General features: G+C 35.3%; 6 protein-coding genes and 1 long non-coding RNA gene across 9 annotated transcripts in view; 6 read left to right on the top strand and 1 right to left on the bottom strand.

Moving 5' to 3' along the window:
* Positions 1–244, top strand: part of LOC145034991 (glutaredoxin-like protein) — a 3,635-nt gene extending 3,391 nt beyond the window's left edge. Inside the window, exon 6 of the mRNA XM_078983570.1 lies at positions 1–244. This exon is cut by the window's left edge and continues 160 nt beyond it. The gene's annotated coding sequence lies outside the window, so the exon portion shown is untranslated.
* Positions 245–21,134: 20,890 nt separating this feature from the next.
* Positions 21,135–24,773, top strand: LOC145034990 (uncharacterized). 2 transcript variants are annotated; one of them, XM_078983568.1, is made up of 13 exons: positions 21,135–21,310; positions 21,722–21,927; positions 22,009–22,089; positions 22,183–22,265; positions 22,335–22,450; positions 22,537–22,647; positions 22,804–22,889; positions 22,963–23,122; positions 23,205–23,282; positions 23,384–23,434; positions 24,150–24,287; positions 24,396–24,471; positions 24,597–24,773. In XM_078983568.1, the coding sequence occupies exons 2-13, from the start codon at positions 21,761–21,763 to the stop codon at positions 24,623–24,625; spliced, it is 1,176 nt and encodes a 391-aa protein (XP_078839694.1). In that variant the 5' UTR covers positions 21,135–21,310; positions 21,722–21,760; the 3' UTR covers positions 24,626–24,773. The 2 variants fall into 2 exon arrangements, with proteins under 2 accessions (XP_078839694.1, XP_078839695.1); XM_078983569.1 differs by having other exon boundaries at positions 21,135–21,377.
* A 4,361-nt stretch (positions 24,774–29,134) lies between these two features.
* LOC145034988 (ABC transporter F family member 4-like) lies at positions 29,135–32,381 on the top strand. Its single transcript, XM_078983567.1, has 3 exons — positions 29,135–29,498; positions 29,717–31,919; positions 32,057–32,381. Exon 2 carries the CDS (start codon positions 29,740–29,742, stop codon positions 31,909–31,911), a length of 2,172 nt encoding a protein of 723 aa, XP_078839693.1. The 5' UTR covers positions 29,135–29,498; positions 29,717–29,739; the 3' UTR covers positions 31,912–31,919; positions 32,057–32,381.
* A 119-nt stretch (positions 32,382–32,500) lies between these two features.
* On the top strand, positions 32,501–36,299 carry LOC145034989 (uncharacterized). Its single transcript, XR_013678280.1, has 4 exons — positions 32,501–32,680; positions 35,159–35,209; positions 35,307–35,393; positions 35,854–36,299. It is a non-coding gene; the product is annotated as an uncharacterized LOC145034989 (long non-coding RNA).
* Positions 36,300–44,073: 7,774 nt separating this feature from the next.
* On the top strand, positions 44,074–47,379 carry LOC145034987 (Gut esterase (DUF1350)). Of its 2 annotated transcripts, none has more exons than XM_078983566.1 (11): positions 44,074–44,227; positions 44,463–44,691; positions 45,074–45,146; positions 45,592–45,716; positions 45,794–45,902; positions 45,990–46,053; positions 46,131–46,186; positions 46,251–46,358; positions 46,433–46,582; positions 46,679–46,849; positions 46,944–47,379. In XM_078983566.1, exons 2-11 carry the CDS (start codon positions 44,465–44,467, stop codon positions 47,175–47,177), a joined length of 1,317 nt encoding a protein of 438 aa, XP_078839692.1. In that variant the 5' UTR covers positions 44,074–44,227; positions 44,463–44,464; the 3' UTR covers positions 47,178–47,379. The 2 variants fall into 2 exon arrangements, with proteins under 2 accessions (XP_078839692.1, XP_078839690.1); XM_078983564.1 differs by having other exon boundaries at positions 44,076–44,249.
* Positions 47,380–47,735: 356 nt separating this feature from the next.
* Positions 47,736–49,615, bottom strand: RAD52-2 (cobalt ion-binding protein). The gene is made up of 4 exons (XM_078983563.1): positions 49,019–49,615; positions 48,869–48,906; positions 48,340–48,431; positions 47,736–48,094 (listed from the first exon to the last, which is right to left on the bottom strand). The coding sequence occupies exons 1-4, from the start codon at positions 49,423–49,425 to the stop codon at positions 47,954–47,956; spliced, it is 678 nt and encodes a 225-aa protein (XP_078839689.1). The 5' UTR covers positions 49,426–49,615; the 3' UTR covers positions 47,736–47,953.
* A 22,159-nt stretch (positions 49,616–71,774) lies between these two features.
* ASHR2 (ASH1-related protein 2) overlaps positions 71,775–72,089 on the top strand; it is a 1,526-nt gene continuing 1,211 nt past the window's right edge. Inside the window, exon 1 of the mRNA XM_078983562.1 lies at positions 71,775–72,089. This exon is cut by the window's right edge and continues 1,211 nt beyond it. Coding sequence (XP_078839688.1) covers positions 71,854–72,089 — 236 coding nt within the window. The 5' untranslated portion in view covers positions 71,775–71,853.

The following is a 72,089-nucleotide window of genomic DNA, read 5'->3' as shown; positions in this document are numbered from 1 at the left end:
TCCACTCCCTCCCACATTAAGTAAATAGAAACCATAAAATTGAGTTTCGTAAAACAAGATTTTTTTTTTTTTTTTTTTTTTCTACACTTGGGTTTGGCAGTTTATATACTAGAATTTAGACGAATGATGTCTTTGTGAAGAAGGTATTTGTTATTGGATTTTATGGCATGCGTTGAAGTGTACTTTTTCCTACTATTATTAAAGAACCCATTTCAAAAGAATTGGAATGGAGTGGTCCTGTCTAGTTTGTATCTGTTTATGTATTATTGTTGGATAAATTTTGATTCTTTACTCAAAATACATAATCGAACTGCCACGTGGCTTTGTGCTCGACTGCTGACAAGGACAAACCATGTATGGGGTTCACGACTCTCGAGGAGTCTCTCTTGTTGTTGACAATTGACATGCGACCATTTTTGTCTAGTAGGTGGTTAGCATTGTCTCTTCCTGCATGGCATCTGGCTTGGTGTGTCGTCGTTGTCTAGGTACTTTCAAGACATGAACAAGAAAGCAAAATATTATAAATTAACTTTGTTTTCTCCAACTAACTCTTACCTATTTTCGTCATTTGGTTGTTGCTTTCTTATATACTCTGTTTTTGTTTGTTCAGACTCAACAATGATGGTGTCCTACCACCATCAATCCTTCTTAGTGATAAAACACTTTGAAATGGAGTAGTCTTGGGTTCCAATCTCATAAGCTTCAACAAGGTTCAACTTTGAAGTAAACCGCATTAATAAAGAAAGAACTTATGGAGTACCATGAAATATTTGACATCGAGTCGAAGTAACTTATACGAGTGTTTACTTTGCACCTCTTGAAATAAATTACCACACCTAAAATATTAGATGACACTAAAATAATGTAATGGTATCTAGATACCCTATAAATAGGCAATTTGGCTTACAAATTATTTCTCATTAAAAAATCCTAAGAAATACACATACTATTTTGTTATAATCTTTGTTTTTTTTACTGTTCAAACTTATTGCTGGTTTGATTGTTCTAACATGCTCTTCTTGTGATAAGATATTCAAGGTTTGTTGAATTTCAAAAGGCAGTTGTAGTTTACCAAGAATTAGGTATGTCACCAACAAATACTTTAGAGTCATCCATTTTTTGTGGGAGTTTGTTTGGTTTGTTTGTCATTGTTTTAATGGACGGTGTAATCATAAGCTAGCATTATGGAAACAACAAGGGCGTGCATGTTTTGTGGAATCTAGTGGAATAAAAGTAATTGGAATGAAAACCTCTTTTTGTGAGGCGTAAGTTTGAAGTGTTTAGATTTTTAAAAAGCTGGCTATAAAATAATTTTTGGTTTGACAAGTAAGGCAAACTAAAAAACTCAAAAAGCAGTTAGTTCATATTAATCGGTATGGGTTGTCGTTATAACATCAAAAACTTGCCACCTCACATGCCACCGTAACAATATCTCTCTCTTTTAACAAAAGAAACCTTAAATGATCGCGTGTCCTGTTCTAATTCTCCAATATGCCACTTGGCATCTTTTTGCTCTTCTTTTTTCCTGCCAAATCCATTTTCATCGCTATTCTGCATCCAAATTTAAAATTGATTATATCATTCTAATAAGTAATAAATAAATCAACAAGATTTTACTCCGTTCAATCAAACTATCAACTACCTACATTATGCGTTAATATTGAATCGACGTTTAAAATTTAAAATTGAAAAATTGTTAATCTCTTTCTGCTAACTCTCTTCGTTCCCTAACCATAGCTACCCCACCACCGCAACATCATCACCACCACATCTGAACCGCCTTCCGGCGACCCTAGACGTCATCAGATTCCTTTCCCTCAAATACTTCTCTAATATCGTCAATTTTAGGAAAGTAAGGTTCGATTATGGTTTTCTTCATAACTGAGATTTTTCCTATGTATGTATATCATTAGCATCTCTATGTTTTCTTTTGATCAAAATCAAGGTGGCGCTCCAGATTTCACTGTTGTCAAGAACATGTTGAAGAAGACAACCCTCCCATCAGGTAAGGAACTTATTTCATAATTTTATTCTCAAATTGCATTAATTAAATAATTAGTTCATGTGTGAAGAACATTAACCAATGGATTATTTTGTGGCCAATGAATCTATAGGAACCATTATTAAGTTTCTTAGAACCAGCTATGGGAGGGTGAGTGGTCGAAGTCTAAAGAGTAAAAGATGTTGTAACATCCCAAAATTAAGACCTAAATTTTTTTTTGTTTAATTATATTACTTATAAAAAATTGTTTACGGAAACATCATTGTTATCATTTCAAAATATCAAATCACAGATCACAAGTCTAAAAAACCAAAACAACAAATAGTAGAATATCAGAGTACAATCCCAAGGTTCTCAAAGCGGAAATCATGTGTGTGCGATGTACTACTACACTGCCGACTCCTTCCCAAGAGCTGAAGAGGTACCTGAAACCAAAACTAAAAATGGTAAGCACAAAGCTTAGTGAGTTCCCACAACATACCACATACATACATTCATACATACCGTCGGGCAATTCTGGGGTGCCCGACCTACCCATGTCAAGCCATTCTGGGATGCTAACCTACCCGTGTCAGGCCATTCTGGGGTGCCTGCCAACCTTCTGGCCTATCTCACCCGGTCAGGGGGAGTATTTCACCCCTACTACCATCACATAATATCATATCATAAACATACTGTCAGACATGTATGGGGTGTCCGACCTACCATTCGGTCCTAACGATCGAATCGAGGGACAATTCCCCTCCTACTACCACTTATCACATAGAACACATCATACTGGAACATAGAACACATCAAGTAATAAAAACACAGATAATTATCACAAAAACAATCATCTCAACTATAACAAACTACTAGTGGGTCGGCCTTGGTGCCTTAGATCCACTTCTACTGGAGGGTAACTCACCTCAACGTCATGTAGTGTGTGCATTGTCCTTGGTGTGAAAATCGACTTTGCCCGACTCCTCAATCCCTAAACAACATCCTTTCTACATTACCAACATCCTTTCTACATTACCAACTCATACTCATAACCCTTACTAGGGTCGCTAAATCCCAAGTCAAAGTTAAAGTCAAAACCCTGGTCAAAGTCAACATCTGGTTGACCAGACTCACCGAGTTGGTTCACTAACTCGTCGAGTCCCCTCGTCCATGAACAACTAAAACTTTGTCCCTACTCGTTGAGTCTAGCAAGAGCTCGATGATTTCGCCTTCAACAACACATAGGGTTATCTTCAACCGACTCGCTGAGTTCGTCCCTGAACTCGTCGAGTCCATCTTCATCCGTATGAAGGTGTTCAGTCTATGACTCGCCGAGTTCCCCTTCAACTCGCCCGAGTCTGTCTTCATTTGGTTGGGAAATTGCCTTGAAATCGCCGAGTTAGCTCATAAACTCGCCGAGTTCTATGATTTCCAGGTCCCTAATCACGGCCTGGAAATGTGGTTGCAGATCCACCGAAATCCCATCCACCGAGTTCTATGATTTCAAGGTGTTCAGAACAACTGGTAAGGCAAATGTGGTTGCGGATCCACCGAAATCCCATCTTGGTTAACAAGGTGCCCAAGAAACTGTTGGGTTTTGAGCATTCTAACACTCCTAAGTGTACATGCAACCCTAAATACCTTGGATCTATGTTTTCTCTATTATACATGCAAATAAGATCTTTCCAAGGCTTTAATCCTAACTAGCATATTATGATGTTCTTATACTACAAAGTACTAGTTAGATAACATACCTTTTGATGTAGATTGATGTCTTCAAGCTTTAAGAGCTTAGCCCCAATAGTGTGGAAGCCTCAAGTGGAATCACAAATCACCAAAACACCTTAGAAGACTTTAGAGAATATGGATACTTGTTTCTCTCTAGTGAAATCGGCTAGCCCTTCATAGTGTACCCACACCGGTGCCTATTTCACCAACCAATGACATCTTTATATAGTATGGAGACTAGGGTTAAACCCATGACCTTTCATTTCATATGATCCATTGGTTAAACACTCCATGGACTATCCATGAAAGCTTAGCCCAACCTAAATGAACTTGGCCCATTCCATATATATATATATATATATATATATATATATATATATATATATATATATATATATATATATATATATATATATATATATATATATAAGAGTCCATATTTAATTAGTTCATTTTGATCACTTAATTAATTCTAAATTAATTCTTGATCAATACTAATTAAGTAATATGATTCCATATTAATATATTAGAACTTATAATATATTAATATTAATCATAAATATACTATTCTCAAAAGACTATCCATATAAATTGTGTTGGTGAAGTGCAACCCAAATGGACCATGCCGGGTCGGGTCAAGTACATATCAAATATAGTTATGGACTTAGACATTAATCCAATAGTCTCCCACTTGGATAAGTCTAAAACTATTATTGAGTATGACTTCAAAACCTTAACTGGAAATCGTAGCTCTTAAAGCTGTTGTCGTTGTCGAACTCTGATCTTGTCAACGAACTTGTCCATTAGATAAGGGATCATATATTCCTCCATTCGAGATATCATATGGACTGAGACATGGATTATAGTCATTTTCTCTGTCCATTTGTTGTTTCCCGATTTCCGATTCATGATGACTGACTAATTGAACAAATCAAGTCAGTCTTGGCTTGGCGAAGCACTCACATGTGTCATCATTAAATCATCGAGGGGCCCACATATATCGCTTTTATCCCGAAGGTAAAAGGAATGGATAAACTTCTACTCGTATGGCTTGTTCTACTACTTGTTGTATCATACACAAATGCACGTTTTATAACACCGAGTTACCGAGTGCATTTTCATGCAATCAATGTACAACCAACTCATAGTAACAACTCATATCTCTAGGTTTGAAGGATATAAGATATTATCGTCTCATGATCACTCGTGATAAAATCCATGAAGTGATTCCAATGAGCGCGGGTTGAATCCAATACTCAGAACTTATGAGCACTTATGAGTGTTGTAGCCCTTTGTCCAACATCTTAGACCTCTACAAGCCAACCCATGACAGTCTTCATTCATATCTACTTCCAACATATGACCGATTGTGGATGGTTTGAATAACTTAGTCATTCTGGAAGAATAACCTGGTTTATTCTAGAAGTCAAAACATGCAAATTGAAACACAATAATAATCGAATCCAATATGGTCTCAGAACTTATGAATATAAATAAAACACCTTTTATTTATCACCATATGATTACACATTATTCATTGTATACTGTTTCAGCTATCAACTTTATTCTTTAATATAAAACAATAGTTGTCCCATGCTCCAAGCATGTACACTATGTTTTCTAAACACTAGTCATGCCATACACCAAGTATGCATATTATGTTTGTCTATGATCTTTACTTTGTGAAATAGATTAACTGAACATAACTCCAATGATCCTTTTTCACGGTCCCAAACCCTTACTGCAAATGCAAGAATTCTAACTTCATGCCATTTACTGAAATCTGTTAGATTCTAAACTTATATGCATTGATCCTCTTGTAATGATTATGCACAAATTCAACCAGACTTGGCAACAATCATTACAGAGTATTCCAATGGAGATCAACTCCTTGGAAACATCCTTCTTGCATTAAGTTTCCTAATCTTACAGATTGAATACTTTCTAACTTTGAACCATTTCCATATTCCATTTTGACTATCACTTCCGAACAAGAGTTGCCTCTTTTCAGACTATGTCAATATGGTCCTTCCAAAGTCAACACTATACTTCCAACTATCCTTGAGCAACCAATCCTTGGTAAACCTTAGATTGTCCTCAACAATTGCTTAATCATTTTAGTCATATCCAATTCTAGACCTTTTCCCTTCTTAATGCCCCGACATTTGGAATTTTTTTTAGAAAGGATGAATATAGCACATGTAATCGATCCTATATCTAAAGTATATGGGACACGATTCATGATGTCTCACATAAAGACTAAACCAGTCTTTTGCTATAATATTTCCATTTCTATTTGTCAAGTTCTCATAATTCAGATTATGAAAAGGGATGCCGTAATCATAATCGAATTTTAGAACGCAAATAATGGACTCATATACAGAATTTCCTTATGTTGAGCCATTCCAACATGATATTCATATATATATATATATATATATATATATATATATATATATGTATACTTGACTAAATGATTAAAACCTCACGATCTAAGCTTATAGATTTGAGATGAAGTATAATTTCCTCTCCCTTAATTATAGCAAAACAACTTTTTCCCAATTGAAACATTTTGTTTTCTATAATTAACTTTGCTAACTTGTAATACTTATCATAATTATCATGCTCCCACTAACATGATGATTATTAGCATGATACTTATGCTCCCACTAGCTTTGACATGTACTCATAAATCAACTGACTTTCTTACCAAAGTTTAGATTTCTGATACTAGATTGTTTTGATAAAACTTTATCAAAATCATACACCTTGCCTTAGATAGCACACTTGTGTGTCTAAACAATTTTAAGAACTATGAAAAGGGATGTCGTAATCATAGTCTCGATTGTTTAGACCTTTGCCACTTCTCACAAGTCCATGTTAGTGTGCCGGTAAACCACACACGCTCCACTAACGACTTGGAGAATGCAAATAACACAATTGCTATCTAGCTAAAATCTACTTAGTGAAAGTGTTTCCTCACCATCATTTTCATGAATCAGAGAGAAACCTTATGACACTTAGATTTAATGGTGTATGTGTTCTTATCAATGTGAGTTGTAAAACCATAGTCACAAGACAAGGATAATGACAAATCCAAGCTCATATGGACTGAACTCAATCTTAATTTTTTGCCACCTGGCAGCTCAAGGGTCTGCCATTTCTTCCAAGTTGTTGTGTAACCAATTGAGAACTCTAAGAACTCATATGCAAAGCAAACTTTAACTGGAATGGGCACAGAATATGTTAACACGATAGGTTATAAACCTCAAGTCGTGTGTTAGTGAAGAACTTCAGGTTTTATTCTTGATTAGTTCTTGAGACTCTCTTGTTAATACTCCCACTGTCTTCTTGACATATAAGACTCTCTTGTTAGATATTCAAGAGATAGTGTGTATTCTAATCAAGACAAAGACTTCACATAATTGGCCTTAATTGGTCTTTGTTTTATCCAAAACATCACAACTAACGAATTTCAAATGTACAAGAGTATAAAACTTTTACTCTTACATTTGACAAGTGTTTTAAACCTTCTTTAAGACATGTCACTCAAATTACAATCTTGGAGTATGACTCTAAGACTTGTATTGGAACAAAGTATGACTCATCTTCTTGATTTAACCATTTCAACAATTCAAGTTCCTCTTCTTAGTCATAAGAATGCACTAAGATTTCCTTAGAGAACTAATTTTGATATGGTTTCTTAATCATTAAGATGATCACAAAACTGATACTAAAGTACTCTCCCATCTTTTTCAGATTTGAGAAACTTTTAGCCTTCTGCCTAATTTGATTCTTCTTATTCGCTCTGTCATACATTGGAACCTTTTCCAATGTCTCAGAATTACACTTAAGCTTGTAAGTATAACCATATTTACTGAGCTTTAGTAAATTATGACGAATAATCTTATTGGTCTTTTGTGGTGGACTTGACCAGTGCATAAGAATGTGTACTTGATCCCTTAGTCCTTTACATGACTCACACATCCATGTGAACAAGTAATTAGTCTTAATTTTTCCAATACTTGAAAGTTCTCATTCATCATGCTATACAACTTTCATGATTCCAAGTTCCGGTCCAATTGAAACTTGGGTGATGAGAATATTTCCTTATTTGGTAAATTTAGACATTACCACAAATGAAAGAATTAATTTCATATTTTCCACTCTTGCTATTAACGGAATCTTATAAGCAACAAAAATTTTCACAGATTGTAAGGATATTTTAAAATAAATAAAATCAGAAATTTTCCTTTTATTTTAAAACTTTGCGGAAAAAATTATCCTTACAATCCATATGAAAACTTGTTGTTATCTATTCCTAAGCAATATCTCATAACTCCTAAGAAGTAGCTCACGAATCCAATCTACAAACTACGCGATAGAAATCCATCTACGCGATCAGATCCAGCATATTCTTTCATTAAGTTTCTTCACTTTTCTTTGATTCTTAAAACATCACCATGTGACTCAGTCACATCATATATCAAGAATCTCATAATAAAAACTTATCAGAGTTAGATAGTGGACTTTACCTGAAGTAGAGTCAAACTAATTGACTTTAACACCCTTAGGTAAATTGGCAGCTTCGCAAGCAATGCCCCTTCCTTTGGTAATATAAACATATGGACCCTTTGGTAATGGTACACGGGACTATCACAGACTTAGTTTTTCTCTTTACCATTTGGTCAACCGAGTTGACTATGGCCGATCCCTTTCCATTGGATAGAGAGAGCTTTACTGGATATCCAATGTCATCATTGTCAATGTCCATAAAGTTTTAGGAAGTTGATCTTAGCAAATGGATAAGATCATTAAGGGTCTTGTCTTATTCTGTTTCATAGGAGTCCCAAAGGAACTCACTATGAGACTTAGAAAGTAGTTGAGCCACCAACTTTCTCAAGACTTTGACACCCAACTCTCACGACTTGTCAATATGTGACTACATCTCCAAGATGTGACCACACCTAGACCTTGCCTTGCCAGTAGGGCTTTAGTGACCTTGAACTTGTTAGGGAGAATAATTTGAGGAGGTTAAAGAAGTATGATTTCCAAAGGACATCATCTTCATTTAGGAAACCTTGTTTCAAGAGATTTGGGAAGATCACAGATCTCTAAACTTGACATATTTTGGGAGATATTCAAGATAGTTGATCTAAAGTCCTTAATATGACACCCAATATGAAATATTAAGGCTAGGAACCTACAAACTATGTTATAACTTAGAAGAGGGATGATGTAATCCAAGCTATAAAATATTTGAAGGTAGGTGAATGACGATTCACCAATTTCCACCAAGATAAACGAAATGTATTATTAGGTTTTAATTGTATTTGAAACTCCTACATCTTTTGAGATTCATTGAACTATTCAATGGCATGTTTCAATCTCGAGTGTGCCCTTCAGGTTTTATGACTGGGATGCCGAGGATCACAAAACAAAGTGTGAAGTAACCATGCAAATTATTTGGTACCCTTAAGTGTTTGCCCCTCAATCGATGTGCCGGTTAACCACACACGCTCCATCGATACTATGATAAACATTAAGTTACCCTTTCCCTACCTTGTTAAATACGAGTTAGTGTGCCAGTTAACCACATACGCTCCACTAACCGACTTAAACAAAGTGCAAAGTGTAATTTCATGGATTAGCACCTTATTCACATTTTCCTAAGTAACTAAGATTAAGTATTTATTAAGAGTTTAGTTACTTAGTACTTATCATTAATACTTTTAATGAAGGGAGAATTATAGTCTTTGTCCTACCCGTTCGGCTAACAACCCTCCACCGGTCAAGGAAGCGGTGGGTGAGAGTGGACACCCATTAAACTGCCATTTTATAGGCAGTAACCTTATACCCCCCTTATAGACCGGCTTCGTGAATGAGGCCTACTAACGGTAAGACTGACTTTACTCTTATACATATATATAAATATTATTAAGTTATAATATTATAAAGTATAATGGTTGAATTTTAACTCTTAAAATTCTAAGGGCTAACTTGGAATTAAAGTATTCATAAGAGAACACTTTTCAAATTCCAAAACTTGAGGGCAAGTTTTGAAATTATTCAAAACCTATTAATTCCATAACTTATGTGTTTAAAGTAGTTTTAATCCAAAAACTCTTCAAGTTCCATAACTTGAGGACAAGTTATGGAAGACTTTAAACTAATAAAAGAATTAACTTATCTTTATTTTATAACTTATGGAATTAATTAAGGTTACACATTTTATTACTTAATGAAGTGACTCTTGAACTTCCATAACTTGAGGACAAGTTATGGAGTCATAAAACCATTCAATGAGACAAGACTCTTCATTTTTGTAACCTTTGCCAACTTTTATGAGTTTTATGAAACTTAAATGTGACTTTTCATATAACTTGAGGACAAGTTACAAAAACATATTTTAGAATCAACTCTTAGATTAATTTGGATTGAAAACAACTATTTCACTCAACTTTTGTATTAATCTAAGCAACTCATAAGAACAAGATAATTTAAATCAAACTTTTTCATGTATTTAGTCTAAACCTTAAACTAATACAAAACATGAATCTATTGACAATTATCTTTGAAATTGGATTAGCATGAACACCACATCAAACACAAGTTTATAAGTCCAAAAACATCTTAGGGTAATGTTTCTAGTCCAATTACAGCCAAAAAGTCGAATTTATGCTGTCTGGGGGTCCATCTCGTCGAGTGCATGAACCAAATCGGCGAGTTGGATCGATTTGATCACCTTTTATGCATGGACTCGCCGATTTTGATGATTAGACAGCAAACAACTTCGATTTTTTAAGCAGTTTTGCAAGTATAACAAGAAAACAAGCCTTGGCTTTGATACCACTATTGGGTTTTGAGCATTCTAACACTCCTAAGTGTACATGCAACCCTAAATACCTTGGATCTATGTTTTCTCTATTATACATGCAAATAAGATCTTTCCAAGGCTTTAATCCTAACTAGCATATTATGATGTTCTTATACTACAAAGTACTAGTTAGATAACATACCTTTTGATGTAGCTTGATGTCTTCAAGCTTTAAGAGCTTAGCCCCAATAGTGTGGAAGCCTCAAGTGGAATCACAAATCACCAAAACACCTTGGAAGACTTTAGAGAATATGGATACTTGTTTCTCTCTAGTGAAATCGGCTAGCCCTTCATAATGTACCCACACTGGTGCCTATTTCACCAACCAATGACATCTTTATATAGTATGGAGACTAGGGTTAAACCCATGACCTTTCATTTCATATGATCAATTGGTTAAAAACTCCATGGACTATCCATGAAAGCTTAGCCCAACCTAAATGAACTTGGCCCATTCCATATATATAAGAGTCCATATTTAATTAGTTCATTTTGATCACTTAATTAATTCTAAATTAATTCTTGATCAATACTAATTAAATAATATGATTGCATATTAATATATTAGAACTTATAATATATTAATATTAATCATAAATATACTATTCTCAAAAGACTATCCATATAAATTGTGTTGGTGAAGTGCAACCTAAATGGACCATGTCAGGTCGGGTCAAGTACATACCAAATATAGTTATGGACTTAGATATTAATCCAACAGAAACTGCATCTCGCGCAACCAGAACTCACACTTGGAGAACTTAGCATATAAGCTCTCCCTCCTCAGGGTCTCCAACACCTCTCGCAGATGCCCCTCGTGCTCCTCCTGCGTCTTGGAATAAACCAAGATGTCATCAATGAAAACTATCACAGACCGGTCCAACATCAGTCTGCACACGCGGTTCATGAGGTCCATGAATGCGACATGAGCATTGGTAAGCCCAAACGGCATCACCACAAACTCATAATGGTCATAACGCGTCCGAAATGCGGTCGTCTGCACATCCTCCTCTCTGACCCTCATCTGATGGTACCCGAACGCAAATCAATCTTGGAGAACCAAGATGTTCCCTGAAGCTGGTTGAAGAGGTTATCAATCATCGGGAGTGGGTAATGGTTCTTCACCGTCACCTTATTCAGCTCCCGGTAATCTTACACATCCGGTGCGACCCGTCCTTCTTTTTCACAAACAGAATCGGGGCTCCCCAGGGTGAACTACTCGGTCTAATGAATCCCTTGTCTAACAGCTCCTGCAGCTGTGTAGATAACTCCTGCATCTCAGGAGGAGCCAACCGATACGGTGCCTTGGCTATCGGAGCCGCACCAGGGACTATGTCGATCCTGAACTCCACCTGTCGCTCCGGAGGTATCCCAGGAAGCTCCTCTGGGAACACATTAGCGTAGTCTTGCACCACTGGAACCTCACTTACCGTCGCCTTACCCGCCTCCCGGGTATCCATAACATACGCGACATATCCCGCGCAACCCTGCTGAAGGTAGCGCGTAGCTCTCGCTGCTGAACTTACTGTGGGTCCACTCTGTGGACTCTCGCTGTGGATTACCAACTCTCCCCCACATGGGGTCCTGATCCGCACCAACTGATGTGCGCAATCTATCACCACCCCATTAGGGCTCAACCAATCCACGCCTATGATCACCTTATTCCCACGCAATGGAATGGGAACCAAGTCTACCAAGTAACGCTCTTCATAAAACCTCATAACGCAATCCCTGAACACTGCGGATGCTCGCACCGATCAATCATCTTCAATCTCTACCTCTAAAGGGAAATCCAACATGTCCGAAGACTCAGTAAACTTCTTCCTAAGCGCAAGAGAAACAAATGATCGAGTGGCACCCGAATCAAATAACACCTGAACTGGGATACCGTTCACATGGAACGATCCTAAACGCATATACACAGAGCTCATATCAATATCATAACAACAAATAAATAAAACAGAGGGGCAGAATCATACCCATCACCACATCGGGTGCGGCGCGTGCCTCCTCGGTGGTCAGCTGAAAAGCCCGACTCCTCATCACCGGAGCCTCTGCCTTACCCTGCCGGCCATCAGTGATCCGTAGGGTTGCTGGAGCTGGCGCTGATGCTGCTGTCAACTGGGGAAGTTGGCCTTCTTGTGGCCCCTCTGGTTGCAATGGAAACATATCAACTCAAATGTCTGAATAACCGGTGCAGGGGCGGTACAATCCCTGTTGAAGTGCCCCGCTTTGCCGCACTTGTAGCAACCCGACGATCCCAATATGCATGCCCCCTCATGCGGCCTGCCGCATTTCCTGCAGCGGCCTCGACTCTGTTGGACTTTCGGCCCAGCATCTGATCCCTTGGGCTTCTTCCCCAAAGCCTCTGTAACCTGTCCCACCTCTGCCTTCCTCTTCCGAATATGCTCCATATCAATCTCACTCTCCATAGCCCTGACAATCATGGAATCCAGGGTAGGGAAAGCTGAAAAACTAACATGCTCCCGGATGTCAGCTCGTAGCATGTCATGATAGCGGGTCCTCCTCATATCCTCATCTCCCGCATACTGGGGCACTAGCAATGCCCTCCCTTGGAACTTGGAAGTGATCTCCGCCACAGTCTCCGTAGTCTGCCTCATGTCCAAAAACTCTCTGGTCAGCTGCTAAAGCTCTACCGCTGACGCAAACTCTGCTCAGAACCGGTTCACAAAATCCGACCATGTCATAGCCTCAACAATCCAGTCTCCCAATGATTCACCAACAGACTCCCACCAGTCTCTAGCTCTGTCTCTCAAACACCCTGCTGCATATCTCACCTTCGAACCCTCGGGGCAGAAGCTAGTCAACTGTGCAGACTAGATGTCTGCAATCCATCGCCTGGAAGCTATGGGGTCTTTCGCCCCATGAAAATCCGGCGCACCACTGCTCCTAAAGTCCTTGAAGGACATTGTATGAGATCCTGACTGGCCAGATGTTAGATCACTCCTGAACGCCCTGAGGCGGTCCTGCATTAACTCAACTATCCCTTCCTTGATCGACCCGAAGATGATGGGGGTCGACTCAAGGATGTCTCTGGTGATTTCTGACGCGATGAACTCACGTAGCCTCTCGTCTACTGGCTCGGAACCTGATCCCGAGCCCGATCCCTCTCCTGAACTGCCAACTGCTAGTCTCGGACGTAGTACCACCATTCTGCAATACATATGCCAAACGTCAGTGATATTGATACCTCTTGAGGGATCACATCTACTACAAGTTCCCTGGTCTTGTTTCAGCCTTCTTCAGTTCGGGTACGGATCCTCTGCTTTCAGTAGTACGGGCCCATACTACCTTCCACATCTATCTGTACCTTCTTTAAGGACTACCTTGACACCACCATATCCCTTTTTACCACTGCTGATCACTGCTATCCTCATCCTAGGCTTACCCTAGGGAAAATCTCTGGACCTATACAAACCGGTCCTCAGCTTCTGAAGGCCTCCTTGTAATGCCAATTAGCCATCACCTGAATACCATCACATGTGATGAGGCTCAGATAATCATTCGAGTAATAGACTCGTCCCAACAACGGTTAGACTCATACAAGAGCTGCGCAATAGGGCCAAATCCAACACTCTGAGATTATTCAACCCTGACCACATGTGACGTGACGTATTCACCTAATGGCTAACTCTCATCACTCAGAGTCCCACAAAGCACAAAGCAAGCATCATTCGGATGCAGGTAAACTAGTCAAGCAAGTCTATTCTCATAGAGAGAAACTGTACTAGTATACAATGCTAAGCTCATACTATCAGCCATAACCTAAACAGGCTATCCTACAGCTGTCTACTCAATACTAGCATGCAATTCACATAAGCTGAAGCACATAAACCAGGCACATAAGGCATCACTCCTAGACCCTTAGTACTATTTTAGCATGTTGTTCTACTGAAACTGATAAACATATCATAAACTTGTATGGCTACTTTGGGGAATACTTACTTGAGCTCGGCCGGTCGCGCACATCACACACTTCGTTCTTTCTTAAAACTCTTTACTTAATTTTTTAGAAAACTTTTTCTTTTTCGAAATCCTTTAATCCATCGATTTGAGTTCAGACACTCCCGAAGGTGTGTCCGAATCCCTCAAACCAGGGTTCTGATACCAATTTGTAACGACCCAATTTTTCAAGTCCAAAATTTTCATTTTCAATTAAACACTTTGTAAAACATTAGTAAATAAACAACATTCGACCATATCATTTCTTAAAACATATTTCGTGTCCGCAAACCCAAAACATAAGTCATAATAATGTCAGAGTACAAATCCCAAAATATCTCATTATGCGGAAAATGGGAGTGTGTGTATGATGTGGCGCTACCACGCCAGCTCCTTCCCCTTCGCTGAAGAGGTACCTGAAACCAAAACTATAAACTTTAAGCACAAAGCTTAGTGAGTTCCCCTATCGTGCCACATACCATACAATCATATAGCATACATACTGTCGGGCGATTCTAGGGTGCCCGACCTGCCCGATACAACCATTCTGGGGTGCCGACCTACCCGTGCGGCCATTATGGGGTGCCGTCCTACCCGTGTCAACCATTTTGGGGTGCTGACCTACCCATGTTAAGCTATTCTGGGGTGTTGCTGACCTACCCCATCGGTCTTAACAACCGCACATGGGGACTATTCCCCTCCTACTACCCCTATCACATATAACATATCATGCCAGCATACAAACATACCATCACATACTATCAGGCATATCTGAGGTGCCTGACCTACCCTTCGGTCCTAACAACCGAACTCTACTACTATCACATATAACATATCATGCCAGCACATAACATATCAGGTAGTAGCAAACCTAGATGATATCACAAAGACAATCATCTAACATACAACTCCTACTGGTGGGCCGACATTGTAACCGTAGACCCACCGCTACTGGAAGGTAACTCACCTCGAAAAGTAGCTGCAGAAAATATGCTTGCTAGATAACTGACTGCTGCACCGGCAATCCTCCGGCTATAAAATCCATAAACATAGATTAGTCACTCCTAAAAACCCTTAGGTCAAATGACTGACCTACCCCAGGTCCAAGGTCAACTCCTTGGTCAAAGTCAACTTCCAGTTGACTGGACTCGCCGAGTCATGGCACAGACTCGCCGAGTCCCTCTCCTACTATCCCAGCACTAACTCATCAAGTCCCTTTTTCCCACTCATTGAGTCACCCTTAACTCACTACTTGGGACGATTAGACCGACTCACGATCCGACTCTCCGAGTCCAAGAACAACTCGCCGAGTTTCAGGAAATCTTCAAAGACTCGCCGAGTTGTTCATCCAACTCATCGAGTCTAAGACCATCTTCATAGAACTCGCCGAGTCCCTACAACCCTCCTCCCATACAGACCAAATATGAGACATGCAATAGTTCCAAACCATAAATCTAAGCTCCTAGGGTATGCTTATCACGTAAAGTTGCAAAATTTGCGTGCATGCATGGCCCTAAGAGCTCCAAAAGGCAATTTCAAGCTCTTTAGGAGGTCATACACTCAATAGAAACCTCAATCACTTCAACCATAGAGACTTTACACTTCTAAGGTGTCCATAAGGTCCAGATCTGAAGTCCTTTCAGAACATAGAGTATAACTACATGGGGTTTGAGGTTTTAGGGCTTGAAAACCATCAATTAGGGACAAAAAGGGGATCTAATGAGCTAGTGATCAACGTAGGAACTTTTCTACCTGAATGAAAGCTTTTCACAGTGTAGATTTCGGATCTACTTCCCCTCCTTGCACTCTTCAACCTCCTCATTCTTCTTCTAAGCTCCAAACTTCCTTCACCAAGCCAAAAATCACTCACAAGAACAATATGGGGGCTAGGGTTTCGCTCTACAGCTATCTGGAAGTGTTAGGGACAAGGGAGCCCGAGTTAGAGTGTTTACATAGGGTGCAAACACTTGGGTTAGGGTTTTACTCATCCAGCATGGACTCGCCGAGTCTGGGACCCAACTCGCCGAGTCCCTCACTTAAATCTCATGCCAAAATCACTCCTACTTGGTGAGTCGGGCCTCCAACTCGCCAAGTCCAAGGCAAAATGAGAAAAAAAAATACATAAACAGAAATCGTAACAGGAATCCGGTGTTACATAACGCCAATGAATTATACATTAACAAGTTTGGGGTTGGTGTTCCTTTTGCTTTAACGTCTTTATGGAGGTGCAAATAGCCTCTTCCACCACGTTTTTGACCCACACCCAACCGTCTTATTAGTTAAGTGTGTAATACCAATCATATGTCGATGTCAATTAAGGCTTTATGATGAGCAAGACTTTACGGAAATCAATGGCTTTTTGTTCTGTGAGCAATATTCTGACGTTCAAAATATATTTTGTGACATCGACATTTAATCTAAAGTTCATTCATCTTTTATGCATTGCATCGACATGTTATTCGTTTCCAGTTAGGTTAAGTATTTCTAAACATCCCAATAATCTCAACCCACAAACAAGTCAGTAAAGTCCCGTTGAAAAAGTTGAGTTTTTTTTTTTTTTTTTTTTTTTTTTTTGAAACTTAATTTTTATCAACATGAAATCTACAAGAGGAATTTAGTTAAGAGAAAATAATAATAAATGATTAGTTGGATAAAGATTGTCTAATATATGATAGGTTCCAATGTAGATAAGGCAAAGGTCAATGGATGTGGAGCTATGTAAGGCATATGTGGCATGGAAAATGGAAAAGAGCCTTAGACCAAAGAGAGTGGGTGCGGTTGCACCCACAGTTCCACCGAATCATCATCGGAACCACAATTTTCTCGCCATTCACCCATTTAGTGTCGTGCTCCCTCTCTCTCTCTCTCTCTCTTATTTCTTCAATTGTTTCTCTCTCTTCTCCCTCTTTGGAATACCACACCTAGTGTGTGTGGCAAAAAACCATATTTTGTGTGGTAAAATTAACATGGAACCTATGTGGCGCTTACATGGCAGAGGAGGGAGTGTGATTCTTGTGACAACACATCCTCTAGCCTTAACATCATATTGTCAAGTCTTTTTCATCCCTCTCTTATCCCAATTATAGAAACACCATTTTTCACTTTTTATTTGTTTTTATATTTTTATTTGAATTCCAATATGTCAAAAAAAAAGTATCCTACACATCTATCGGTTAACACACTCCCTTCGTCATCTTCTCGTTCAAGCTTTGAATAAATAGATGATAAAAAAGTTTTGGGTGTATAAAAATACATGTTCACTTTATCTTTCTAGCTTTCTTCTTGGAACACACACACACACATAATCGATAACACAAAGATAAAATTGATGACTAGGTTTTAGGTTTACAAATTCTAATAGATCTGGTTGTATCCACCAATTGAAATGATGTTCGTGTGCGCGCGCGTGTGTGTGTGTGTGTGTGTATATATATATATATATATATATATATATATATATAATTCACACTAATAAATACACCCAATGATATACAGACACAACTCGTAGAAAATTTATTGATTTCAAAATTAAACCCTAAACCATCACTTATCCTAATAACCACTTATGAAAACCCTAAAGCCTCTCATCTTCGATATCAAAATCAAAACCATAAACCCTCTCTTACTCGATTAATCCTTTTTGAAAATCCTAGGGATCTTCTACGTCGTCATCAAGTGGATTCCATGACCCAGATTATCGGTGGCGGCACATTCACAGTGGTGGTACAATCATGACAGTATCACAATATGACACATTTTCGCATACCCAGATTCATGGTTGCTTCTGTGGCGGGTGAGAGACATAGGTGTTGTTTGTTTTTTCTGATACAAAATGTTTACAGTCTACAGACCACGTCTGCAAACCTCTGTAGTGGAAGAGGTAGACCAAATGTCTAAAGTCTGAAAGAAGAAGATTGTTTGTTTTTTAACATCGGTAGGTTGCTTGATATGGGTATATTTATACACATAATTATACATCATAATTTAATATTTTAATTACTTTTATGCCTTTACCATAACAACAGATACTTAATTTTCTATGAATTATGATGTAGGGACAAAAGTTATGCTTGGAGCAAAAAGGAAGCTGGAAGCTGGTAGCCGGATGCTGGAAGTTGGAAGCCAGATGCTGGAAGTTGGAAGTTTGGATCAAAGCTCTTAAATGATGACAAATATACCCAACATGGCGTGGAGGCCCTACCACGGCGTGGTGACTTGAAGATTCCCGATCAATTTCGAAGACTTGAAGAACACGGGATAAACACGAAGACCACAACGTGGTGAACTTACCACGCCGTGGTGATCTAATTTCGGGAAAACTATATAAAGACCTAATTCTCCTCCGAATTGGGACTTTTGGCTTTGGAAAGAATCATCACCTTTTGAAGGAGAAGCACCCGTTCTAAGGCTTGGAAGCAAGGAATTCAATCATACCATTGGAAGTAGGAGAATTAAGGCAACCAATCTCTACACTTTGATTTTTATTTAGTTTTTACTATGCCAAACTCTTTGAGTTTCGATTTTGTGTTCTTGTTTACTAAAATCATGAGCTAAGTTCTCATGACTTTCTTTTTGTGCAGGATGGATTGATTATTTGTGGTTGAATTTATGAATTGGACTTAATTTGTTTTGATTATTTGTTAATTTAGCTTATTAAAGAATCTCAAATGCTTTTGATAACTATTTTCTCTACTTATTGTTGAATTTGATCAAGTTAGTATGACTATCTTACTTAGTTGAATTTGAATCTTATGATCTTGTGAATTGCAAGATTGTAGGACTAGAGTTTTAAACAAAGTCTAAGGTTAAATAGAAAAGTGGGTAAAAACGTATAGGAGGTAATATATGACAGTAAATCATATATTGAATTGAATCAATAAACTGAACTGATCAATTAATTATAAGTTTAATCAATTCGAACCGAACACTAGTAAACTTGTAAGTTTGTCCTCTTGATCACCGAATCAATAAGCTAGTTTACTAAATGATTAAATTAGTGAATATTAATTTGGTTACCTTAGGAATTTTTAACTAAAGAAATTAAATTCATTGCACTTCCATAAATCAACCATAATAACAAGTGAATCCGAAGCTAAACAAAAGTCTCTTACTCACATTGGTTAATTCACTTTTTGCTCTCTTGCTTTAGTTTAGTGTTAGCTCAATTAATTGATAATAGTTAGTTTGGTAATTTAAGTTTAAAAAATATAATTAAAATAATTACTATACAATAATTCAATAAAATAAAAAAATTGCATAATTGATCCTTGCAGTTTGGAAAAAAGATAAAACTGCAAAAATGGTCGAGGGGTAAATGCATCATTTGCCAAAAGTTAACTGTCATTCTGTTAAACTTAACGATGTAAGGACAAAAAACACAACAAAATCACAAAATAGGGATATTTTTTGCTAATAAACTTTTTTTTTGACCTTACCTAAAGAAATTGACAAACCACATGGACCATTTTTGTAAATTTGTCGGGAAAATTCTATAAAATATACTGTTTTTGTTATTTTATTGGGTAAATGACACAAAAAACACATTTTTTACACATAAATTTGATTTTAACACCGTGTTTTTTTTGTGTCAATTGTGTTTTCCAATTTGTTACAATTCTGACCACTTGACCGGTTAACCATGTTACATGCTAAAGTGTCAGTTTTGATGACGTGGTATGCTGACATAATATGCTGATGTGTCAAAATTGATTTTTTTTTCTCACAAAAAACACTAAGTTTTCATTTTTTTTTTCGATTTTAACACTAAGTTTAATTTTTTTTTCAACTTTGACACTATGTTTTTTTGTTTCAAATCGAACATTATTTTTTTTCCAATTTTGTTCAATATTGACAATTTTCTATTTGAAACCGTATAAATATTTTTTTAATACATTTAAACCGTATAAATATGTTTTTATTTTTCATTTAAAAACCATAGTTGTATAAAAATACAATTTTTTTTACACTCAAACCTTATTTTTATATATAAATATGTATTAGTTATATAAAAATTGTATTTTATATTAAATATGCAACTTTAAAATGTGTTTGGAGGTTTGGACGCGTGTAGTCGATCAAAACTCGGATATCAAGTTTGCAACCCATCAAATTTTTACATCTTATTAGAAACGTATTGTTAGTTTGATTCTTATGATATAACTAATGCTTTGAATGTAAGAAAAAAAACACTTTGTATTTAAATAAAAATGTGGTTTTTAAACGAATAAAATATGTTTATACGGTTTAAAATGTAATAAAAAAATATATTTATATGGTTTCAAATGGAAAATAGACAAAATTGAATAAAATTTGATAAATGATGTTCGATTAGAAAAAAAAAAAAACATAGCATTAAAATTGAAATAAAAAATTATATTTTATTGTGTAAATCTTAAATCTAAAAAAATACACTCGGCGAATCTAAATAAATAGTTTTTTGGTGGGTTAAATACTTGGATCACGGCCCATCACATATCAGACCCTAACCATTTTGCAGGGAAATGAAATGGCCCAAACCCGCAGAGTCCTTGTGAAAATGCGGGTTATTTTTCTCCCAAACACCCCTAACGTCATAATCCAAGTGAATCTTTCTCAAACTTTAAACCAATCTCTCGGATTGTTTTGAGAAATCGAATCCGGAAGGGATTTTAAAATTTTAATTGCCTATTCGTGAGAAATCTTACTATAATAAATTAATAATGAACAGAACCCTCATATTCAGACCCATATATCGGCTGCCGTTGCATTTGATTTCAAAGGTACATCGATCGAAAGTTCACCCATTCTTTTATCGTTATTGTTCCTAATTGGGTCGATTTCCAACAGGTTAAACCCGTTCTTATCAATGTCTCATAGTTAATATCTTAGATTTCTCCTCTTACGGCTGCAACTCAATTAGGGTATTTGTATTTGTAATTGTAGCAGTATCTCTTGATTTGCAAATATTCTGAAAGTTAGACTTCGTTATACATATATATGGGGCTTCACTTCGTAATCACAACTATTTTTGTTAGGATTTGGGTTGTAACGTATTGCCACATTACCAAACTAAGACCAATTTCTTTTATTAATCTTCACTGCATAATTGAGCAATTCCAAAGTTATTTCACTTTTCTATTATAAAACAACTTTACTGGTATTACCATATGTATTTATTCAATGTTCTACAGGATTTGAGAGTTGTGCGAAGCTTAATTCTCTGATTCAAGATGGGAAGAAGAAGACAGAATTCCTATCAAGATACAGAGATTCGAAAAGGTGGAAATTTTGCTACAGATTTTGACAGTGACACAGATATCAACGAATGCACAAGTGCAAGTGCTCAACTAGGCTCAAAGCGTTTGAACCACTTCTTGGAACAGTTATATGAGAAAAGGTGCCTTTTAAGATAACTATTACAGTGTAAAAAGTTTATGTTCTATGAACTTAATTGCTGATTACTTATCTGATTGTTTAGGGGGTCTGTAAGGGAAGCTGCACTTTCTTCAATAATCCTGAGTTATAGCCTTGGCTATCAATACCAATTTTCTGAAAAAAAGTTAGTACTCCTTTTATCTATATGAAAAACTACATAATAATTTGTAGTTAGTTTAAAAGGACATTCAGACAAAAGTTTCTTCTGTTTTTGCAGCTTCACTGAGTTACTTTACCAATGCTTGAAATCTTTCAAAAGGGATTCGATTAAAGAGAGTTGTTTGGCTCTTGAAGTTCTAGGTAAATTGAAATATTTTTTATTTTCCTTTATCCAGTTTGGAATATTTTTAAACCTTTCTTCTCCATCAGGATTACTAGCTATCACCATTGGCTGTGGAGAAAAGAGTCGTGAACTATATAAAGAAACAGCCCCAGTTCTTTCAGAAGCTCTTAACACCGAGTCTCAATCACAGAAGTTAAAACTAGTATGCCCCTTGTATTCTTATTATTTATTTCAAATCCTTTGATTTACTATTTTACTTATTGTTACTAATTCAAGACTTTTTGGTAGATATTGGATAGTTTGGCTATTATCACATTCGTTGGGGGAAATGAATTGGAGGAGACAGAAAGATCTATGCAAAGTATGTGGGATTTCATGCATTCAAGACCAGATTTCAAGGTATTTTCATGATAAATAATTTCTAGATCTTGTATATTGTTAATGGCAACTTAGTCAAAATCTTCATTACATGTCATAAATATTGGTATGAACTTATGACATCTTTCTTACATTATTTGGAAATTGGATAATTGTAAAATTTGGAGTTGGAAACAGGAAGCTCAAAGTGAAGCAATTTTTTGTTGGTCTCTCCTTCTTAGTAGCATGGATAGTTGGACTCTCAGTTATAAACATTGGCGAGGGTAATTCATCATAATCTTTTTTTTTATCAGTATCAATATCAGTATTAGTATCAAGCAAGTGTTTTGTATACAGGGTGATTCCTTTCTTCAAGAAGTTACTAGAATCAGACAATGAATCCATTGTCAAAGGAGCTACACAAGCATTAGCCCTAATATTTGAACAAGGGTGCCTTGAGAAGTTTGAAGGTGACACATCAGCAATGGAGGAGATGGATGTTGAGAAAATTGTGGAGGTAAAGTTTCCATCTTTTTAAGTTACTCTATTTATATAATATATGATGTGTTTAAGGTACAACATGTTTGATAAAACGATAGGATGGTCATATCCCGGAAATTTCTGTAAAGATTGGTAAACAAAGATTAAAAGTCAACACATTACCTCATCAAATCCAGGTATATTTGTTTTAGCTAAATAATATTCCTAAAAATGTTTTTTTTCCTATTTTCTTCAGTGTATAATTTTTTTCCCTTTTGTATCTTATCATCTTATGCAGCTTAATTTTGTGAAGCGGTTGCTTGGTTCTGGTTTCATTGTACACATGAGGGTGGGGTTTTCTTTACCCTTTTTGCTTTATAATTTATTAATTGGAAATTTCCAGAAAAATCCTTATAGTTTGGCCTCATAATCGATATTAGTCCTTATATTTTTTTTATTTTATAAGTCCCAAAAAAAGCAATTGTTTGCATTTTGATCCTTTTACTCAGTAAACCAGCCACCAACCGAATATAAAGAGACTTTTTCGCAGATATGATCAGAATATAAGGATTATATATATATATATATATATATATATATATATATATATATATATATATATATATATATATATATATATATATTTCTGATTTTTTTTTTTTTCTGTCTAACGGATTGTATTATCTTATAAAGCGTATTTATTCTTATGTTTATTTTAAAGAAAATATTTTACGATAATAGCAGAAAAATAAAAATACAATAAGATAATACTTTGTGTCACACAAAAACTATTACATTAAGATTATAATAAGATAATATTAAAAAATTAAAAATAATATATGTTTTTAAAAATCCTTATATTCAGACCATATCTGTGAAAAAATCCTTATATTCTGTTGGTGAAACTGGGGTAAAATAATCAAAATGCAAACAATTGCCCATTTTTTTGGGGGCTTGATAAAATAAAAGTATATATATAAAGATTAAATAGATTGTGAGACCAAAATATAAGGACTTTCCCTTTATTAATTGTTTCTATCTTATTTATTGAAATATAAAAATAGGAAAATGAACTTCTACATGATGTGTTCAAGTTCAAACCAGAGAAAAAACAATTAGGCAGAAATTTATATGTCGCTGAACGTGATGAGGTTTCTGTCAATCTTTTCGTTCCCCATGTAAGAAGTGAAGACAGCTTTCAGGTCCATTTTTCTTTGTTATCAATTTATATGTTTTTAATTTTTAATTTTGGATTTATGGTGTTGAGTCACTTGGGTGGCTGTGCTAACATTTTGTATACATTTCACCAGCGAATTCACAAGTCGCATAACTCAATTTTTGTCAAGGCAAGGACTCAAATACGAAACAAGCATCGTGATATCAAAGGTTCCTTGTTATCATGATAAAAAATAAAAAAAATAAAAAAAAAATTATGAAACCGAACTTTTTATTTTTTATTTTTTAATTTCGGGGAAATTAATTCTTAATAGCGTACTATCTTTGTGCTGCAGGGGAGGAGCAAGGGTGTTTTCGAGATTGATGTTAGAATGTGAAAGACACTCGTTTTATGAAAGGCATGGAGTCTTCTATTTTACTGTTGATATAAATGTAGTATTTTGTATCATCATTGTTACGGTATGTCTTAGTTAATCTATTTAATTAATTCAAATATTATAATTCTTAAAGTATTTGTTTGTATACCATGATTTTTCATTTAATTATATATTACACTTCCCACGGTTATGAAATTAATTAAACTTTTATACTAAATACTAAGAATTATTAATCAATTATTTTAAATAAATTATTAGTTAAGAGATTTTTTTAGTTATATATAATTATAATTATTGATTCAAATACATACGTACGTGAAATTATAGCACCTTATAACTTGTATTAATTTTATTTTTTATTGTAATATTATTAATTTAATATAATTAGAGTGTAAATTTTAAAATTTGAAATTTGAAATAAATAATTAATAGGTTGATAAGTGAGTGACATTAATTAGGAGGTCTAATAAGATGTTTCATGGACAAAAAAACTACTATTTTATTAATATAGGGAGATTGGACACGACAATTACATTTTAGATCATCAAACTAATAGATTATGCAAAAAATCCCTACAAATCAATTCAATTCTTTACTCAAAACATTGCCAAACTAATCACAATATATAAGATCCTTTTCAAATTCTATAACATTCTCTTTCTTCTTTGAAGTACTTGTAGTTTCACCGACAACACACATTCAGTTTTGCCTAGTAAATGAACATTGTTTTTGGTGGTTGTCGAGGCCAACAAAATAAATAGTCTTAATATTACATACTAAAATAGTGTATAATGGTAAATGAATAATATCTAATGAGATTGGTTAACTTTGATAATATTGTTGTACAAACACTTGTAAAACTAAAATAAAATAAAATTGGGGGATTTTGATCTTTTGAGATGTTTAAAAGAAAACTAGAATTACACTAAGATTTAAAAACATAATACAACAAAAGCAAAGTTTGATGTAAAATCAATAAGAAAAATATGGTTGGTTTTGAACTTTCATTACTTGAACATCTGGTTAAATAATCATGAGAATACCAAAGTGCAATATTTGTGTTCAAAATCTAACTTGGGTATAACAATTTATAAGCATAACTTGCCTTAATTCTTCTTTTGTATTAAAATGATTAGAGAAACTCATAACACATTTCCTAAATCAAAGTCACAACACTAATAAAAGCATTTAATTTTGTGAAACTCAACTAGCATAAGGTTTTAAGAGTCACTAAATCCAAAGAGTAATCTATTGTTTCATTACCACTATGGAGAAAATATTTTCTTATTATAAATGAAATGAAAACAAACATTTAAACTAAATGTTGCTTGTTAAATTGAAGACCCATTACTTTGCCAATAATTTAACCAACAAAAATAATATTTACATATCAATATTCATGACTAAAGATACATAAACATGAAGGAAGTTTTCATAGAAAATATAATCATAGATATTCAACACAAGTTCATTGAGTTCTTCAAAATAACCAAATCATTCAAGCAATTACATCCAAGTCAACCAATGATAAATCTAGCCTAGCATGGCTAAGATTAAGGAAAAACAATATAGTTTAGAAATACCAAACATTGTTCAAGATGAAAGATGGAAAAGACCACAAATCTTCAAATCTTTTAGAGAGCAAAAAATATATGTTCTTGCAAGAGTTCTTCCTCCTTTCCTCTTCAAAAGTTCAGTCAAAGGGTTTTAAAACACGGATGAAAAAGATGCCCCAAAAAGCACACTACCTACGCGGATGGCTCGAGAGTAAACGTAGAACGCGTGTAAGTGTTGAATGGGTCAATTTAGTTCATCTTTAAATGGGTCTCTTTCTCCAATGCTTCAAATCTTGATCTAAGCTAATTGTAAGGTTCTTGACAGCCCAAATATGCCTTCTAAACTCTTTCAAGATGATCCATTGCTCCTTGATGTAACGCTCGCAGATTCGGGTTGGTCATTTAGAGATAATAAGCATTAAAAATGACATTTTGGTAGAAGATTATTTAGCATACATAATCTTTACCAAATTATAATATATGTCACAAAGATTATGTACATATAAAGAACGCTGAAATCTGACTTATAATGAAGAAGTTATGACCCGTTGAAGTTTTGCGACAAAACCGACACGGTTCCACGTATCGTAAAAAGTGAATTTTCGATGAAATATTTTTTAGCCTTAGCAATCTAAATAAAAGTTGTAGTATATGTTTAACCGAGAGTGTGCATATAAAGAACGTCTAAATCTGACAATAAACCCAATTGTACCACTTCAAGCCCACAGGTACACCATTAGCTTCCAAAGGTCCCGTATTCCCTCCATATTCTGTGTTGAATAGTTTTTGATAAATCCTGCAAATAAGCTCAAAAGACTAGAAAGTACCCGATAAAAATGAACAAATAACAAAAAAATAAAAAATAAATTATACACATTAAGAATAGCTAAAATGAGATGAAAAGAGCTAAATAAATTAGGAAAAGAAGTAAATAAAATGAAGTTATAAGTTTTCTCATCCCACATTGATATAAGGATGGAAGTTTGTATGCTCTCCAATTTTATTAAAAGAGAATAAAACCTTCGTTTCAAAGCACACCAACCTGATACATTTAAAGTTTTAATTAGTTCTTTCTATTCTTTTTCTTGTTTTAGGTTGTTGAAAGTGTTAGTTAACATTTTGGAAGGTGGGCATGTAATTTAGGAGAGCATTGAGATGTTATTCTATGTGTTTATAACAATTTATCATATAGTGAATTGTCTCTATAAAAGCTCGTGCAATTTATCATATTGTGAACTCTCTATAGAAGTCCGTGGTTTTTCTCTGGGTTTTGAGTTTTCCACGTATATTAATTTGTTATGTTATTTTCTTTATTATTATTATGGATAGGATTGTTGGGGATCCTTGATGCTATTTTCCCAACATACCATCCATACATTGACGTATTGCACCTTCACCACCCATACAAACAAGGAGAAAGAGAAAGGCGGACTTTTTTGGCGCTTGAAACTATCACAGTTGTTCATTCCTTTCTTAAGTTTGTTATCATTTATCATTTTATTTGTATACACAATTATCCGTAAAATAATTGAGATATAGGCGTTCGCGTGCTTCCTCATGATTTCTGTTTAACATCACACTTCTTGTTCGTAGAATGCATGACTTCATTTTTTTCTTGTAGTTCATTAGTATAATACTCGGTCATCATGGTGATAAACATATCATCATAACCGGATGACAAGTCAAACAGATCCATAATAAAAATATGTTGAAAATTTATATAAAAAGATTTTAAAATGGTAGTGGTGTGTAAAAAAAAATATGGTATATATATATATATATATATATATATATATATATATATATATATATATATATATATATATATATATATATATATAATTGACCGTTGAACGGTCATTTGAATCAATGGAATTGTGTTGCTTTGTGTCAAGTCCTCCATATTTTACCACACGACGTAGCTGAGGGTATGTTCCAAGCAGCTCAATGGTGTGGAGGGAGGCCAATTCAACCTCTTACACAACGTTTAAACTATATACCCATCGGTTTGAGTGATAGTATAAATTTAGGATGAGCATAGGCGGGTACTCGCTTCATTTCGTTGGAACCGAAGAAGGAACCGGAACTCGCGGTTCTTGTGAAGTTAGAATCGGAATTGAAGCTGGTCTAGGCAGTTTTTAAATTTTTGGAACTAGTCCCGAAACCGACGGTTTCTATTCTAGGACCGGGTAACCCAATTACATCATTTTTTTAATTTCGTTAATACAAAATAATTCTTATCCATTGAAACAAAAAGTAAATATTATAACTAATTCATTACAATACAAGTTACAAACGATAAAAAAAAAATGTTTTAAATGATAATCCAAATTGCTAAATATAAGTCATAAGCAAAAGTTCATGTGCTTTACCATCAACATTTCGTTAATGTTATTTAACATTAGATATTTGCAAAAGATATTATCATTGATGTATGTTCAAATTGTTTTATGGTTATGTGTTCGCGTTCATTCACATAATACAATTAGTTTTGAAAAAAAATTGCAAATGTGATTTATTAACATTTTAACTTTAAGATCCTATTAGACACTCTCAACAAATGTATTAGTTATCAATGTTGTTACGATCAATTCGTTTAAGTATTCAGTGTTTTTAAATTTTCATATTTTGAAACAGATCCAAATAAGGGTTCGTATAAAATAGAAATTAAATCCAGAACCGATTTGTATGAGAATCAAAAATATTTGTATTTAAAAATATTTGGCAAAAAAGATAAAGAAAAATCATGTTCTTTGTTTAAAAAACCTATTCTGATATATATTTTTTTTCAATTACAGTCGACTTAGATAAAGAAAAATAAATAAAAAATAGTCTGTAAGAAAATAAACGTTATAATATTTTTTTTTATGGTATAAATCGACCTCTGAGATGTTCTTACTTAGAAATTATGTGAACTACAAATTGAAGCGAGTTAAAAAAAATATCACTTTAACATCCGAGGTGTAGTTTTTGCGTATTTATTAAGGAATGGATACCCTCTTTCCCCTCTCTGGTTAGGGTTTCCGATCTTCTTGCCGTATCTAAATTCTTGTCTAGACACTTAGGGTTCCATTCCATACTTCCATTTCTCTTGTTTACTCAGCCGGCAATCATACATCTCGCCATATCTATCCGACGGTCCGACGGCACGACGCAACGACGCCTCCAGCCCTCCACTGATTCGACGCCTCTTTCTCCGACCGTCCGACAATCAGCCATCCACTGATTCGACGCATCCAGCTTTCCAGTCCCCGAATCAACGCATCCATCCCTCCACTGATTCCGTTCCCTCAGTTTTTTTTAGGTTAGTTGTAACTGATTCTTCTCCAGAATTTTTGAAATAGTGCCCACTTCAGAATCATATGAAAATTTGCTTGCTTCAGAATTTATACTTGAATATATGAAAATTTTGTTTGGCTGTATCTGTTTTTTGGCCGCTTGTTATTGAATCGAATAAGAAATTAGAAATGAGTTAGTAGTCTCGAGGTTGGTCTAATTTGAGTTTTTCCACCTTGCATACAGATTCGTGAAAGTTTATTAATCCAATGGGAAAGAAAAAAACAGATGAGGGTGGAGAGAAGGGTAAACAAAGCACTAAAGAAGGAAAGAAAGAGAAGCTATCAGTCTCAGCCATGCTTGCCAGCATGGACCAGAAACCTGATAAAGCAAAGAAAGTAACCTCCTCAAGCTCCACCACCCGTAATCCCAAAACCAAAGCACTTCCAAAATTACAGTCCTATGCAGACATTGATCTCCCTCCTTCAGATGATGAAGAAGATGATGATGCAGAGTATGAATCCGGAGAAGAAGTTCAAAAAGGAGGACCCAAAAAGCCCAGCAGGAAAGAAAGGGCTAATGACAGGAATCTTGAAGTATCAATAACCGAGAAAGATTTAAAGAAACGAGAAAAGAAGGATATGATTCAAGCCCAAGTAATTGAACAAGCCAAACAAGAAGCTTTAAAAGATGACCATGATGCATTCACAGTGGTGATAGGTAGTCGGGCTTCAGTTCTTGATGGTCAAGATGATGCAGATGCAAATGTAAAAGACATAACAGTGGATAATTTCTCAGTTTCTGCACGAGGGAAAGAGTTGATGAAAAATGCATCTGTGAAAATCTCTCATGGAAAGAGATACGGGTTAGTTGGACCCAACGGAAAGGGAAAGTCAACCCTCTTAAAGCTTCTAGCTTGGAGAAAGATTCCTGTTCCCAAGAACATAGATGTTCTTTTAGTCGAACAAGAAATAGTCGGTGATGACAAAACTGCCCTTCAAGCTGTAGTTGCAGCAAATGAGGAGCTCGTAAGGCTAAGACAAGAAGTCGCCACATTGTTGGAATCACCCGAGGGCGAAAATGGAAATGAAGTCGATGATGACGCAGGAGAAAAACTTGCTGAATTATACGAAAAGTTACAGATAATGGGTTCAGATGCTGCTGAAGCACAAGCTTCCAAGATTCTTGCTGGATTAGGGTTCACAAAAGCTATGCAAATTCGTGCCACAAGATCTTTCAGTGGTGGGTGGCGTATGCGAATCTCATTGGCTCGTGCCCTTTTTGTTCAACCTACTTTGTTACTACTTGATGAACCCACAAATCATCTTGACCTGAGAGCTGTTCTTTGGCTGGAAGAATACTTATGCAGATGGAAGAAAACTTTAGTTGTTGTTTCACACGATAGAGACTTCTTAAACACTGTCTGTAATGAAATAATCCATCTCCATGACTTAAAACTCCACATGTATCGTGGAAACTTTGATGATTTTGAAAGTGGGTATGAACAACGTCGCAAAGAGATGAACAAAAAATTTGAAACTTATGACAAACAAGTCAAAGCTGCTAAAAGAGCCGGGAACCAAAAGCAACAAGAGAAAGTCAAAGAGAAGGCGAAATTTGCAGTCAAAGAAGCGAAAAAGAAATCAAAAGGGAAAGTGGATGAAGATGAAGAAATCCCAGAAGCCCCACAAAAATGGAGAGATTACACAGTCGAGTTTCATTTTCCCGAACCCACCGAGTTAACTCCACCATTGTTGCAACTAATTGATGTTAGTTTTAGTTATCCGGAAAGAGACGATTTTCGATTATCTGATGTGGATGTCGGGATTGATATGGGGACACGTGTCGCGATCGTGGGGCCCAATGGTGCTGGAAAGTCAACTTTACTAAACTTACTCGCAGGTGATTTGAATCCGACTGAAGGCGAAGTGAGGAGAAGTCAGAAGCTAAGAATCGGGAGATACTCACAACATTTTGTTGACTTGTTGACCATGGGTGAAACCCCGGTTCAGTATCTACTCCGGTTACATCCAGAACAAGAGGGGTTTAGCAAGCAAGAAGCAGTTCGTGCTAAACTTGGTAAATTCGGGTTGCCAAGTCATAATCATTTGACTCCAATTGCTAAATTGTCAGGGGGACAAAAAGCGCGTGTTGTTTTTACATCGATTTCAATGTCAAAACCGCATATTTTGTTGCTTGATGAGCCCACAAATCATTTGGATATGCAGAGTATTGATGCACTTGCGGATGCACTTGATGAGTTTAGTGGTGGGGTTGTTCTTGTGAGTCATGACTCGAGGTTGATTTCTAGGGTTTGTGATGATGAAGAGAAGAGTGAGATTTGGGTTGTGGATAATGGGGTTGTGGACAAGTTTGAGGGGAGTTTTGAGGAGTATAAAGAGGAGCTTCAGAAGGAGATTAGAGCTGAGGTTGACGAATGATTGATGTGGTATGTATCTACATTGTATTACATAACAACAAATATTTTTCATGTCTATATCTAATCTTCTCTCTCTACCTTCATTGCCTTTTTAGCTGTAATTGCTTTTACTTGAATCTCTGATGATGTTTGATGTTCATCTGCAGGGAACTTGAAGGCATCTTGATTATAATGGAGCATTTCTTTGGTGGTTATATATTTGCACTTTCATATGGAGATTTTGAGGCCTCTATTAAATATGCATTTTTTTTGAAAGTTTTAAGGATTTGCGAATTGTTTTTATATGATACTGATACCTAAGTGTTGCTTGTGTTGAACACGTAGGACATGATTACATTTGTTCGATTGTGCTTTTGCTTTATAGCTTAATAAGGTCAACATGCCCACAATGTTAATTCCTTTTTAAGGCATTTATAATACTTTTAGCATGCAATGTCAACATTGGATTATGCAAAATGACTTTGGAGTAAATACCAATCTTTTGGGTTTTATGATTGTGTGATTTCTTGTTTTTCTAGGCGACCAGAGTTTTCTCAACACCTATGATGCACAGATGTTTGACTTTATATGATTGCTTAACAAGGTAGGTAGTGTTTTCTTATTTTCTTTCTAGCAAGCGTTTTATGTATATATGATACTAAAAAGTATTTGGGAAATCATTCATCTAACAATATTAACTTTTCTGGTTTCTGTCCTTTTTATTTAGTAGATGATTTTGTTTTCAACTTTACAAAAGATCCAATAAGAAAGTTTCAGGCTTGGTGGATAAGGTAAACTTTTGGTCTATATTCTAATGTCACTAAATAGTAACCAAGTTTCTGCTTTCTTCTTACATAAAGGTAAAGCTAGCTACCTCAAACTTTTTTTTACAAGAGGTTTTACCATTTTTCTTCAAACTTCAAACATCTCTATGAAACCTTAAATTGTTTTTTCTTTTATAATAAGCTTGAAATGCCAACTCATTCTTATCTACATTCTCATTTTACCACCTGTTTGCATTATTTATATTTTTTTATTTTTTTTATTTAAAAATATATGAGATGTTGGAAATTTGGTAACATTTAAATGTAAAATATTTCTTACGAGTTAAAATAAAATTTCGTATCAGTCACATATAAATTTTTTTTTTTCTAATATATAAGATCTAGAAATGTCATTCTTTATTAATTGTATCATACAGTTACAAACAAATATTATATTTAAGAATTTTAAGTAGTAGTAAAGACTTTGCAGAAAACGATGTGAATGTTGTTTTTTCATTAAAAAAGCATAATTATATTTTTTACATTATCCTTTTTTAAAGAATTTTTAGTTTTATTTGATTAGTCTTTTATAAAATTTAAGGTTGGTTTTATTTGATTAATAATATTTGGACAGATCTTTCTCTCCAACAGGTGTAGTAATCAAATTCAAATCAATCATCTGTCCAGATGTTGTTTGGAATTCCACCTGTTCAAAACAGGGGAGTAAGAAACCTTATATGAACTAAAAAAATCAAATTATCTTCTTAATAAAATGACTATGTAACATAAACAAACCTCACTGAACAGATCTAGTAGATCCACATAACAAGTCTTTGATCTGAAATGTTTCTATAAGATTCTGGAAAATATGGTTGCCAAGAAATTTACAGCAATCATACCAACTTTGGGTAATCTAAACCAACACTGTGTACGGGATTCATCCTTAATGTCATCAAGTACAAGAAAATATGCTTGAAGCTGCAATCACAAGATACAACAAATGCTATCATCTAACACGACTAAGTTGATTCTTTTTTACTTAATGAGCTTAATGCATTAAGCAATTAATCTTGACATCTCTATCTTTTTGACTTAGTCTGGACAGGACAATGTAATGGGGTTAAGTCAAAAAAACATGACTTAAGGTATGAAGACATGACCCATTTACCTATCTTCACTTCTTTTTTCCTAACAACCATTCTCACCTTACAATTGATGAAAATTGCGGAAAAAATAGAATGTAAGGATAAAATGGTCATTTATTCTCATTCATACCTTTTCACTTTATCCGTTTATCGAAAGAGACATCGTTACCCATTCAATCACTTTACCCGTATATAACTTAGTTGGAAAAAAAACAGCCCCTTAATAGTTATTTGGAAAAGAAAATCCATGCATAGGCACAAATTAATAGTTTTTGGTTTTTATATGTAATTACTAATTACCCATTTAATGCACCAACCAAGGGCACATGCAAGAAAAACTTCATCTTCTATTAGTTCTTCTCCTTTTAGAAGCTTGTAGCTGTCCACAACAGAAAGGCCTCTATTTAACTTTACTGCATAAACCATATTTTGTTGTAAGATAGACAATCAATTTGCAAAAGGTTAGGCCTAGTTTAAGACAAAATTTCTAATGGAGAAACATTTTTTACCAAAGTAAGAAAAACAATTGTTAAAGTTGTTGGATATGGCTATTAGTTTCTTGCTATGAAGATCGCATAATAGAATTCAAACATTAAAAGGTGGAGCTCAAATACACAACTACATAAATGACAAACACAAGAGCTTAAATGGTAACATGTCCCTCTAAATATCATTTAATAAGCCAACAAAAAACATTACCATAGTTTCAAAGAAAGAAAACTAATGTTTAGTCCACAGCTGATCAGAGATTAGGTTTTGTCAAAGAAAACAGAGGATGAATTCTATCTGATTTCTGCATTTGAATAATCAAAATTTCATCAAAAACTCAAAAAATTATATATATATATATATATATATATATATATATATATATATATATATATATATATATATATATATATAGATTTAGAAGTTAGAACATGAACCGTTTAAACTATATGCTCAGTGTTATCATCTCCTAATTAATGTAGCAAAAGAATTTCAATAGTGATTAATCTCACGCAAATCTTCTAAAATTTTATAAAATATTCTAAAAACAATATCCAAGTCAGACGGGACAAACTAAAGTCCACAATCAACGCATTAATGCATACAAAAATATTACATGCATAAATAAATAAATCAAACAATTGGATATTCATAGAAAGTAACTCTATTATAACATATGATTTGTTTAACGTCTTTACTAAACGATATTTGTATAACTTTTAGGATGGCCATATCCCGGAAAGTTATGTAAATAGTGTTAAACAAAGATTGAAAGTCAACACATTACCTCAAGAAATATGGGTGTATTTATTTGATCTGAATAATATTTTAAAATAGTTTTTGATTGTTTACCCTTTTGCATCTCATGCAGCTTAATTTTGTGAGGCGGTTGCTTGGTTCCGGTTTCGTGGTACACCTGAGGGTGGGGTGTTCTTTACGGTTTACCCTATATATGTCTATCTATTGATTATTAATTTTTATCTTATTTATTGAAATTATTTTTTTTATTTGTAAAATAGGAAAATGAACTTCTACATGACGTGTTCAACTCCCAACCAGAGAAATAACAATTACGAAGAGAAATATATGTAGCTGAACGTGATGAGGTTGTTATTAATCTTTTGTTCCTTATGTAAGGGGTGTTTGGATAAATTAGCTTATAACTTATTAACTTATTAAAATAAGCAATAAGCAATAAGCAAGGAAGATAATGCTTAGGGTGTTTGGATTAGATTTTTAGCTTATTGCTTATAGCTTATTTGTGGTGAGAATAAGCAATAAGCAATAAGCATGGGGAGGAATGCTTATTAAAATTAGCTTATTTAGCCTAATAAGCTGAATTTTATCCAAACACTTAAATTAGCTTATTGTGGGAATAAGCAATAAGCACCTCTTTTTTTCCTATCCAAACACCCCAACTTATTTAGCTTATCCCTATTACAATAAGCTGATTCTTAAGGATTCATATCCAAACACTTAAACTTAACTTATTATGGTGGGAATAAACAATAAGCACTTTTTTTTCCCCTATCCAAACACCCTCTAAGAAGTGAAGATACCTTTCAGGTATGATGAGGCTCTTATTCATCTTTTGTTCCTTATGTAAGAAGTGAAGATAACTTTTAGGTATATTTTTCTATCTTTGTTACCGATAGGGCCGGCCCATGGACCAGGGCAAGTTGGGTGACCGCCTTGGGCCCCCAAATGTCAAGGACCCCTTTTTTTCTTGTTATATTGGATTTTACTATGTTATTCCATTGTTTTTAAGGCTAATGGACTGGCCCAATAGTCCAATACTGATCGCGTGCCAAGAGAGAGCGTCGAAAGCGAGATTACCTAGCGTGCGTGAGTTGTCAATTTCCTATTTTCAAGGCTCATCAACACTAAGGTTATCCCCAATGGGATTCCATGGGGAGTTTAGGGAAAAAATGCTTATGTAACTGTTCAATGGATATATAATACATTGTGAAGTGGGTTGAATGAATTGGGGGTTTAATCCCCATTCAACAGTGTAATGGGTTTGTTTGTTTGTGTGTGTGTGTTTTTTTTCTCAATTTATTATAAAAACTTATTTTTTTTCTTTATTTTTGTTTTCTTTCTCAATTTATATAGAAAGTAATATTTAATATTTTTTTTTTGGCAATAAACAAACTATATATATATATATATATATATATATATATATATATAATATGAAGTAAAATTTGTATTTTTGATATTGTGGTTTTTATTTAGTATATTATTTGTAATTTTTAATTTCTAAATTATAATCTTTAATTAATATTTAGTAATTGTAACTTTGAATTTCTAATTAATATAATACTCTAGTTTTATTTATTAATATTATTTATAAAAGAAATTAAAATGATGATGTGGAAATCCATTAAACTCTTAAGAGTTTAATGGAGTGTAGAGTTTAATAGGTTAAATGGTATAGTTAGTGGAATGCTGATGTGGCAATCCATTGAACTCTTAAGAGTTCAATGCATTAGAGATGGCCTAATAGATCACGGTAATCGATTTCTATGAAAACTCCAAACGCCACTTCTCCAACCAACCGTTAGTTCTTCACTTGCTTTATTTGTTATTGGATTTCTTAATGTTCTTGTTTGTTTCTGAAACTCAATTCTTACTCACCAGATGATTTCTTCTTGTGTTTTCGGTTTTATTTCTGAAACTTGATTCTTATTCACCACATGATTTCTTATTCATCCCTTCTTATTTCTGATTTGTTATACTTTCTATAGCATTGCTGCAACAAATGAGAGGGGTTAGGATTTCATCTGAATTTGAACTTAGAAAATCGAGAGGCACTAATATTTCTTTCTGAATTGGAAGTTAGATAATCGAGAGTTAGAGACCCAATTGGTTTATGAATCTAAATTTGTGTAAGTTTAAAGCTTCTTGAACTTTCTTATTCTTCTAAATCTGATTTTGCCTTTCTGAATTTCTATTTTTTTTTGTTACACTGTAATACGAATTTCTATTTCTTACACTATGTAATCTGGCTTGGTTTTATGTTGTTGTAAAAGATCATATCTTCAAAAGGTATGAGGAATTGTTAGATAATCTTTGATGTTAGTTGATTTGTTGTTGTATAAGAATCACTAAACCTTGTTATTTCAGGTTTTGTATCCAAGTTCAATGATTTTTTGGTGATGTAAGTGAGATTAACTGATGAGATACGCACGACAGCATATTACTCAAGTTATCTCTATTGCTTATTCAAAGGTTTTTAAGTGCTTATTGGTTGTTGATGTACAATAATTTAAAGTACATGACCATTTGAATTTTTTGGCAAGGCAATCATGGAAAAAGAAATATTTTTTAAATTGTTACTGTCTTTTTTTTTTTCATACTTTCTGAAGTTAATTGTTATTCACTCGTTGCAAAGGGTAGAAATGGAAAAATAATTAGTTTTTTCTTGGTTGTAGCAGCTAACTTGCAAAACTATTTTTTATTCATTTCGTTGATCATATTCCTCATTTTTGTTTTAATTTAAAGTTTTAGGGTTTTTTTTTTACAAAAGTAAAAAGTCATCATAAATCTTTTATTTGTATTTTTTAGACATATTCATTTATTGTAGATTTGCAGTAAAAAACAAATATGATGTGGAAGTCATTTTAATCTCTCTTTAAACCGAACCAAAAACCTCAAACTTAGTTAACCAAAACCGATTAAACCATATTATTTGGTTTTGTTTATGTGTTAAATTTTTAAAAAAAAATTATTAAACCGAGTTGAATAAACTAAAAACGAATTAAACCGACCAAGAAACACCCTTACGAGAGCCCTAATTTTTATTTTGCCGCGGGCCTCAAATTGGCTTGGAACGACCCTGGTTACCGATTCATTCTTAGATTTTTTATATTTATTATTATTATTATTATTATTATTATTATTATTATTATTTTTGGATTCATGGTGTCTAACATTTTATGTACAATTACATTACAGCATATTCACAAGTAACAGAACTCGATTTTTGTCAAGGTAAGGGCCAAACACACATATAAACAGTAACATGTTGTTTCGCGCTCCTCAGCTGAGGCTGAGTATCGCAGGGTGGCCAATGTGGTTGTTGAGGCTACATGGCTTCGCAACCTTCTACTTGAGCTATCTTATCTATTATCTAAAGCAACGGTTGTGTTTTGTGATAATATGAGTGTTATGTATTTATCCTCTAACCTTATATAACATCAACTTACCAAACATGTGAAAATAGATTTACATTTTATTAAGGAACATGTTGCTATTGAACATGTGCATGTCTTGCATGTGCCATCAACTCACCAATTTGAAGAAATATTTAATAAGAGCCTTCCTACACACTTATTTGTAGACTTTCGAGACACTTTAAACATTTGTAAACCCTATGCTCAAACTAAGGGGGTGTGTTAGTGTATTGTCTATTTCTAATATGTATAGTGTAGGGTCCCTTATGTAGCTTCATTTTATATATATATATATATATATATATATATATATATATATATATATATATATATATATATATATATATATATATATATATATATATATATTCCTGAAATACAAAACCCTAATCAAGGAGGCTTTCCCACATTCAAACAAGATTTTTTGTTAAATTTGGGGGATATTAGAATTTTGATCTATTAATGAATTGTGTACTACTTTTCTGCAGGAGAAGAGCAAAGGTGTTTTGGAGATTAATGTTAGAATGTGAAACTCTTTTATGAATGTGTGGAGTCTTCTATTTTATTGTCAATGTAAACCCAAGTTACGCAGTAATTCTATTTTCGATCATTATTGTTAGTTTATACCTTAATCATTTCATTTAATTAATTAAGTTGTTATTCTTTATGCCTTTACTTGTATTTTACGAGAGTTATTTTTTCAATATCGATTTGCATATTTGTTTAGTAAAATCTTTTAAACATATTGTCGATATTTTATGAAGAGACGGTGATAAATATTAAGAATAGTTTGATTGTGTAGAAAGAGTAATAATTTTTGTTTAAAACATCAATTTAAGTAGATGGTTACGAAAAATCACCTAATGTGGAAATAGTTACAACGGATTTTGGATTTCATGTTTTCAATTTTGGTATACAGGTTGTGAAGTGCTATATTAGACACTTACCATAAATATTCTGAAATGTTTGTATATTAAGTTTGTTTGTTGATGTTAGATTTTGGATTTCAGATATAAATGAAAATATATAGACAATTCAAGGATTGTATATACAAAGAGTTTCCAAAATCTGTGATTTCGATATGGGTGCATCATACAACCGATTTGGGATAATTCAGTAAATTTGAATTGGAAATACAAGTCTATTACAAATCATAAATACATTGTTTTGTATTATATTTGTCAGAGACAATTTTCAAAATGAAGAAGCAATTTACGTGATTTATATTCACCATTCTGCAATGTTTAAATCTTCTCTCTCTCTCTCTCTCTCTCTATATATATATATATATATATATATATATATATATATATATATGTGTGTGTGTGTGTATATATATATGTGTGTGTGTGTGTGTGGAAGACAACGATTTTAATGGAAACAACGCTCTTTTTGTAATTTATGCAAACCTTGCAATTTTGGTTGGAAAAATTAGTTTGGCCCTTACTCGTCTATTCAAGTTGATTATTTGTGTGTGAAACAAACTAGTTTTAATCCTACTAACTTAGACACAAAATAAACATACGAAAGGCAGTGTACCTATCGATTAGTAATATAGTTCAAACAAGTAGGGTATCGAACACAGAGAACGGTAAACAATTAAAATAAATGTTAATATTATCTAAATAAAACAAGTAATAGAAAGGGGGTTTATCTAGTTTTGCAAGACTAGAAACTTAAATACTTTACTAACACGCAAACTAAGCAACTAATAGCTAAGAAAACAAAGATCAACTAAATTCAATGATTAAAAAGGCCTTCTGTTTAGGTTCCAATCATTTGTTCCCATGGATGATTTTATGGTAAATATATCGGATTAATTATTCATTGGTTACCGACTAAAGTGATTAGATTCACATTCGCTATAGCTAATCCTTAGAAAACATATTAATTCAAGCAATTGCCAGTTGTCTAAATTAATGAATTTCCTAGTTTGTTGATTCGGGTTTATAAAGACTTGTAATTAGCTAATCAAATTGGTGATTCAATTAACCTCTTGTTGATGGTGTATCACACAAGCTCACACATTAACTTACCTATCTTCAAGTTAATTCTAGTTTCACATTCGTTATTCCTAGATATACAACTATGTGGTCACGTAAATCATATGAAATTAGCAACTAAGAGATGTTTATACAACTTAATTACTGATTTATTAATAGAAGAATAGTTATTGTTAACACATAAGGTTCTTTAACAAACTTAATAAAATATAATCACCAATTAAAATTAATCCTAATCAAATAATCAATCCATGTTCACAAATTCATCTACCTAAACAGAAGTTATGAGTTTTTAGCTCATGATTACAACAAAAACAAGCACAAAAACGAAATCAATTGGTAAAAACATAGTTCAAACAAGAGATTAGGTAAGAGAAAACTTGATTTTGACTTGATTCTCCTTTAAATTGAATGTAGGGTTGATTCCCTTGCTTCCCACGCTCCAGCAGCACCTTTAATCGATAATTGGCCTCCAAGGGTTCATCTATATCCAAGGGTATCGATCTGAAAGTCCCTTTATATAGATTTTCACAAAACAGAGGCTACTCGGCGAGTCCAGTGACCTACTCGGTGAGTCCATCACTTAAAACCCGTGTACGGCAAGTCAACGCGTCCAGAATCGCGAAACTTCTGACCAACTCGGCGAGTAATCGGCCCTACTCTCCGAGTACGTTTCGAATCAGCATTTTCTCAAAACACGAAAGTCGTCCGAAATTGTGTCTAGTTTTCAGAACATTTTGAATCTTGTCAATCGGAGTTACGGTTCATGAGATATGGCCAAAACACTGACGAGGGGTCAAGCTGTCCAGCAACATCCTTCTTTCTTCAAAATCCAAGATCCAAGCTTCCAATCGCTAGTTCCGCTTCCTTTTCCATCCGAGCATGTAGTTGTTGCTGAAAAATGAAATTCTAAACTAATTAAGCACCTTTTGTTCATTAAATGAGACAAAAACAACATAAAGTATTAAGATAATGCATGGATTTTATAGCTAAATATGTCCATATCAATTATCACACACAAAAAAGTTATCTTTCTGCCAAATGGGTATTTGCCATTATCCATTGGACTCTGCTAGGGGCATTGATCACGTTCCCCCGTGTTCTAGAGTCTTAAGTAGCTATTTGAGTGTGCATTTCATACCTCTGCTTTAAAATATAATCAAATATAACTAAGTCTGTCTTGAATACAATCCTAACTACATTGAATGTATTGAAGACATTAAAATCACCAAAGAGTTGTTGATATTTATGAATTTTTTGTACTATGTATATATAATGAGCAATATTTACAATAATGTATTCCATCTCTAGTTATTGTTTCGTTTGATTGGGAGAAAAAGACTTTTATTAGGTTATTTTGTCTCTTTTATATTTTAGTTTTCAGAATTTGTGTAACAAACTAAATTTAATTTTAACATACCTTTTATGTTTTCACTTTTTATAGTCATGTGATGTGATGTACATGTATCATTGTTCGTGTTAAATTAATTATGATAAGATTAAATGATGGGTATGTATAACTAAAAATGTGTACACATGCAATTTACATTAAATATGTGGTATAATTATTTAAAAGGGTGGTGTATTTTTTGATTTGTACACATTTAATCACTGTGTTTTTTTTTGTCAATATTTTTTCCATTGAACTTGTTGAATCGTTCAAAAAACATCTTTATGACCTGCAATCGTAGGTTTAGTCAGTTTCCGACGAGGCTTCGATTATCTTCTCCAGTGATTATGATTTTTTCGACGGTATGGGTTCTTGAGATACACATTTTCCATATTTTTATTCTCTTTGTTATATTTTCTCTAAGAAAGGTTAACACAACTCATATATATATATATATATATATATATATATATATATATATATATATATATATATATGTATATTCAAGTTCATCTCCAAGCTCAATATTTTGGTTTGAAAACCCCAACTCGAGTTTATCTTGAAGCTCGTTAGACATGTAAGTGTGTTAATCTTCAGTGAACCTAAAATACAAAATCATTTTCTTCTTTGTTTTTGGAAATCGATTTCTGGGTTTGAGACAACCTTCACATGTGACTTAGGGTTGTTCTATAGTTCGATTTTTGGTCATGTGTTTCTGGAAAACACACAGAGCAATATGTATGGTTTTATGTGTGTGTTGAAGATCATGTATGTGTTCATCGAATCTGATTTTGTGTTCATCTGATATTTGAAGTAACAACGTACAAAAAAAAATGAAGATGAAGAATGACTTAAAAGGGAGCAAATGGTGGCTTGAATCTGAATATTTTCTCTCGTTGGTGTGTGTTCATATGATATTTGATGAATATGTTGTAGTAGGTGGCGATCGATGGTTGCTTGGTAAAACAAATTCATATCCATGAACTTCTAGGGTTTTGTAGATGAATACATACATACATGAACTTTTGGGTTTTTTTTATCAAATGAATACACATGAACAACAGCCCGTAGAATCGCCAGAAAAATCATGAACGTAAGAGTCTTGCCAGAAAAGATGACTGGAGCCTCGCCCGAGTTGTCAAATACGTCAGAAAACAGCTAAATATACGATTGAAGGTTATCATGATGTTTTTTGAACATTTCAACAAGTTCAATCGAAAAATATAGACAAAAAATTTTGAACAACTAAATATGTACAAATAAAAATAGATGAGAAAATTTGTGAAATGACCAAAGAGAAAGGGTTGTTTGAAGAAAAAGACCAAGAATTACGAGTTTTCAAAAAATGACCACGACTTCCGCAGAGAATGGCTCTGCAAAAGTCATTTCGTTCTGAGGAATAAGAAAACTCTCTGAGGAAACGACGTGACGGGAAAAAAGACAAAAAAAATTATAAAATTTTAATTTCGTAGAGGGTGCATCGTTTCATAGAGATGACCTCTGCGGATCTGTTCTTCAGAGGTAGTCGTCTGAGGAATTGTTCTTCGCTAAAACATGACTTATTTCTTCGATGATTTATAAGTCTATTTCTTAGAAACATAGTTTTATAGCTTAAATTGTTATTTTGAATCAATGATTTGTACTAAATGTTGATACCTCGTTAGATTTAGAATAAAACAAATACCATTATCGTTATTGGACCTTCGATGATTTCTAAGTCTATTTCTTAGAAACATAATTTTATAGTTTAAATTGTTATTTTGAATCAATGATTTGTACTAAATGTTGATACATTGTTAGATTTAGAATAAAACAAATACCATTATCGTTATTGGATCATGTTTTAGCGAAGAACAATTCCTTAGAGATACTCCTCTGAAAAACAGATTCGCAGAGGAAATATTTGTGGAACGATGCACCCTCTCCGGAATAAAAATTCTATAATTTTTTTTTTGTCTTTTTCTCTTGCCACGTCATTTCTTCAGAAAGTTTTTTTTGTTCCTTGTAAAAGGATTTTCGGAGAGGCTCTCTCCGGAAGTCGTGGTCATTTTTCCGAACTTCTGATTATTGGTCCGTTTCTTCAAACAATCCCTCATTTTTTTGTCATTTTACAAATTTTCTCAAAATAGATTATCCTTTTAGGTTATTATCATCAGTAGACATGCAATGTGAACATTTGTTTGTTATGATAAAGGAAAAGAATTAGTCACCGAGATTTAACCTTCCGTTGTTCCCGTAAAAATATCGTCTAGAAAGTGTTGCATGCACGGCACTTTTTGTGGACTTTTCTAAAATATCCGTTCCGAATTAGGAGGTTTGCTAATTGCAAGTTCTCCAATAGTTACTCCAACGACTGATGCTCCGGTGATTAGGTCATATTTTCTCTAATTCCAAGTAATTTCTATTCCTAATTCTCAACTTCATTCGATAATTCTTGTTACTTCGAGCTCCATAAGTTGTTCAGTTACTCAATTCGTTGTTAGGTGTAGATAAATGGGTCAAATTTGTAAATGAATCCTTGAATTCGATTTTGGAGCTCTGAATTTGAACCCTAAAATTTGTGTGATCATATTTAAAGTTCACGTTCTTGGTTCTGATGGTCCATAGGCATGGCTACCTGCGTGTGGATGCCGCATTGGCAATTTGCCTCTCCAGAAGTTGAGTCTAAATTGTGCCGGAGTCACGTCCGATTACATGGTATTCATCATTATCCTCAGTCATCTGTCGGATTTCGCAAACTTAATAGATTTAAGGTAGTTTGTCGCAATTCCAACGGTCAGGACAGCAACAACCAATCAGGACGAACTGGAATCCAGCTTTACAGTGAGATCGAGAGGTATGCACTGCAGGTCCTTTTGAATTTTGATTCTGCCCAACCCTATCATCATAATTTTCCTTCATCTCATCTCTACTCTGTATTCTGTAAGGACACCGACTGTGGTTTAGAAAAAGAAAGGGAACAGTGGGGGAGCTTTTTAGAGAGACAGAGAAAAGAATCAAAAATATATATCCAACTTGAATAGATGAGTTATTGCCCAACTATTAGTAGCACCCTCTGGATGTATTTCACTTTTTTTGAATCCTTTGTAAGAATTGCAACTTAGATCTAATTAAACACATAGATTCTGGTTTCTATTGAGTTGTATGTTTCATGTCATGTGCTAAATATGTACACAGTATGTGTTCATGATAACCATACACATCTTGTGCTTTTGCAGGTTACTCACTGAGACTGTGAAGCAATCTCAAGGTGGGTGGGGTAGTAGTTCAAGAGATTGGCAGGAAGTTGAGGTATAGTTCACATGGTGCTATAGCCTATAAGCATTCTACTTGTTATTCTTGTGGACTTTTTCTCTTAGTTGTTACATTGAACTATAAATCATTTCTGAACAACAATTTTCCACCAAGAACTTACAATCAACAATTCAGACATGATTCATATCAACAACAAATGTATACTTGAATTCACTTGTAATATGTTATTCACCATAAATATCCCAAAAGAAGTAACTTTTACTGCATATTAACCTCCACCTTCCATTGGTTTAAAAACCCAACCTAATCTGGTTCTTTTGCCATTAGTTATGGTTAAGTCAAACTTTCAATGCAGAACAAATAAACTTCTTTTGTTGTGTTATATGAATAATAGTAATCAAGAAGAGAATTAAATGTAAGTGATGGTGATTTTAGTGTCACCTATGATAATTTATTTGGGTTATTATTTATACAATTTCAGGGAGCCTGGGTATTAAAACCAAGAAATTCAGAGCCAACATCTGTTGTGCATTTTGTTGGTGGCATATTTGTTGGGGCAGCTCCTCAGCTCACTTATCGATTATTTCTGGAACGCCTTTCAGAGAGGTCACTGCTCTTATTATTATATTCATTAAACATAAATATGATTTTAGAATTATTTAACATTTCTTGTTGTTGTCCAGGGGTGCATTGGTAATTGCAACACCTTATGCTAGTGGTTTTGACCACTTCTTCATAGCAGACGAAGTTCAGTTCAAATTTGACAGGTGTCTTAGGGCTCTAAACGAAACAGTGAGCGTTTTCTTTTATGTTTTATATATAAAAAGTTTGTTTCCATTTTCTTTTGGCTGAATTAAGGTTGGTATACATATAATATAGGTGAGGGATCTTCCATCTTTTGGAATTGGACACTCTCTAGGATCTGTCATCCACCTTTTGATTGGTTATTTTTCTTTTTTCTTTTTTTGTTTTTCTAGAACCAGTGACAAACTGACAATCAAGTAAGTTTGTATTGATCAGGTTCCAGGTATGCTATACAGAGGTGTGGTAATGTATATATGGCTTTCAACAACAAGGTACTTATCTCTTAATTCTTGCAATTATATCATAATATCATATTTATACTTACTGGTGTTTCAGGATGCCAGCATGGCTGTCCCATTGCTCTCACCTGTTCTTTTACCAATGGCTCAAAGCATTGGACCAATCCTCTCACAGATTGCATCATCACCAACTATCCGTTTTGGGGTAATAAGAATTAAGAAACACTTTTTTCTTTGAATTTATAATATGACTGATTCTTGATATGTATACACATACAGGCAGAAATGACTTTAAAAAACTTGGAGAACCTTAGCCCTCGCATTATGAAACAAGTTATACCATTGATTGAGCAACTTCCTCCTTTGTACATGGAGTTGGCTAATGGAAGAGACAATTTCACTCCAAAACCAGAAGAAACTCGAAGACTGGTATCTACTTACTAATTATGTAGATGTAAATGTAAATGTAAATGTAAATGTAAATCCTTTTGTTGAAAGCTGAAAGATTATGAATTTGTTGTGCAGATAAAATCATACTATGGAATCTCAAGGAATCTTTTAATCAAATTCAAAGATGATACGATTGATGAAACCTCGACCCTAGCTCAGGTGCTTAGCTCAGAGGCTGCCATTAGTTCAGTGCTGGATATGTCAATTCGATCACTCCCTGGTGATCATGGACTTCCTTTACAACAGGTTTGGTTGTTGTTGTTGTTGTTGTTTCTCTTTGACTTATTGACTTAATAATATATCTTGTATTGTAATTTGTAAACCTATTTGCATTGATCAGGCTTTGCCAGATGTCCCACCAGGAATGGTGGATGCTGTAAACAGGGGTGGAGAGCTATTTGCAAATTTAACTGCAGGGACACCATGGGAAGCAGTTGCTAAAGAAGTAGGGAATTCACTGGGTGTAGACTCTCCAACTCTTCGTGCAAATAATTCAAAGGAGTTGGATTTGCTTGCTGATACAATTACTGCTTGGATGATTACAAACACTGGTGCTAAACTTTTGAAGCCATAGGATTAGAATCCCACCAAAAGCTATAAGATGGGAGTATAATATGCTCGATATTTGTAAGTTTGTAAAATGAATAGACTCTTGAACACTATCACGTGCATGGAAATGCATAGAAATCGATGGTAAAACACATGCCAACATCACTAAATGTTGTAAAATACAAATCTTTGTTATATAATGATAACATCATTTTAGGTAAGGAAAACATGATTATATATATATATATATATATATATATATATATATATATATATATATATATATATATATATATATATATATGCTTTTATAGCACAACACAACCACGCATTATTTGCTTATATTTAGAGTTTGTTCTATATCTGGATGGAAGTAAATGGTTTTAAGTTTGCTTGTTATTTATAGGCAAGAGCATATCTATAACATATCATATTCATGAGACTTGTTTGAATGTTTGCTTATAAGCTATCTGTGATTGTAAGTTGCTTGTAAGCTACTTGCATGTGTGCTTGTGAACTATGTGTGTGTACGCTTTGCTTGTAAGTTTACTCCTCCAAAAGAAAACTAGGGTGTTACAATTCATTTCTCGTCCAAAACAAACTTAAAAAGATGGGAAGTTGTCTATACAAAAAAAGACATATTTAAGCAACATTTATTACATCTTTAACGTAGTTTACCCCTTGAAAGGTAGTAGCATGGGAAGTAGTCAGATATCCTACCCTTTTGATTTAAAAAACAAAACATTTTACCATATATTATTATTCAAGTTCTCTCATATGAAAATTCTTTACTTCATCTAATTAATCTTCATGGTACAAGTATAACCCAAGTCCAAATCGAGCACATGCTTTGCAAAAAGCTATTTCTTCAGCTGCAGCAACAGGATCAGTAATCTGACCATTCGGGGTGGAAGACACAGTTCCAGTTGATTCACGGTGTGCCTATATCAGTATATGCATTCAAGCTTATGAGTAAAATACAACAAACCCTTTCTAGGTCTATTTTGGATCATCAAAGAGCATTCACGTCTTTTGCACAAACGACTGATTGGGTGGGGCAAATAATTGTAAGCCACAGTCAATCCTAGTCTAATGCATACCAAATACAGTATAAAAAACACCAAATAATCCATATGTAGTATTATATTATATAAATAAATGTAGGCATTTTGATGATTTAGGTATACCTCGCCATCAGTTGCACGTACAGTGACGCGATACACCACAGTCACACTTCCAGTATCTGAGAAAATTACATCACGTATTTCTCCACACCAACCTGAAAATAAATAATTATAAGGTAAGTTTGGTAACAAAAGATATATGTGGAAATACAAGTTCATCAAACAGATAAACTACAATAATAACAAACTCAAGTAGATTACAATGCAAGCCTTTAGTAGTTTAGTTATGTTATGCTATAAACACTTTAAGATGTATATGAACTAACGAAAGTCTACACCTGGATAAGATTATATAATATCAAGTTCATGCATGGTTTGAAATTCAAGATTTGGAAGTAAACTAATGGAGATCCCTCATAGTTATACATCATTAATTGATCCCATATCTACATCTGATTTACTCCAATGTTTTCCCTCTTTTATAATTTTCTAGCATCAAAATTGCCTACCAGGTAGCTTAATAAATGAGAATTGAAATTGGGAAAGTGACGCATCTTCCTGAAAAAGGAAATGCAATGTTCAAGAAAAGCACCTGGAGCATAGAAACTCAACATCCTGTTGGCATGGTACCTATAAGACATTTTCAGATCACCAAAATAAAATCAGATTAAATGAAGAGAGGGGAAGATAGATACAGAAATTGGTGCTTGGAGAGAGTTTGAGTGAATGTGTTGAAATGTACCAAGGGATGGACGCCGCCTGAATACTATCAGGATATTTAACGATGATGTTATCAGGGATCCGCTTATTGAGGTCTCGAAGAATCTCAGCTAGGGGACGAGTGATGCATGAGGAGGAGGGATTGTCCAAGGGTACGACATAATTCGAGCTAGGCACCGATGACGCCGCCTTGCCCTTGCTACTACTATTACCATCGCCGCCGGTGCTACTGTTGCTACGATCACCCAGTGCAGACACCAAAACTAACTTACTTCTGCTACAACTTCTTCTGATGCTCAATTTAGAAACATTTTCGGAACCCGATGCTCCGCTGCGCGAATTGAATGTGATCGCCACCGGAAAACGAGGAGCTACGGTCGCCGGAGACTCCATTGGGCGTACGACGAACATGCTGCTCTGGGAGGCCATTTTCTCCGGCCAGAGAGACGCTCCTGGTTCTCCTTGACTAGAATTGAACTAGTCGAAGAAGGGTGGATTTGGTTTGGGATTTGCGGTTTGCACTTTGCAGAGACAGGGCGGGTAGGTGAGAGCTCTAATAGTACACCGGTGACCGGTCACACCTTCCCATGAAAGTGCAAGTTGCCAAATTCTTCTCTTTTTCCACGAACAAATACCAAATTATTGAATTTACATTTTCTTTTTTCAAATATTAACCTAGGTTTGAGAATAACAAAAATGGCATTGGATATTGACTAATATTTTTCTTTTTAAGTTCCCAATTAAACCCACCGTACATCGTACATCAAAGAATATATACCAGGTAAATACTAAATAGTAATAGGAAAAATATCTAAATATTGTTTTATATTTTTACGGTTTAATATCAAATTGAATTTTGTTTACAAAAAAATACTAACAAATTACTTGCTAAAGCTTCAAAAAAACTTTTTTTTTTTTGCTGGTTTTGTAAATTTCTCCGGTATTCTCTCTTTTTTTTGTTAACTTTGTCAAAAAAAAAAAAAAAAAAAAAAAACTTATTTGAAGATTGCGTTATTTTTAATTAATAATAAAAATAAAGAGATTTTTCTGAATTGAATTAATATATATTATTATTAACAAACTTTTTATAAACACAACATATTTTTTTACTATAAACAAAAGAAATAAAGTTGTTAATTTTCTAAGAATGAAAATATGAACTAAATAATCATGACACATGCATCGATGTATAAGAGGAATGTAAAAGATCTAAAGTTGTGAGCAATCAATATGAGAGTACAGAGTATTTAGCCCGTCTTCTCGTTCCTTTAAATTATCAACAACTGTATTTCTTATTGATTGAAAACTGATAATCTTTAGAAAAAAAATCCTAGTATTTTTACCAAATTAACGAAAAAAAACGACATACTGGTTAAATTTGCGAAACTGACCAAAAAAAGGTTTTTTCTGAAGTTTTAACCGATAATCTATCTTTTTTATAACAAAAAATAATTTAAAATTAAATCGTAAATTTGCCGAAAATATTGAAACTTTATCAAAGATTTTCCAATAGTAATATGTGTATTATTCTTTATTATTAAACTAATATTGTGTTTTAGTGACGAAGGTACAAGTTATGTAAGAAAATTGAGGCAATTTTAGAGAGAATTTGAACCGAAAGCTTTCTTCATTTTCAAAGTGTCATAGATTTTTTTGGAAACGACGAATAATATTAAAAGGGCATCAGACTAGAAAGAAGCTAGCCGGGTAGGAAAAAAGAGTTTATAGTTACACATTACAACAAAGAAACGGAAAACATCGGTCAGTCCATTTACAACTATAATGATTCATCTTATATTTATGCCATGAAAACATCATCGAGATCACGTCATCAACAATCGAGGTAGGAGGATGAGACACATTATTGAATATTTTGTTATTTTTCGTCTTTCATATTCGCCAGAGCATTCTATAGCAAATACCAATTTAAATTTTTTTTGGATAATTTCCCCACCGTGCACCCACCAAAGTCTTGAAGCTTCCGTAACATTAGTATGAACATATTACTGAAAAATGTCATAAATATGACTAGGGCTGTAAACAAACAGAACGTTCGGCGAACCGTTCTTGAACTGTTCGGCGGGAAGTTCGTTTATGTTCGTTTATTTAATAAATGAATGAACATGAACAAAAATTATCATTCGTTTAGTTAAACGAACGAACATGAACAATGGTCTCGTTCGTTCATTTATGTTCGTGAACGTTCGTTTATGATGTTTGTTTACGTTCGTTCGTTTAAGTTTATTTATATTCATCTATATTCAATTAATTTTCATTATATTGTTATATTATATGTTCGTTTATGTTCATATATGTTCAATTGTGTTTTTTTTTATCTTTGTTCGTTTATGTTTGTTCGTTTATGTTCGTTTAGCATGTTCACGAACATAAATGAACGAACATGAACAAAGTAATTTGTTAAACGAACGAACATGAACAATAAAATCTCGTTCGTTTATCCGTTCGTGTTCGTTTGTTGTTCAGCTAACTTAAACGAACGAACATGAACAAGACTTTGTTCGTGTTCGTTTGGTTCGTTTACAACCCTAAATATGACCAACAAAGAAATCTACATGTTTATCAACACCATATGCAACAATGCAAGAAGTTTTCATTACCATAATTGTCACTTAAATTAGTGATTAGAAAAATCATTAATTCTTTATTGTTATCCAAATTAAAACGTTTTAATTAAGTCGAATGAATTGAAAAGTAATTTTTTTCATGCCCAAGTAAATAAAAAACAATACAGATTTTGGTTGTCATGCAATCTACTTATTTAAAAGCAATTAATAGAATCAAATAACTAGTTGTATGATTACCAAGGCATAGCCCATGAACATTAAATAGTTTTATATAAAAGTTTGTAGGCAACTTTTTTTAAAAACACACACACATATATATATATATATATATATATATATATATATATATATATATATATATATATATATATATATATATATATATATATATATATAAATAAGGATACCAATTGATATTCGTTTTATGCTTCTCTCTCATCTTCTGTTTTTTAACCATATACTATTTGCAACCATGGTTTGGGAAGATCTATGATTTTAAAAAATTCTATCATTACACACCTCTGTATGCAATTATGCATGACATATACCATAGCAGATGATAAACAACCTTTGCTTTTTAGCTCCTCTACTTTTGTAACATGATTAAAATTCACACCACACCATCTCATGCTCAATTCCCTTGTTGTTAAATTGACGCTTGACAAGTATATGATTTGCACATTCATTTGTATAGTCGCAATAATCATAGTTAATAGATGAGATATTAACACCCTTGTGTGCAAATTGTAACACCTTGTTTCGAGTTGTTTCATAATTCGGGGCCATGACCCGAATATCAAGTATCATACGGCTCCATGCTTTGGGGAAAGAGATGTTTAGGCCCATTTGGATGTGGGTAATATAGATTATGTGATCCAAGAGTTCGGTTTGTGCTTTGGATAGGGATGTCAAAAAGTCTCGTGGGGCCCCGATCCCGAATGGGGAATATTTGTTTAAACAAATCGGGGATGGGGGCGGGGCGAGGGCAAGGTTAAAACCCCATTTTAATTTCGGAGGCGGGGTGGGTAGTCCCGTCCCGACCCCCCAATGGGGACCCCGTCAATATATTTTTTGTATTAATATATATTAATTATAAAAATATAATAAATAATAGCAATGATTTTGAACTTCCAAATGTTGGATTTTGAACTTCCAAATGTTGGATTTTAAGCATTCTAACACTCTTATGGTGTACATGCAACCCTAGAAACCTTGGATCTATGTTTTCTCTAAAATACATGCAAATTTGTTTTCCAAGGTTTACAACCTAACTAGCATGTTATGGGGTACTTGTAATATAAAACTTTAAGTATAATAACATACCTTTCTTTTGTAGTTGATTGCTTGGAGTTTTTGAGCCTGGAACCAATAGTGTGGATGCCTCAAGTGGTGTCACAAATCACCCAAAACAATTTGGAAATACTTAAGAGAATATGATGCTCACTAAAATCGGCCCACTCTTGTTTTTCACACACACCAGTGCCAATTCTAGAATCAAGGACCTTTTTATATAGTATGGATGATTAGGGTTAAACCCTAATACCCATGACTCTTCATTGACCTAGGATCCATGGGTTAAAAGCTCCATGGACTATACATGGACTTCCATATACTCTTATCTCATCCTAAATAAATCTTAGCCCAATTCATATATATTTAAGAGTCCATATTTAATTAGCCTCTTTTGATCGCTAAATTAATTCCAAAATCAATTATTGATCAACACTAATTAAATAATATGATTTCATATTAATATATTATAACTTATAATATATTAATAGATCATAAACATCTTATTCTCAAAAGTATATCCATACAAATTGTTAGGCGAAGTGCAACCCAAATGGACCATGCCGAGTCGGGTCAAGTTCATACCAAATATAGTTACAGACTTAGACACCTTATCCAACAGTCTCCCACTTGGATAAGCCTGATAACTATAGTTGCAAGTATAACTTCAGGAACCAACCAGCAATCGTAGCTCTTTAAAACTCTGTTGAACTATGAAACGCCATTTTAGATAAGTGATCATATAATCATCTATTCTTAAGATATCAGTCGGACAAATACATGGAACATTTCGTACTTATTGTCCGATAGTTGTTTCTCGGTCTCAAATTTGTTAGACATATAACTAAATTGAACACATCAATTAGGTTCTGACCGGGTCTGACACATAAGTCAAAACCAAATCATCGAGGGGCCCAGATATCGCTTCTATTGCTAGAAGGAACAGATAAACTTTTGACTCATATGCTTGTACCGACTACTTGTTGAGTTATGCACAAAAGCACGTTTTATGACATCAAGTTACTAAAGCGTTTTCATATAATCAATGGATAACCAACTCATAGTCAACAACTCACATCTCTCGGTTTGAAGATATATATGATATTACCGTCTCACGATCACTCAAGATAAATTACATGAAGTGATACAACTGAGCATGGGTTTAATCCAATACTCATACCTTATGAGCACTCATGAATGTTGCGGCAACCATTGCAATGTCTAATGCACCTTAGACAAATCATACAAGCCAAATTCATGACAGTCTTAATTCAATACTTACTTCCAACGTATGACCGATGTGGAGAGTTTTGAGTAAAATAATTATTCTGGAAATCAAAACATGCAAAGTTGAAACAATAGTAAAATATTAACATAAGATAGTAACACTTCACTTATAAATAAACAACAACTTTTATTTAGTCATCAAATGTTAATTACATTTTACAAGTTTCAAAAATAGCTATCTAATTATTAAAACTAATATCGTCTCTCAGCCCTATGCTCCTCGCATGCTGTAAATGCATAACCCTAGTCAGTCCCTTCCTGAGGGGATTTGCAGGGTTCTCTTCTGACGATACTCTCTTTGCCACGAGAAGTCCTTCTTCTATCTTGCGTCTTATGAAGTGATATTTTCTGTTAATGTGTCTGGATCTACCATGATCTCTTAGTTCCTTAGCTAAGGCAACCGCACTATTGCTGTCACAAAAAATCTCCATAGGCTTTTGTATTGTGACAACCCGAAATTTCTATTATGTACAACGTTTCCATTAAATAGAAGTCAGAACAGTTTCTGGAAACTTGCAAGCTTTTTGGAATAAGTTTGAGTATTTTAGGATTTAACAACTTAGGAGATATCAGGAGAGATGATGCCCTAAGGTTTATTGTGCAACAATAAAGTCCTGACACATCAAAAGTTTAGAGTTTACGACCTAAACAAGGAGTTTACGGTCGTAAACCCTAAAGGGAAGTGGTATAAAAGTGACACTTAGTTATTTTTATCACTTTTCCAACTTTCAAGATCCAAATCTCAAACTCTCTCAAGTATCATCCAAGTTTTCTTCAAGATCTTCAATCTAGTAAGTGTTTCTAGCCCTTTCAAGTTAGTATATCACATAATCTAGTGTTTCAACACACATCCATCCGTGAAAATGTTCCAAAAGGTTGATTCTTCAAGTTTCACCAAGAACACCAAGAACACATACTGGTGTTCTTGGACTTTTGGCTCATCTCAAGCTTCTATATTGTAAGTACTTCTATCCCAGAGTATCATAGAGCTTATTATACTTCCATACATCAAGAAAACACAAAGAAACACCAAGATCAAAGGTGTTTACAGTCCAAGAACTCCTTGAACCGTAAACCCTTCTTAAGGGGCCAAAGTGACCCTAGTCCCTTCACAAGCTTGGGAAACTAGTCTAGACTCATTCCATTATATGTTTAGGACTTGAAAACAGAAAAATACCATAATCCATATGGGTTTACGGTAGTAAATCCAAAAGGAAATGGTCTTAGGGCTGTAAACTCCTCAAAGGAGGGAAATGGTGCCCTAACTTCTTCCTTAGACTTATACATCAAGTAGAAATGCTTCTAGAGACTTATAAACCTTCAAATCAACTTATGGTCAAAGAGGAATGAGTTTACAACCGTAAACTCATTAGGTGATGGTCACAAAACCGTAAACTCATTTAAAGGGGTTTCCTTGAACCATAAACTCAATAACAATGTCCTACAACACTTAGATGCAATCCTCGGGACTTATACCACTTATATAAGGTGTTTAGCATGTCCTAGGATGTCTTAACTTTGTTTATTAGTTGTTTAGATACTAATTGGAAACATATATGTGATATTATGTCAACTAGGATCCTTGTGTGTGTTCAAGACTTCACTTGACACCTAGCAATCCTGTTTCATCAGTTCATCCATGTCACTCACTACAGGTGAGTTCATACCCCTTAATTAACCTTTTAAATGTTTTAAAATGCTTTTATGGGGGATACAAGTAAAGCTACTATAGTTATTATATCAATCACATGTGATTAATAACTATCAATAAGTGAATCGCTTACTTTCAAACTGTGTTACCAAACTGTTTTACTTCAAACTGTCTTACAAACTCTTTTACATACCAAATGCTTTTTACTAAACTTCTTTTATACTTTAATATCGTCAAATGCATGCCTATGTATATATATAGTTATATAAGTAATGTTTAAAGGACTTAGGAAGGCTAACTCGCTTTATCTCCTTTTCCTCGTTGGGATGTGGTTTTAAAGCATCGGTTATCCGTCTGAAGGTCGTCTAAATATTAGTTATATATTATGTATACATATATAGACATAAAAGTTATATCAGTCAATTTAATACCCTTAGGTAACAAGGGTATACGTTCATGTTCATAAGTACAGGTCATATTACTAGTAAACTACAATAGACGTAGTTTACGAAGTTACTAATACTATTATTAGAACAATAAATCATACAATGAGTCAGTTCATACATTACTATACATGCTAGATATATATATATATATATATATATATATATATATATATATATAGAGAGAGAGAGAACACACAATACATCTATTACACACAATATATTACTATACATGCTAGATGGAGAGAGACAACACACAATACAGTTAGTACACACAATACATTACTATACATGCTAGATAGAGAGAGAACACACAATACAGCTAGTACACACAGTTCATTACAATACATGTTAGACAGAGAGAGAGAACACACAATACAGCTAGCGCATACATTACATATACATTCATGCAGTTTTGTGAGCCACTAAATGTGTAACAGCCCGAAATTCAGGTACAACCAATTAGCCCTTCATCTTTTAAATAATTGCCATTTTGGCCTTTGTGTTCGGTGAGTACGCTGGGCGTACTCGCACGCCTTATTGAACGCGTTATCACCGAGGTTACGTCGGGCGTAACCGGTCCAGACCCAAAACCCTAATTTGGCTTGATGTCTATAAAAGGAATGAGATGGCTTTGTCCCTTAGCCACCATCCTTCAGAAAGAAACCCTAAGAGAATTGTTCCTTCGTTTATAGCTTGGGTGTGAGTGTTCTAAGCTTCAAGGTGTTATTTAAAGGTAACAAAAGAGAAGAGGAGTCCATTGTGGAGGCTAGAAGTTGGTGGACAAGTGTAGATCTGTGGACAACAAAGGTTGGAGCTTCTTCCTGAGGTAAAAAGTTCAGATCTTGCATTGTAGTTCTTATGGTATGCTTCTTGGACCAATTTCTAGGGTTTTTGGTCCCAAAGATGGAGACTTTATGAGCAAGTAGTCTCCATTGGCTTAGATCTATCATATTCCAGGTTTATTTGAGTTGTATGTTCATAAAAATGTAATCTTGGATGTAAATATTTAGCCATGCATGAGATCTAGATCTTTGGAGGTGAAAAGAAAGGTATTAGAGGGTGTAGGAGCCTTTACAGCCATGCCAAGGCTTAAAGGTTCCGACTTTATTGGTTAGGAGACTTAAAGAGAGCCAAATCTGGAAGTTGAAGGAGTGTCTTAACCATTTAAGACAAAAAATATGGTATGGTTGAATCTGGGACTTACGTTGGGCGTAACTCCCAGTACGCGCAGCGTAAGGGGTTGAGACCCCCGATTGCGGTTCATCGATGTACGCCCCGCGTACAAAAGCTGGTACGCCCTGCATACTGTGGTATGTTGACTTTTGTTGACTTTTAGGGTTTTGGTCAACATGTGGACTTTGAGTCTAGGAGGGGTGAAATGGTCTTTTACCCCTCCGTGGGATAATGAAAAGGGTGTAGCCTAGTCTTGGAGGCCTATATTAATTAGAATGATATTTCGTTATGATTAGGCGGGGTTGGGTCTTCGTTTCAAGATTCAGAGATAGCGAGCACGTGAGATTCTAGACTTCCTACGAGGTGAGTCTTCTCACTATACTGTACCCGGAAGGGTATCTATGTGTGACCGAAAGGTCGGATATGCTATGAGCTGTATGCATTATATGTAATTAAGTTAACCGTTTGTATGTGTTATGTATGTTATGCTTGATATGGGCCGGAAGGCATTGTGTTATGGGCCGGAAGGCATTTATGTTATGGGCCGGAAGGCATTGTGATGTGGACCGGAAGGTCGACGCGGGTAGGACCGGAAGGTTTACCGGGTCGGGACGGAAGTCCCCTGAGACACATGGACCGGAAGGTCATTGCCTGGAAAGGCGTATGTGCGTAAGTAGTATTTTGGGGAATTCACTAAGTATTTATGCTTACAGTTGTTGTGTTATGTGTTTCAGGTACTAACGAGGACCGTGGGAAGGTGCCAACGTGATCTGTACACACTGACGGAGGATTTATTTTATGATCTTGGGATTTATATGTTTTGTATTATGATATGATACATTGGATTTTATGACTTGATTTGGATGAAAACATGTTTTAAGAAATGAAAAAATTGTTTTGAAAATTCACGTTGTTACAAAACGGGGCATGGCACTACCTGCCATGACCGTTTTTGTATTCAAAATCTCCTTAATTGCGGAGCGTATGAGTTTGCATATAGATCTATACTGGATTGACTATCCTACACCTTGTTACTCGCTACAGTGGGACTTGCAAGTCTACGGGTGCCAAATGTCAAGTTTTACGACGTCTTACATTGTCGTTTTACTATTGAGTCGGTAGCAGGGTACAGGCCGATCACATGGTAATTTAAATAACAATTGGTTTAAGGTAGTTAGTACATCAATAGTTATTTAATACAATACTACTGTACTATAATATTTTCCCATTACATTCACTTTGTGAACATTCACACGATGCACAGTAATGTAAAAACTATATTTTTGGTTAATGATAATCGGGTTTGGGAAAATACACACTCTTACAAGAGACACACACAGTTACTAGATGCCTTGGTAGAAGGCTACTTTTAGTAGGAAACATAGGGTTTTCTAGGAGTGTTCAAACAAATACAAACTTTACAAAACTTATACATTATATCTTACAAATGCTTTCATACAAACTCAAACACTAATATACTTATGATCTCACCAAATTTAAAGCTAATACTCGCTTTCAAAATAACTTGTATTCTTAGGTCACTAGTAGACAGGTACCGATGCCATGTTTTTGAGAAGATGGAGCTTGTTCAAGACTCCTCTTTTTATTTTGATGTACTTTTTGGTGTCTATATAACTTGACAGAACACACCTGTGTGAAATTATATTACTAATCCAGTGGATGATGTTGTTGCTTGTTACTACTTTGCATTGTTGTGATACTATACATGAAGTCCTCCACCCCCGAACGATTCCGCCGTTCAGGTTTTGGGGTGTGACAGATTGGTATCAGAGCATTGTTTATAGTGAATCGAGTGTATCAACCCATAAAAGATATACGAACTATAAACACAAGCGAGATTAAAATACTCTGATTAAGAGTTTATACTTTTAAATAATAAAATATTTAACTAAGTATACATACCTGTATTCATACTAAAATTAGTGTCACTATGACATAACAAAAGTATTACGATTGTTGGACAACACAAGTAGACTTAGAGACATATGGTCAACCCTGGGAATATGTAGCATGATCAACTACATTATCCGAGGAGTGACTAGCATGTGCTTAAGGATGGTTGTGAGGTTGCAACAAGTCTAAAAACTTACCAACACTACTACAATAAGAAAAGTAGAACATAACATTAAAACTTAAAATACTATAAGAGTATTTTGTGTTACTATAATTACTTATATGGGAACTAAAGGTCTTTATTAGTATGTCAATGGTTGTCCAGTAGATACACTAAGGTTATATGTACCTAGGATGTGATAGACTAAGAATACGTGAATATTTGTTTTTATTTCCTGTCCTTGTTTGGTTGTGGGCTTAGAGTTAGGATCACTTATTCGAAGGTCTATCATGTTCCGGAATACATATAATTGGTATGCCTTAGACAGGTATTGGAGTAACTGATAAAGATCACCTTATAATTATCTAGTTAGTCCGTCTATTAATTCTTTCCTTACCCCTTTTCTTGCATAGATATCATGGCTGGATTCCATCATCATGATGACCCGTACATCCCACCCAACGACAATGTTTGATGGCTTGAAGCAGAGTCCGATGATGAGCATCAAATCCCTTTGGATGATCATAAAGCAGAAGGCTTCTCAGATGGACCTGAATCCGAGCCAGAAGTCAACAACCTACCCGAAGTAGGTCAAGCCCCAATTAACAACCCCTGACCAGGGTTTCAGGGACCCAAACCCTTGTAGGCAACAAACTTGAATCGCTGGAGCGATGAACAAGGTCAACCCTTACCCTACAACGGGAACCGAAGCTTCTACAACACAAGAGAGGGTGGCTCGGTTGATCGAGCCCTACCCATCATGGTCCGTAGGATTGCTTGGAATGTGGAGCAAGATCGAGTAGCCATCGGCCGAGTAGCGGAGATTGATGCCAACTCTAGTGTCAACACGGTCTGCATTGGCCATCTTGAAGAAGCAATGGAAAGAACCAGGAAGACCAATAAGACTCTGCAACAACAACTAGTTGCCTCCCGAGCTGAAGTCATAAAACTTCGAGTTCGCCAGAGGACTCATGAGCGACACCTCCAAGAAATGGTTCGTCAGATGGAAGACCTTAGGGTTCGCCCGAGGAATTCCCATCGTCGTTAAAAGATGTCTAACACATCTTTTCTTTTGATTAAGGAATAGCCTTTCTTATCCGTGCTCTATGAAGCATTTATCTGTAAAATATTCATGTCTTTCAAGTACTTTATTATACTACTAAACTGCTAATATTTTCCCCTATGGTATGATGTAAGACCTTTAGTTAGGTCATTTTCCCGAACTTATTTACATCATAAATACCAGTAATTTTGGCATGTTATCTAGTTTATTCAGAAAACTCATGCTATCACTTGTTGTTGAACTATGGCGATTTAGTTCATGAGACACATTCATTTTATATACTATTGAATTCTTAACATTGTTTTCATCTTTTCAACTTATAGTTGAAACATGTCGCCTCGTAGAAATCCTAGGCGTAACAATGGTGAGGAAGCACCAATACCACAAACACCACCTACTCCTCAGTTTGACACGACACTCTAAATGTTGATGTACCTGCAGATGTGGCTACAGCCATGGCTCAATATCATTCATCCAGTTCCACTGGAGGAGGAACCGTTGCCCTATCTACTCATGGTGAAATCCCTATGCGCTTGAAAGAGTGCTCATACAAGGACTTCACCAACTGCAAGCCATTATCCTTCAAGGGGACTGGCGGGGTCATTGCCCTCTCGCAATGGTTCGAGAAAACCGAATCGGTTTTCGAAATCCGCTCCTGTCCAGAGGAGAGAAAGGTCAAGTTTGCTGCTTGTACCTTTGAAACAAATCCCTAACATGGTGGAATAGCCATGTTAAGTCGCTATCTCTCATAGCGGCTAATGTTATGGGTTGGGAAACTTTGAAGGACCTCCTGATTGAGGAGTATTACCCGAGGGGCGAGATCCAGAAGTTGGAGGAAGAACTGTGGAGCCTAACCATGAAGGGATCCAACATAACCGCCTACACCGCCAGATTCCGTGAATCGGTGACCCTCTGTCCCAACATGGTTCACACTGAGGGAAAGAAAATTGAGAGATATATATGGGGGCTGGTGCCACCATACCAGGGAAATGTCTTGGCATCACACCCCGCTACATTTGATAGTGTCAAACGATTGGCACATCGGCTCATAGACCATGGGTTTCGTACCCCGGCCGCAACAACAACCCTAGCCATCTCAGAACCCGCAAGAACCGTTGATTCCAAGCGGAAGTTTTGGGATGACAAAAAGAAGACAAAGGTTTCCAAAAAGCAGCAGGTCGTGGCAGTACATGCTGCGATAGCACCTGCTGCTGCTACTCCGGTAAAGCAGTACGCTGGAAGTTTGTCCAAGTGCAACAAATGCAACTTCTATCACGTCAGTGCCTACCGGGAAATGCAGTGTTTGAGCTGCAACAGGAAGGGGCATACTGTCAGTTTATGTAAAGCTCCGGCAAAGCCAATCAACCAAGTCCCTGGCGCAGGAGTGGGCCAAGCTTGCTACGGATGCGGTTGTTGGGTTTTGAGCTTTCTAACACTTCCTAAGTGTACATGCAACCCTAATAACCTTGGATCTATGTTTGTCTAATTATCATGCAAAGTTGAATTCCAAGGCTATATTCCTATCTAGCATACATGGGGAACAATTTTTAACTTGAATGATAGATAGAATAACTTACCCTGTTGTTGCTTATGTTCCTTGAACCCTTGTGAGCCTAGCACCCCAAGTGTGATGCCTCAAATGCTTTACACATCACCAAATGCTCTTGGAAATACTTTTGAGAGAATACACACTTCTTGAAATCAGCCTAGCCCTGTTGTTTCATATATCTAACCGATTTTGGTGGAGAATGGGATCCTTATATAATGTTGACACATCTAGGGTTACACCATGTAAACCCTAATGTGTCATGACTCTTCATTTCCATGACCCATGGATTTGTAACTCTCATGGAGCATCCTATGGGTGGAACCCAACTTGATAATCCATGAAGCCTCTTAGCCCACTATACAAGATATGGATGATTTACATAATCAACCCATATATTTAATTAGTTATCTTTTGATCACTTAATTAATTATAAATTAATTCTTGATCAAACTAATCAAATAATATTATTAATATATTAGAACTTATAATATATTAATAATCTCCAAGTGTTATTTCTCCCATTTAGTCTATCCAATTGCATGGTGCCATGCAACCCAAATGGACCATACCGGGTCGGGTCAAGTACATACCATAAATAGTTATGGACTTAGACACCTTATCCAACAGTCTCCCACTTGGATAAGTCTAATAACTATTGCTGCAAGTATGACTTCAGAAACCGATCGGCAATCGTAGCTCTTTTCAAGGTTTCTCGGAACTGAGAAGATGATGGTACGCCATTTAAGATAAGTGATCATATAATCATTTGTTCTAGATATCAGACGGACAAATACATGGAACAATGTCTTACTTATTGTCCAACAGTTTGTTTCCCGATTTTCGATTTGTTTGACAAAGAACTTAATTGAACACATCAACTTAGTTCTAAACGGGCCCGATACATAGGTCAAAACAAAATCATCGAGGGGCCCAGGTATCAGCTTCTAATCCAAGAAGGAACAGATAAACTTTGACTCATATGTTTGTTCTACCACTCATTGAATTATACACAAAAGCACGTTTTATAACATCGAGTTACCAATGCGTTTTCGTACAATCAATGCATAACCAACTTGTAAGTAACAAATCATATCTCTAGGTTTGAAGACTTATATGATATTACCGTCTCACGATCACTCGAGATAGAATTCCATGAAGTGATTCTAGTGAGCGTGGGTTGAGTCCAATACTCAGAACTTATGAGCACTCATGATTGTTGTAGCCTTGTCCAACACCTTAGACCTCTTCAACCAATCATGACAGTCTTGATTCATACCTACTTCCGACATATGACCGACTGTGGAGGTTTGAATAATATGTTATACCAAACAAAATTATTCTGGAAGTCAAAACATGCAAAAGAAATATAGTAAACGATTGACAAGAGATAACAACACTTTACTCATAAATAAAACACCTTTTATTCATCATCTAATGTCAATTACACTTTACAAATTTCGAGGTTATCTAACTACTAAATCTAATATCATCCTTCATCCCTATGCTCCGAGCATGCTGGAGATGCTTAACCCGGGTCAGTCCCTTCGTGAGGGGATTTGCTGGGTTCTCATCCGATGATACCCTCTTTGCCACGAGGAGTCCTTCTTCTATTCGATGTCTGATAAAATGGTATTTTCTGTCGATGTGTCTGGATCTCCCGTGATCCCTTGGTTCTTTGGCTAAGGAAACAGCCCTTTCACTATCACAGAAAATTTCCATTGACTCTTTAATAGCTGGTACAACTCCAAGGTCTCCAAGTAAGTTCTTTAGCCATATAGCCTCCTTTGCCGCTTCGCTCGCTGCAATATACTCTTATTCACAAGTTGAATCAGCCACTGTCTCTTGCTTGGAACTCTTCCAATAAATTGCTCCTCCGTTTAGGGTAAAGACCCAGCCCGACTGAGAGCGGAAATTATCCCTATCAGTCTGGAAGCTAGCATCACTATACCCTACAACTCTCAAGTCATCACTCCCACCGAGGGTAAGGACCCAGTCCTTAGTCCTTCGTAGGTACTTGAGGATATTCTTTACCGCGATCTAGTGTTCCTTGCCAGGGTTCCCCTGAAACCTGCTAACCATGCTCAGGGCAAAGGCTACATCAGGTCGAGTACACGTCATAGCATACATGATCGATCCTACAGCCGAAGCATAAGGTATTCGACTCATTTATGCTATCTCAGCCTCAGTGCTAGGGCTTTGTGTCTTACTCAATCTGGTGTTACTCTGGATGGGTAACTCTCCTTTCTTGGAGTCCTGCATGCTGAATCTCTTCAGCACCTTATCCAAGTAGGTACCCTAACTAAGTCCAGTTAGTCTTTTACTCCGATATCTCAAGATCCTTATCCCTAGAACATAGGCAACTTCTCCAAGGTCCTTCATAGCGAAACACTTCCCAAGCCAGGACTTTACTTCCTACAGGGTTGGGATGTCATTTCCTATGAGTAGTATGTCATCCACATACCATACCAAAAAGCTAACTATACTCCCACTAGCCTTGACATACACATAAGATTCATATTCACTCCTAGAAAAGCCAAATTCCTTGACCTTTTCATCAAAGTAAAGATTCCATATGCGAGGTGCTTGCTTTAATCCATAAATGGATTTCTCAAGCTTACACACTCTATTAGGGTACTCGTTGCTGACAAAACCTTCTGGCTAACTCATGTAAACATCTTCAGCCAACTTTCCATTAAGAAAAGTGGTTTTGACATCCATTTGCCAAATTTCATAGTCATGAAATGCAGCTATGGCTAACATAACCCTAATAGACTTAATCTTGGCTACTGGAGAAAAGGTCTCATCATAATCCACTCCAGGAATTTGAGAGAAGCCCTTTGCGACCAGTCGAGCCTTATAAGTGTGTACTTTACCATCCATGTCGGTCTTCTTCTTGAAGATCCATTTGCACCCTAGTGTCTTACGACCTGGTACATTCTCAACCAAGTTCCAAACTTGATTGTCATACATGGATTGTATCTCGCTATCCATAGCCTCTTTCCATTTAGCAGACTCGGGGCCTGCCATGGCTTCCTCGTAGCTGTTAGGGTCATCCAGACCTACTAGTGTCCCATCACTAATAAGTGTCTCACCTTCTGCAGTAATATGGAATCCATAGTAATGCTCAGGTGCACTCCTAACTCTCGTGGAACGCCTCAGAGGTACAGATTCGTCAATTGGCTCAACAGGAGTTTCCTCCTCAAGTTGAGGGCTAGTGTTTGAAGTTCCTTCACCACTTGACTCTTGAATTTCTTCAAGATCAATTTGCCTCTCACTGTCTCCTTGGCTTATAAACTCCCTTTCTCGAAAGACTCCTCTTCTTGCTACAAAGACCACATTATCACTAGGTCTGTAGAAGAGGTAACCAAAGGATTGATGTGGGTAGCCGATGAAAATACACCTCTCGCTTCGAGGTTCGAGCTTATCATGAGTCTCGTGTCTCACGAAAGCCTCGCAACCCCAAATCTTGATGTGGTATAGTTTGGGTACTTTACCAGTCCACATCTCGTGAGGAGTTTTGGCAACTTTCTTTATAGGGACTAGATTAATGATATGGGCGGCAACCTCTAAGGCATACCCCCAGAATGAGATTGGTAGCGAAGCTCGAATCATCATGGAACGAACCATGTCTAACAAAGTTCGATTACGCCTCTCAGCCACACCATTCAGCTGTGGTGTCCTGGGAGGTGTCAATTGTGAGACAATCCCACATTCCCTTAGATAGTCGAGGAACTCTAAACTAAGATACTCACCTCCTCGATTGGATCGAAGCATCTTAATGTTCCTGCCCAATTGATTCTCGACTTCCTGTTTAAATTCCTTAAACCTGTCGAAAGTCTCTAACTTATGCTTGATTAAGTAGACATATCCATATCTACTGTAATCATCAGTAAAAGTCAAATAATAACGATTAGCATCCCTTGTGGCATGTTTGAATGGTCCACACACATCTGTGTGTACAAGGTCCAACAAACCTTCACCCCTCTCACACGAGCCTGTGAATGGTGACTTTGTCATTTTTCCAAGTAAACATGATTCGCAACTATCATCTGACTTTAGGTCAAACGACTCCAAGACTCCATCCTTTTGGAGTTGGCCTATGTGTTTTCTTGCTTATATGTCCAAGACGACAATGCCATAATGATGCTTTATCCAAGTTATTATTATTAAGAGAATCAATACACAAAACATTATTTCCTAAGTTATCTACAACAGATACAGCTTCATACACACCATCACAAGGTAATGCTTTAAAATAAAGAACATTATTAAAGAAAGCATTAATCGAACCAACTTCATTATCAAATGAAAATGTGAAACCTTGTTTATACAATGCATGAAAGGAAATAATGTTTCTTGCCATTTCTGGTGAATAACAACATTTATTCAAATCTAAATTTAACCCACTACTTAGCGATAAAGTATAAACTCCAATCTTGGTGACAGGTGTAACTTTCCTATTTCCCATGCTTAAGTTTATTCTTCCTTGCTCCACATTCTCACTTCTTCTTAGTCCCTGCAAGTCACAACAAATGTGAATACCACAACCGGTATCAAGGACCAAAGATTTAGAATGGGGTGAGTTATTAGAAATTATAGTGTAAATACCTACATTGTTGGGTTTAAATTTCCCATCCTTCACATCTTGCTGGTATTTTGGGCAGTTCCGCTTCCAATGTGATTTTTCATGGCAATAGAAGCATTCAGCCTCTTTTGGGTCAGAAGAAGGAGTGATGAAATCTTTCTTGGTTCCACTTTAAGAAGAGCCATCAAGGGTCCTAACCTTGGTACCCTTCGAAGAACTCTTCCTCTTCTTCCCTCGACTTTTCCCGATTGCCAAAACCGGAATGGAGTTTGGAGTAGGAGTGTTAACAACCGACTTCCCCTTAAGACCTGATTCAGCGGTCTTGAGAAGTCCCTGAAGTTTGCTGAGTGTGACCTCTTCCTTATTCATGTGATATGTCATGCTGAATTGATCGTAGCACGATGGTAAGGAGCGAAAATTATATCTATTGCAAGCTCCTCAGGGAAGTTCACATTAAGCTTCAGCAATCGATCCACATACCTTTGCATTTTCTGCATGTGGCTCGTGACGGAATCCCCGTCCTTCATCATGGTTGTTATCATGGATCAGATGATTTCATACCTCTCTTGTCGTGCACTTTGATGGTATCTTTCCATCAAATCTTGGTGCATTTCATAAGGGTAGAAATCCTCATAGGACTTTTGGAGTTCCGTTGTCATCGTGGCCATCATGATGCATGCCACTTTCGTAACATCCCTTTCATGTGCCTGAAAGTCAGCGATCTCCTGAGGAGTTGCAGTGGTCTCATTAATCTCCTTAAGCTCCTTGTCAAGGACATATTCTTTGTCCTCGTAGCGAGTAATCATCCTGATGTTTTTGATCCACTCATTGAAGTTGGACCCATCAAAAGTGACTTTCCCGCACAAGTTCATAAGGGTAAATGAGCCATTAGGATTAGAGCCAGAAGCAGCATTGTTTGAAGACATCTGAAGGAAGAGGACAACATTAGTTTAGATATTAAGAGAGTCCTTAATAAAACACCCAAATGTAATATTAAGGTTAGGATCTAATCACAATATATTATAACTTAGAAGAGGTATGTCGTAATCCAAGCTATAACATATTTGAAAGGTAGGTGACTAACGATTCACCAATTTCCACCACGAAAATCGAAATATTAGATATTAGGTTTTTTGATTGGTTCTTAGAAATTCCTAGATTCTTTGAGATTCAATGAACTTTTCAAAGGCGTGTTTCAATCTCGAGTGTGCCCTCCAAGTTTTGTGACTGGGATACCGAGGATCACAAAACGAGGTGTGAAGTAACCATGCAAATCACTTGGTACCCTTAAAGTTTATCACTCAATTGATGTGCCGGTAAACCACACACGCTCCACCGATACTATAATAAACCTTAAGTCACCCTTTACCTACCTTGTTAAGTCCAAGTTAGTGTGCCGGTTAACCACACACGCTCCACCAACGACTTAAACAAAGTGTAAAGTGTAATTTCATGGATTAGCACCTTCTTCACATTTTTCCTAAAGTAACTAAGATTGAGAATTTAATAAAACATTTAGTTACTTTATAATATTCATCATACTTTTAATGAGAATTTATACGTCCTTGTCTTACCCGTTCGGCTAACGACCCTCCACCAGTCAAGCGAGCGGTGGGTGAGAGTGGACACCCATTAAGTTGCCATTTTATAGGCAACAACCTTATACCCACCTTATAGAATGGCTTCGTGAATGAGACGTACTAGCGGTAAGACGACTTTATTCTTATACATATATGTATATAATTATTAAATTATAATAATATAAGTATAAGGGTTGAATTTGAACTTTTAAAATTCTAAGGGTTGGAACTAAAGTTTTAATATGACTTTACTTGTTCCAAAACTTGAGGGCAAGTTTTGTAAACTTTCAAAACTTTCATTTCTTGTAACTCATGAGTTTAATAGAGTAATAAAATGAAGACTCTTCATTTTTCTAACTCTTGTATTCTTTTAATGGTTTTAATTCAAGTGTGACTCTTGGTTTTCCATAACTTGAGGACAAGTTATGGACTCCATTAAAACACATTATGATCAAGAATTAATCTACCACATAGGTTACAAATAATTCATATGATCATCTAAACATCATAAGAACAAGAACATGAATATGAACACTTTCATAAATCAAAATTACACTTAAAACTTTGTAATTTTGATAACTAGTTGTTGTAAATGAATTAGCAAAGACATTACACCATCTAAAACAAGTTTTCAAGTACCAAAACAGTTTAGGGTAATGTTTCTAATCCATTTCCAGCAACTAAAGTCGAAAATCTGCACTCTGTCGACCCTACTCGCCGAGTGCATAAACCTACTCGACGAGTATGTTGAAGATACAAGTGAACTCGACGAGTCCCCCCATGAACTCGACGAGTCCAACAGTCAGACAACAAGTTTTTTGATTTTTTTCAATTTTTTAGCACAAATAACAAACAAACAAGCCTAGGCTCTGATACCACTGTTGGGTTTTGAGCATTCTAACACTTCCTAAGTGTACATGCAACCCTAATAACCTTGGATCTATGTTTGTCTAATTATCATGCAAAGTTGAATTCCAAGGCTATATTCCTATCTAGCATACATGGGGAACAATTTTTAACTTGAATGATAGATAGAATAACTTACCCTGTTGTTGCTTATGTTCCTTAAACCCTTGTGAGCCTAGCACCCCAAGTGTGATGCCTCAAATGCTTTACACATCACCAAATGCTCTTGGAAATACTTTTGAGAGAATACACACTTCTTGAAATCAGCCTAGCCCTCTTGTTTCATATATCTAACCGATTTTGGTGGAGAATGGGATCCTTATATAGTGTTGACACATCTAAGGTTACACCATGTAAACCCTAATGTGTCATGACTCTTCATTTCCATGACCCATGGGTTTGTAACTCTCATGGAGCATCCTATGGGTGGAACCCAACTTGATAATCCATGGAGCCTCTTAGCCCACTATACAAGATATGGATGATTTACATAATCAACCCATATATTTAATTAGTTATCTTTTGATCACTTAATTAATTATAAATTAATTCTTGATCAAACTAATCAAATAATATTATTAATATATTAGAACTTATAATATATTAATAATCTCCAAGTGTTATTTCTCCCATTTAGTCTATCCAATTGCATGGTGCCATGCAACCCAAATGGACCATGCCGGGTCGGGTCAAGTACATACTAGAAATAGTTATGGACTTAGACACCTTATCCAACAGTGGTGAGGTAGGCCAATTCAAAAGGAACTGCATGAAGGCAAGGTTTGCCGGTGGAGTGGCAAGAGTTCTGGCCATAGGCCATGAGGAAGCGGTAGCCGACCCTACAGTGGTAACTGGTACGTTTCTCCTCGATAACGCTTATGCATGCATTCTATTTGATAGTGGAGTGGAGAGAAGTTTCGTGAACAAAAAGTTTGCTCATTTACTTAAGCAAAAATCACGAGCACTTAAAGAACCATTCACTGTAGAAATGGCTAATGGCAAGACAGAGAGCACTAGCAGTATATTCATAGGGTGTAACCTAACTTTAGATAGCCATTCATTTTCGATTGATCTCATGCCAGTTTCAATTAAAAGTTTCGACGTCATTATCGACATGGATTGGTTGAGTTCTCATCGAGCCGACATCATGTGTTACGAAAAGGTTGTTCGCCTAAATCTACCGTCTGGCGAAACCCTAATAGTTTATGGCGACAAACCCGACACGAACCTTCGTATCATTTCGAGCATTCAAGCTCAGAAATTCTTGCGAAAGGAATGTCGAGCATTCCCTGCTCATATGGTCGATGTGAGCCAAGAAACGAAAGACATTCAGAACATTCAAGTAGTACGCGACTTTCCCGACATCTTTCCAGAAGAACTCCCAATATTACCTCCGCAACGTCAAGTCGAATTTCGAATCGACTTAGTTCCAGGGGCTACCCCCGTAGCCAAATCGCCCTATCATCTAGCACCTGTAAAGATGCAGGAATTGTCCTGTCAACTTAACGAACTGCTCAACAAAGGCTTTATAAGACCAAGCTTCTCACCCTGGGGAGCTCCAGTCTTGTTCGTCAAGAAGAAAGATGGATCATTTCGTATGTACATCGACTACAGGGAGCTCAACAAACTTACCGTAAAAAATCTTTATCTGTTGCTTCGTATCAACAACTTATTTGATCAACTTCAAGGGGCGAACTTCTTTTCAAAAATCGACTTAAGATCCGAATATCACCAACTACGAGTGCTAGGGGATGATGTTCCGAAGATAGCCTTCTAAACTCGTTATGGGCACTACGAATTTGTAGTGATGCCATTCGGATTAACCAATGCACCCACAATATTCATGGACTTAATGAATAAGGTGTGTCGTCTTTACTTGGATCAGTTCGTCATCGTCTTCATCGATGACATACTTATTTACTCTCTTAGTAAGGAGGAGCATAGTCAACATCTGCGACAAGTCCTAGAAACATTACGCTCGGAGAAACATTTTGTACATGTTACCTTATTATAATCCTCCCTCTTATTGATTATGGTTGATGATTAAAAAAATGCATTAAAATTATGTCGTTGTTTACCGATAGGAAAATGACTTATAATGATAAGTTTACTAAAATTTAGAAAATCAGTAAAATCCACATCAGGTAATGGGAAACCTACTTTTATGTAATGATTTGTATTTTTTGAAATGATATTTTTTTCAATAAATTATATAACATTAATGGTAAAATGTATACAAAAAAGTTTAATGGTAAAATGTCTACAAAAAAAAGTTTAATGGTATAATGTGTACAAAAAATAGTTTAATTGTATAATGTGACATACTACATGGCTGATGATCTATTATTACCGGTAATATAATGATATTTTTTGAACAAATGTGAAGTTTAATGATCATATATGTATAAAAATTATAGTTGATTGGTGATGTGTGTAAAAAAAAAGTTCAATGATATTTTTTGTACAAATCTAATATTTTGTTACCCTTAGGAGAGATTTTTCCAATTTGAAACGACTTTCTTTCATCAATCTTGAACCTTTGTCATAGTTAAGGGGCTCATTTATCCTGTTAGTTTAACGAAGGGTGTAGATAGAAAATGAAGAAGATTTTCGGGAAAACCCTTCTTAAAACCTAGGACCTGCAACTAGTAGCCGGAGGAAAAGATAGATGGAGACGGCGGCGATTGGCGTGACTGAGATAGAAGGAAGGGGAAGGGCAATGGTGGCTCTACGCCCTTTAAAAGGAGGTGAAATCGTTCTCAGGGACTCTCCTATCGTTCTTTACTCTGCTCTTCCTTTTCACTCGGCCGATCACCAGAAAAACAACAATTGCTACTGCTCCCATTGCTTCACCAGCATCTCACAGCAGCCGCAAAAGGTCTCTTGCTCCACCTGCGGATCCCG

The sequence above is a fragment of the Lactuca saligna genome, chromosome 3 (genome assembly GCF_052625555.1).
Source record: "Lactuca saligna cultivar CGN05327 chromosome 3, ASM5262555v1, whole genome shotgun sequence".
NCBI classification, from domain to species: Eukaryota; Viridiplantae; Streptophyta; class Magnoliopsida; order Asterales; family Asteraceae; genus Lactuca; species Lactuca saligna.
The sequence above is the reverse complement of the archived record's forward strand: the minus strand, read 5'-3'. Positions and strand labels throughout refer to the sequence as shown.

Bases quoted from the DNA above. Each gene is read 5' to 3' on its own strand.
- LOC145034990 (XM_078983568.1), top strand. From the start codon at position 21,761: ATGGGAAGAAGAAGACAGAATTCCTATCAAGATACAGAGATTCGAAAA. The intron at 21,928-22,008 runs GTGCCTTTTAAG...CTGATTGTTTAG, and splicing joins GAACAGTTATATGAGAAAAG to GGGGTCTGTAAGGGAAGCTG. The intron at 22,266-22,334 runs GTAAATTGAAAT...CTTCTCCATCAG, and splicing joins TTTGGCTCTTGAAGTTCTAG to GATTACTAGCTATCACCATT.
- LOC145034988 (XM_078983567.1), top strand. From the start codon at position 29,740: ATGGGAAAGAAAAAAACAGATGAGGGTGGAGAGAAGGGTAAACAAAGC.
- LOC145034987 (XM_078983566.1), top strand. From the start codon at position 44,465: ATGGCTACCTGCGTGTGGATGCCGCATTGGCAATTTGCCTCTCCAGAA. The intron at 45,903-45,989 runs GTGAGCGTTTTC...CATATAATATAG, and splicing joins TTAGGGCTCTAAACGAAACA to GTGAGGGATCTTCCATCTTT. The intron at 46,583-46,678 runs GTATCTACTTAC...TTTGTTGTGCAG, and splicing joins CAGAAGAAACTCGAAGACTG to ATAAAATCATACTATGGAAT.
- RAD52-2 (XM_078983563.1), bottom strand. From the start codon at position 49,425: ATGGCCTCCCAGAGCAGCATGTTCGTCGTACGCCCAATGGAGTCTCCG. The intron at 48,907-49,018 runs GTACATTTCAAC...AATGTCTTATAG, and splicing joins CAGGCGGCGTCCATCCCTTG to GTACCATGCCAACAGGATGT. The intron at 48,432-48,868 runs GTGCTTTTCTTG...ATTTATTTTCAG, and splicing joins GTTGAGTTTCTATGCTCCAG to GTTGGTGTGGAGAAATACGT.